A 72,089-nucleotide genomic window follows, 5' to 3' on the forward strand; every position below is an offset into this window, starting at 1 on the left:
TTTAAAAAGTGAATTTACAAGAAGGCTATACAGCAAAAATAATACAGAACCATTTGGCTGAAAATGTAATTTGTTTTGCATCCCCCCTACTGAAGCATATTTAAATATGTGTTTGAACTCTTAGTTAACACAAAGTGTTCAAGGATGTATTTTGCAAAAAAGAAAATGATTTAGATAAGAACAACTAGTCCGTTTCAGTCTTTAAACTTAGTTGAATATAATTGGGTATACTTATAAAGTTTAATATTCATTAAAGATAAGTGATAAGTAAGCATTTACATTTGCAGAGAAGATTATAGAAACAGACTTACTAGTTGGATATATAAATTTTGTCTGTCTTCTCTTTAATAGGTCTCACAATGCTTCCCGCACTCTGTGCTACAAGGCTCAGGTTACTGGCACCAGCACAAAATCCTTTTTTGGTTTTCTGAATCGGATAGAAAGAAATAATGGCAAAGTCATCAATGTGGAAAATTGGTGCATCCATCTGCCAGATGGATGTGCAGCCCCACTCTCTTCCACAGGGTAACTTGAGTCAGCTGCTGGGGAGGAGAGGAGAGGAACTATCTGAGAATCAGCAGTTGATTGGTAAGTGTGCAAATAATGATTTTCATTTACATGACACCATTTGTTCCACACTGTGTTCAGACCAAAAATAAAAAAGTGGTTTAAAACAAGTTGCTTTTTGATTCTATAGGTGATGGTCTCAGTGATTGGATGACAGAAAAAGTGGATTTCTCTTCATACCTCTCTCCTCCTTCACAGTCATCTTCTCCCTCTGACCACTCCTCACTTCCCCCTTCTCCTCCCCAGCATGAGCTTCCAGTCCCATCTGATCTTGAAGTCATGACCTCCCTGCTGCAGGAAGAGCTTGCCCAGCTAGAAGATTATTTTCTGTCAGAATCTGATAAAGTAGACAAATTAGAAAAAACAGACAAATCAGTTCTGCAATCTACTCCTCAGCTGTACTGTCAGCTTCCCTATACCTCATACCACTCTGGCCATGCTGAAACAAGTCCTCTTCTTGTGACATTGTCTACAGGTGAGCTTGACCTGTTGAGCTTTTGTGGTGGCCCAGTTGGCCGCAACAAGGCTCCTAGACCATCCCCTTACAGCTGCAGCTGTGCAACAAATATTCATGATCGTAAAAGGTCCCTGAGTGATGCAAGACTGGATGAGGATTTGGAGACAGTAAGCTGGAGTATTAAACGGAATGTTACAGTTGGTGCAGAAGCAACAGTTGATTACTACAGCTTTTCAGGCGATGGCAATAAATCATTAGGTGGTGAGTTTTGCATTGGCAGCAAGCAAGCGTTGTTGAAGGATGATGGGAATTGTTACAAAGAAGCAGTTAGCGGAGTTGGAAAAACAATAGACTACTATCTTGTTAGTGCATTGGGCAGTGAAGAAATAGAATCTGTTAACAGTAAGGAGGTGATAGAAATTGTTGCACTTAATAGTATAAGTAGAGAAAAAGAGAAAGAACTCTCTTTTTTTAATGCATCACAAACCAGAGAGACCTACAACTATTTGGAGTCTGCTAATGAGGCTGCAAGTGTAGAAAATTACAAGTCTGAAAAATCCCATGGTAGCTATTACTACACGAGCTATTCAAAGCAACACGATTCAAACTGTGTCTTGGATGCAGAGGTAGGTGCAGGTGGATGCAGTAGCCTAAGAAAAGAGAGGGCCAGTAATGAAGACAGGGTGACACAGGAAGCTGATTTCAGTCACGGAGTACAAAAGGAAGTTCCTGTTAGTACTGTAGCAGGTGGAGTAAAGCTTGGAGAAAGAAAGCAGAAGAAAAGGGATCAGAACAAGACTGCCGCACACAGGTGAGAGATCTTTTAAAAAAAAAAAACCTAGAAAAAATGTTTAACTGTAAGATTGCTGATGTCATTAGGTAACACTTCACTTTCTCACATGAGTGTTTGCTGCTATCAATTTGTTCTATGTGTAATTATAATGTCAAAAGAGGGACCGCTAAATAAATATTGCTGTGCTGCAGTTTTGTGAAATGGGATAACAAAGTTAAATAAAAGTGTGTCGTTTTACTTTTTCTGCAAATAGGGTAGCAAATACTCTTGTCATTTACAGTATTTATACACACACACACACACACACACACACACATATATATACACACACACACACAGTGGAATGCAAAAGTTTGGGCAACCTTGTTAATAGTCATTATTTTCCTGTATAAATCGTTGGGTGTTATGATAAAAAATGTCAGTTAATGGCTGCCATTCCAGAACGTTGTACTTGTTCCTCTGTATGAATGCCTTAGTGGATTTTGAGCAGTGTTTCGGGTCGTTGTCTTGTTGAAAGATCCAGCCCCGGTGCAGCTTCAGCTTTGTCACTGATTCCTGGACATTGGTCTCCAGAATCTGCTGATACTGAGTGGAATCCATGCGTCCCTCAACTTTGACAAGATTCCCAGTCCCTGCACTGGCCACACAGCCCCACAGCATGATGGAACCACCACATTTTACTGTAGGTAGCAGGTGTTTTTCTTGGAATGCTGTGTTCTTTTTCCTTCATGCAAAACGCCCCTTGTTATGCCCAAATAACTCAATTTTAGTTTCATCAGTCCACAGCACCTTATTCCAAAATGAAGCTGGCTTGTCCAAATGTGGTTGAGCATACCTCAAGCGGCTCTGTTTGTGCTGTGGGCGGAGAAAAGGCTTCCTCTGCATCACTCTCGCATACAGCATCTCCTTGTGCAAAGTGGTTGAACAATGCACAGTGACTCCATCTGCTGCAAGATGATGTTGTAGGTCTTTGGTGCTGGTCTGTGGGTTGACTCTGACTGTTCTCACCATTCGTCGTTTCTGTCTATCCGAAATCTTTCTTGGTCTGCCACTTCGAGCCTTAACTTGAACTGAGCCTGCGGTCTTCCATTTCCTCAATATGTTCCTAACTGTGGAAACAGACAGCTTAAATCTCTGGGACAGCTTTCTGTATTCCCCTAAACCATGATGGTGAACAATCTTTGTCTTCAGGTCATTTGAGAGTTGTTTTGTGACCCCCATGTTGCTACTCTTCAGAGAAAATTAAAGGAGGAGGGAAACTTACAATTGACCCCCTTAAATACTCTTTCTCATTATAGGATTCACCTGTGTATGTAGGTCAGGGGTCACTGAGCTTACCAAGCCAATTTGAGTTTCAATAATTAGTTCTAAAAGTTTTGGAATCAATAAAATGACAACGGTGCCCAAATTTATGCACCTGCCTGATTTTGTTTGAACAATTATTGCACACTTTCTGTATTCCAATAAACTTCATTTCACTTCTCAAATATCACTGTGTGTGTCTCCTATATGTTTAACTGACATTTTTTATCGTAACAACCAACGATCTATACAGGAAAATAATGACTATTAACAAGGTTGCACAAACTTTTGCATCCCACTGTGTGTGTGTATATATTTATTTATTTTTACAGCTGTGATATTTTTCCTGTTTTTCAGGAATTGTGGTTATATCCTTGAATCTTAAAATTCAGGGGAGAACATTACAATTTTGGATAAATATGGAATAATTTAGCCCATGATAGTGTTCAGTCAGAAGACCATTGTCCACCTCACTCAAGTTCAGTGCTGTTTACATTAAAACAGTTAGGTTCTTTGAAGTTTTCAAAATTGAGCCTTGTAGCAAATTGAGGTGAGATGTCGGATATTGCAAGAACTTCCCATTTGCACAAAATATATATATTTTTTTCCACTTTTCTTTGCTCTGCCAGGTATCGACAGCGAAAGCGAGCTGAACTGGATAGCCTTGAGGACGAACTGCGAGGCCTGGAAGGAAAAAATAGAGAGCTTCGAGATAAAGCAGATTCTGTCGAGAGAGAAATCCAGTATGTGAAAGATCTTCTCATTGAAGTTTACAAAGCACGTAGTCAGAGAATTAAACATGAGACAAATGCATAAACAAATATTCAGTAGCAAAATAAATGATGTATTTTTAAAGTCTACTTTTAGCTGAGGGCCATCTTAGGTTCTGTGCATACATGGCAATACTGGGCACACCTTTATATAAAGCAGAACAATCCTGTCTATTTAGAAAGACATCCTTTTAAATATCTAAGAAAAGCTTGGGCCATTTAATATCCAAATGTTGAGTGTGTTTTTTATATATATCATAGTACTTTAAATGTGTCATTGTCAGTTGTGAAAATGTGATGTGTTTGGCCATTTCAAATTACAAAATGAGTACCTGTGTATGTCTTACTATGAAATAATAAAGAATTCAAAATAAAATAAAGTGGGTATTTTATAGCAGTGTCCTTCTTTGCCCTCTTGATATTACCTGTTCTAAACAAAAACAATTAATCCAGTTAATTTATTCACATTTTCAACCACATATTGTTAGTCTTTTTTTCTCAGGGGTAAGGTGCTATTTTTAGGTGTGTCAATATTTCTCTTTTCTTGGCCTCATGGGAAATTACCACCTGTACATATAAATTGAGAATAAAAATTCAATTATTGTTTAGAAGCAGTTAAATATCAAATCTTTTTATTCAATTGTATTCTTTTACTTAATGTACAGTGGGGCAAAAAAGTATTTAGTCAGCCACCAATTGTGCAGGTTCTCCCACTTAAAAAGATGAGAGAGGCCTGTAATTTTCATCATAGGTATACCTCAACTATGAGAGACAAAATGAGAAAAAAAAAATCCAGAAAATCACATTTGTCTGATTTTTAAAGAATTTATTTGCAAATTATAGTGGAAAATACGTATTTGGTCACCTACAAACAAGCAAAATTTCTGGCTCTCACAGACCTGTAGCTTGTTGTGGAAGAGGCTCCTCTGTCCTCCACTCATTACCTGTATTAATGGCACCTGTTTGAGGTTGTGGACAGGTGTCTTTTATATTGATAATGAGTTCAAACAGTCACACTCCAAACTCCACTATGGCCAAGACCAAAGAGCTGTCAAAGGACACCAGAAACAAAATTGTAGACTGAATCTGCAATAGGTAAGCAGCTTGGTGTGAAGAAATCAACTGTGGGAGCAATTATTAGAAAATGGAAGACATAGACCACTGATAATCTCCATTGATCTGGGGCTCCACGCAAGATCTCACCCCGTGGGGTCAAAATGATCATCACAAGAATGGTGAGCAGAAATCCCAGAACCACACAGGGGGGCCTAGTGAATGACCTGCAGAGAGCTGGCACCAAAGTAACAAAGGCTACCATCAGTAACACACTACGTCACCAGGGACTCCAATCCTGCAGTGCCAGACGTGTCCCCCTGCTTAAGCCTGTACATGTACAGGCCCATCTGAGGTTTGCTAGAGAGCATTTGGATGATCCAGAAGAGGATTGGGAGAATGTCATATGGTCAGATGAAACCAAAATAGAACTTTTTGGAGGAGAAAGAATGCTGAGTTGCATCCAAAGAACACCATACCTACTGTAAAGCATGGGGGTGGAAACATGCTTTGGAGCTGTTTTTCTGCAAAGGGACCAGGACAACTGATCCGTGAAAAGGAAAGAATGAATGGGGCCATATATCGTCAGATTTTGAGTGAAAACCTCCTTCCATCAGCAAAGGCATTGAAAATGAAACGTGGCTGGGTCTTACAGCATGACAATGATCCCAAACACACCGCCCGGGTAACGAAGGAGTGGCTTCGTAAGAGCATTTCAAGGTCCTGGAGGGGCCTAGCCAGTCTCTACATCTCAACCCCATAGAAAATCTTTGGAGGGAGTTGAAAGTCCGTGTTGCCCAGTGACAGCCCCAAAACACTGCTCTAGAGGAGATCTGCATGGAGGAATGGGCCAAAATACCAGCAACAGTGTGTGAAAACCTTGTGAAGACTTGCAGAAAATGTTTGACCTCTGTCATTGCCAACAAAAGGGTATTGAGATGAACTTTTGTTATTGACCAAATACTTTTTTTCCCACTATAATTTGCAAATTCATCAAAAATCAGATTTTCTGGATTTTTTTTTTCTCATTTTGTCTCTCATAGTTGAGGTATACCTATGATGAAAATTACAGGCCACTCTCCTCTTTTTAAGTGGGAGAACTTGCACAATTGGTGGCTGACTAAATACTTTTTTTGTCCCACTGTATGTGCATAAGCTTACAGTGTAGAATCAATATACTTGTGCAATTTGCATTGCATTGTGGAGAAAGCTTTGTTAAAAAGTGATTCTTTTGTCCTCGGTTCAGTGGACTATACCTTCATTTTTAATTTTGTACAGGTTAGGGAGAAATAAAAAAAAAAATCAACCTTTATAAATTTTAAGTTTGTATTATGCAACTTTCTCATGGCCTGGGAACTACTGTAAAAGGTCAATCAAAAATCGAGACTTGTCAAAATTATGCATCAATGTGTTTGATTTCTGTCATTTTGCAAAGGTCTTTTCTTGTAGTGCCTTCCATGAGCAACAAAATATATGATAAAGCAAAATGAAATAAATTACAAATTATTACTTTTCCTTTGGTAATATCTGTTAGAAACTTGTATTGTAAAGTGTCATTAAACAGAAGGGAGCAGCTGCTCAGGCTGCCAGTTACACATCTCTGTGGAGAGCACTACATATCAGTGAATTTTTTTTTCTCCTATAGTATATTGATATACTTATTTTGCAGAAAGATTTTAGTCCTTCCAGAATCTTTATCTTTCCCCCCCCAGTGATTAAATCTGTATTTGCAGGAGAACAGTATCTTGAGCAGACATGTTTTCAGTTCACTAGAAACCCATCCCAGGCTTCTATTTGACCAACAAGACTAACAGGTCAAGCTGCTTTTGTCTGTCAAAATTTAGGAAGTGCAGTCAGTGGTAGGCAAAGCCCATTTAAGGCAAGGCAGTCCTCTCTGCAAGCTAGCAGACGTGTTTGTTCAAGATGAAGTCCAGGTGAATTTCAAAGGACCTATATTTAAAGTGATAAATAATATCAAGTTTCATCCAACATAGTTTTTAAACTAAAATGAACCAGACATCACGTCTTCCTACTTTATATCAAGCTGATTTTTTTTCCCCAAACGGCTATAGATGCAAGAGAGTAGGTGACGTACTGCATTGTTCCAGAGGTAATCGTGAAGTTGGCTTGCTCTAGAAAAAAAGAATTATTTTATAATAAAGGTTGCTTTCCACTTGTATTAAGAATAATGTATTATGTTTCAAAAGAGACACTTTAAACGTGGCTATTTGTAATTGCTTTTGGTTGTATTCATAAATACAAATTCACAGTTAGGTGTCAAAAGTAAATTTATTACTACACATTTAAAAAATATAAATATGGAGGAAAATACATTTTAGAATTTCACAATAATATACATTCATATCCTGGGTCAGGCATATTGAAAAATACCCTGACAGAAGCAGAAATCTTTAAGCACTGACTGAAGGACGGAGTTTTGAGACGAGCCATTTACAGTGTCTCTGCGGTGTTGCATACTGGGACACTGCATGCAGTTTTTCTCCGGCATCAAGTGACACTAGAGCCTGAAAAATAAAATTAATATGTTGTTATTTTACAGCAATTTCCAGAGTGATGCAGAATTATTCTAAACACTGATAAAAAAATGGACCATATTTCAGTGTAAAGCCACAATAAAATGTCTTTTAATTAAATTTGTTTGGTAGAAACTGTAGGTACTTGCTAAAGCATTAACATTTACATGAAATAAATGGAATGGGTGAATATCTCAGGGCATTTTCCAGCTTTACACTGAAATGCCAGTTTGTCTCTCTCAGTGTTAACTCGTGCTGCATCCCAGGGTTCAGTAAAACTGAGGTTGAAAAAGACTGCAAACCAGTCCTCCACCTCCTCTGTCCCTTACAACCATAAGCTTGTTTTTAAAACTCGGCACAGGAGTTAGAAAAGAGCTAGAAGATTCACTTCATGCTGACACAACAAGCCGAGTGGTAGTGCTATAGAAATGAAAGCACACTCCTGGTTATTATAGAATTCAATAACCTGAGGAGGTCTAGGGAATCCACAGAGGCTAAAGAGAAACCATGGGTCCTGACGTTCATGTGAATGTTACCTTGACAGGTGCCGCCTGCCTGCCTATAGAGATTGTTGCAGACCATGTACACCCCTTCACGGCAACATTATTCCCAGATGGTAGTGGACTCTTTCAGCAGGATAACATGCCCTGCCACAAATTGTTCAGAAATGGTTTGAGGAGCAAGACAAAGAATTCAAGGTGCTGACTTGGCCTCCAAATTCCCCAGATCTCATTCTGATTATGCATGTGCTGGGAGAAAAGTCTGTTCCACGCAAACACTACCTTGCAACTAATAACTGGAAGGATCTGCTGCTAATGTCTTCAGAGGTCTTGTGGAGTCTACGCCTCGACATATCAGGGCTGTTTAGGTGGTAGGAGGAGGACCTTCATGATGCTGTGGCTGATTGGTGTATGTACTTTGCTGGATGCACAAGATGTGTCACCAAAAGTTTCTATGAAAAATGTATTCTTGTGTTCATACCTTACCAATGTTGCCACAAAGTTAAAAAGCCAGGAGTAGAAGGAAAAAAAAAATCCGGCAACAATTTTTTTTTTTATTATTTCAAAAGCTACAATGATGATGCAGAAAGGGAGTGATGACTCAGCATAACGTGACTGGTGATGGGCATAGCAACAATAAACAAGAGGCAGTCAAAAATGGTGATGCCAGCAAAGAACATTATGCAAAACTGCACAAGATGATGACATTTTAACAATAAAGCAATAATCAACCCAAAAGGTCAAAATTACTATGCACTGGGATGAAGTTGGAACTCTTTGAGGAACTTAAAATTGGAAGCCTTATGGATGTTCTTACAATATCAGGCCTCACTCAACTGGCTCTAGCAAAGCAAGAAATGTGGCTAGCCCATGTGGGTACAAAAGAGAAAAACAAAGAACGGTATTTTCCAGCTTTTCTAAAAGATTGGTAAAAGTTGATGATGCAGATGTACCCCCCTGATCCTTTTATGTTGGATTAGTTTTTACCAAGGGGACATGATGAAGCCAATGAATGCACAACTGCAGCAGCGACAACATGGGAATACAAAACAAACGGACTGTGGAACTTGACACATGCCTGCACATATGTGTCAGATCAGTGTATGCTGCCACGTAGTTTGCACGTGCACCTCTTTGGAAGCGTCCCCATGTGTTATTTGCAGAAAATGTTCTTTCGACATGGACACAAGAAAATGGAGTGGTGAAGAGAACTCCCTAGTTGTCTACATTAAGTGGTCCCTGTACTCCTCCAGGTGTAGATCTATATAAACTGAAGGTATGAAGAGAATGTTGTGCCAGTCACTCAAGATTTTTTTACTGAAGGTGCCACAGCTGCATCACTTTTGAAATGATCTGCTGTGCAGCACCGTAATGTATCTATTAAATCAAACAAAGAAAGAACATCTGACACAAGGAGATTCAATTTAAAGATCCAAATCTATCTTACTGTACATCTTATTTAAAGCCGTTCAGGGTTAGAGTAGACTCATGGAGGCCAGACATGATGCTCAACAGAGAAAACATGTCTGGAGACAACCTGTTAAGAAGTGTTTAGTGAACAGCCTTGAAAACCTGCGCTGCAAAGGCTACACCCACAGAACTTTCATAAAATAACCGCCATCCCTTTCTTGAGTCCATGCATTTAGTTTTAGAGAGAAACCAAAAGGATACTGAACAAAAGACTTGATGCTGAGAGAAAATAAAATGCTAAACTTGCCATTATCCATTCTGGTGCTCGGTAGCACAAGGTAACTGAAGCTTAATAATTGACTGTTCTAATGAGTGGTGTGACAGTGGAGACAGATGCATGACGTAGACCACCACAGCTACTGGGCTCCACACATTTGCCTTTGTCTACTATGATATCATTCTCTCATTTTGACCATTGCATCACTATATAACCACAGCAAATATTAGATAAGCATTGTGGTCTATGGATGTACATGTTAAAAATGCTGTGGCTACTTTGTCGTAGCACGTTTGCCATTTCCAGTTAGACAGTAATGTTTCCAATTCAACAATGTTAAATGTTAATCCTTTAGATGTGCAGTCTGTGTATCTACTGGTGTTATTAGGCAGATTTGTTGATTCAGGTGTTTTGAGTACTGAAATCTGCATCTCCTTTGGCACTTCATTATCAGCTCTATTAACGGCAGACCTTTTAAGTCAAATATTAATTTTGCAGCTCATATTTTCATGAACATAGCTGCTAATTCCTTCAAGCTTATATCGATTCTATCACTATTGTCATAACACTGAACACCACAGAGCGCACACAGCACTTGCGACAACATATCATTCATGTTTACGAATCCTCCATTGATGCCATTGAATGGCAATATATAATCTGATGCTACGGAAAGGTTTTTCCCCTTTCATCAGATTAGATTTCTTTTTATATCGGGTTATGTTTATTTTTCAAATGTGCAATGTGCTCTCTGCACACGTGACTCACATTTATAAGTCTAATCAGGTTTTTTAAGAGACTGTCTGACTGTTGACAGTGCCTTGCAAACCGAAATGGCAAGGAGAAAAGCTGATGTAGTCTTTAACAGACATCTGACTTCAGGATTTATTTTTCAATTATAATTCTGACAAAAAAAAAAAAACATGCAGCCATACTTTTAAAAAACTAAGAAAAGTGAATGTTCTGGTGCAACACATTCAACGTTGGGACCTCATTTCATAGGTGACATTAACTTCTGTTAATTATTGACCATCATTCAACTTGAAGGAATTTTAACTTTGTGCAGCTTTTCAAAGACAAACGGACACATTCAAGCAAGTAGAGCTTGTAGGACTGACTCTAAATTCTAGTTTAGCAAAATCACTACATGAGGTGCAACTTCAATGCTAAGAAGAATTCTGAAGTTTCAAGTGCAGTCACATTAAATTTGTTTTCATATTATTAGACATACATAAATGAAAGACCTGTGTGTGTGTGTGTATGGTGTAGTCCGCACTGTTCACACTCAAACATGGCCACTAGATGGTGTATGCATGTACTTTTACATTTTTTTGGCGATTGCATGAACCTCACTACGAAAGACCTGTGTGTGGCAAACGCCACCTCACACCAACAATGTCGTGCTAATGACACAGATGAACAGACACAATGTCAAAAAGAAGCAAATGCCACGGCTCAACAATGTATAAGTGAAACACCTCAGCAACGGGACAAGGGTTTAAGTTCCATCCATCCATCCCTCCATTATCCAACCTGCTAAATCCTAACTACAGGGTCACGGGGGTCTGCTGGAGCCAATCCCAGCCAACACAGGGAGCAAGGGTTTAAGTTTTCACTTAAAATATTGTCTAACTGAAGGTACTTTCTCAAGACAAAGACTAACAGGACTCATACACCAGCGATACGGCCAGGATATGGTATCGCCAGTGTCTCCTTACGAAATCCAAATCCTCGTCCTCTGCACAGGGTAATTCTTAAGAGTCAGCTGATGCCTCTCCAAGTTCACAATTATATAGTAAAACTGCTAGAGAATCTTCAGGCTATTTTTCCCCAAAGACCACATGCAGCTAGTTAGACATATATAAATGAAAGACCCGTATGTGTGTGTGTGTATGGAGCAGTCCGCACTGCTCACGCTCAACCACCGCCACTAGATGGCACATGCATGCAACTTTACATTTTTTCAGCACTTGCATGCACTTCTCACTACGAATGACATGTGTGAAGCAAACACTGCGGTGCCACACTGACGTCATGCTAATGACACAGATGAAGAGACACAAAGTTGAAACGAAGCAAATGCTGCGGCTCAACACCGTGTAAGTGGAAACACTTAAGCAACAGAGGGCAAGGCTTGAGGTTTTCACTTAAAATATTATCTATCTGGGGGTATTTTTTCGAGATAAAGATTAATAAGATTCATATGCCAGCAATACAGCTAAGATATAGCATCATCAGTGTCTTCTTATGAAAGCCAGTGGGGCAGTAAGCACAGGTGGGTTCATGTCATCTGCACTGAGTAATTCTTAAAAGCTAGCTGAACCCTCTCCAAGCTCACGAATATAGCAGAACTGCTAGAGAGTCTTCACGTTGTTTTTTGTCCCAAAGACCACACGCAGCTAGGGAGTAGTGCGACCCAGTTGTAACCACTTCACGAACGAAGAGAGAGGGGAACCCATTATGAGCACAGATGTTTCACTTTTAGGCACAAAGTTTTAAAAACTCTCATAAATTTTATTTTACAAACAGTAATAGATCAACTTACTCTGTGCACCAACAACCTACTTGAAAGCAGAAAAAGCAGCCAGTCTGCATGCCAGCGTTATTTCAATAAATTATGTTATGATTAAAGATAATGCAATATTTTTTTTATTTTATTTTAAATCAGCCTAAACAACTCAAAAAAATAATACAGAACCTTACAACAAAAATATATAACGTGTTCTGAGAGTAACATTATTTTTGAGAGGAAATTCAACTGATACAAGGCAATCGCCATTGGTCAGTTGCAATGTACCTAAGATAGTACCGTAGTACCAATGGATCAAGATGAGAGTACATAGTGCGGTACTAAGAGAAGATGATCCTCAGGTGTAAGTGCTGTCTAAGTGAACAGAAGATCAATCCCAAGTTTAACTATTCCACAACTAGTCTTGTTTTGGCCTTGTACAGTGCATCCGGAAAGTATTCACAGCACATCCCTTTTTCAACATTTTGTTATGTTACAGCCTTATTCCAAAATGGGTTAAATTCATTTTTTTCCTCAGAATTCTACACACAACACCCAATAATGACAACGTGAAAAACGTTTACTTGAGATTTTTGCAAATTTATTAAAAATAATAAAAATTGAGAAAGCACATGTACGTAAGTATTCACAGCCTTTGCCATGAAGCTCAAAATTGAGCTCAGGTACATCCTGTTTCCCTTGATCATCCTTGAGATGTTTCTGCAGCTTAATTGGAGTGCACCTGTGGTAAATTCAGTTGATTGGACATGATTTGGAAAGGCACACACCTGTCTATAGAAGGTCCGACAGTTGACAGTTCATGTCAGAGCACAAACCAAGCAGGAAGTCAAAGGAATTGTCTGTAGACCTCCGAGACAGGATTGTCTCGAGGCACAAATCTGGGGAAGGTTACAGAAAAATTTCTGCTGCTTTGAAGGTCCCAATGAGCAGAGTGGCCTCCATCATCCGTAAGTGGAAGAAGTTCGAAACCACCAGGAATCTTCCTAGAGCTGGCCGGCCATCTAAACTGAGCGATCGGGGGAGAAGGGCCTTAGCCAGGGAGGTGACCAAGAATCCAATGGTCACTCTGTCAGAGCTCCAGAGGTCCTCTGTTGAGAGAGGAGAACCTTCCAGAAGGACAACCATCTCTGCAGCAATCCACCAATCAGGCATGTATGGTAGAGTGGCCAGAAGAAGTTACTCCTTAGTAAAAGGTACATGGCAGCCCGCCTGTAGTTTGCCAAAAGGCACCTGAAGGACTCTCAGATCATGAGAAACAAAATTCTCTGGTCTGATGAGACAAAGATTGAACTCTTTGGTGTGAATGCCAGGCGTCAGGTTTGGAGGAAACCAGGCACCGCTCATCACCAGGCCAATACCATCCCTACAGTGAAGCATGGTGGTGGCAGCTGTGGGGATGTTTTTCTGCGGCAGGAACTGAGAAGCTAGTCAGGATAAAGGGAAAGATGACTGCAGCAATGTACAGAGACATCCTGGATGAAAACCTGCTCCAGAGAGCTCTTGACCTCAGACTGGGGCGATGGTTCATCTTTCAGCAGGACAACGACCCTAAGCACACAGCCAAGATATCAAAGGAGTGGCTTCAGGACAACTCTGTGAATGTCCTTGAGTGGCCCCTCCAGAGCCCAGACTTGAATCCGATTGAACATCTCTGGAGAGATCTTAAAATGGCTGTGCACCAACGCTTCCCATCCAACCTGATGGAGCTTGAGAGGTGCTGCAAAGAGGAATGGGCGAAACTGGCCAAGGATAGGTGTGCCAAGCTTGTGGCATCATATTCCTCAAGTAAAATTTTTTCACATTGTCATTAATGGATGTTGTGTGTAGAATTCTGAGGTAAAAATAAATTTAATCCATTTTGGAATAAGGCTGTAACATAACAAAATGTGGAAAAAGTGATGCGCTGTGAATACTTTCCGGATACACTGCATTTCTCATCGGTTGACTCAGCTTGACGTCTGATTCCCCGTTAATGGTGACGCACATGCTATTAGCATCTCACCCTCTCTCAATAATGTGCTGCTATATATTCCTCTTGATTTAAAGGGACAGAGAACAGGGAAAATGTACATCCTCATGTAAAAAAATAAATAATTGCTATAATCGAGCTATGCTAGATCAAAAAAAAGTGTTGCTGTTGTTACTGTAAATGTTACTTATTTTGAGTTTATAAAAAGGCCCTGTAGTACTAGGTTGTTGTACCGTGTTAGCCATTATGAATGTAGAGAAAAGCCAAACAAAATGACACCTTTTATTGGCTAACTAAAAAGATTACAATATGCAAGCTTTCGAGGCAACTCAGGCCCCTTCTTCAGGCAAGATCTTGTAATCTTTTTAGTTAGCCAATAAAAGGTGTCATTTTGCTTGGCTTTTCTCTAAAAAGGCCCTGAAATCTACATATTAAAAGTAATGACAATGAGAGGTACACACTGGCAGAATTAAATCTGAAGTGTAATTATGCCTCTATAACACATTTCCCAATTACAGTTAGATAATACAGAAGTGTTGATATGTGTTATTCATTATGCACCCACCTTTTCCTATAAACTGAATTAATTAGACAATCACTAAAGCATATAAAATATCTAGTCAGAGGCAGAATATTATTCATAAATAATGTCTCACCACAGCACAAACTTCACAGTGGAGCGCAAGCTCTAAATAATACATATTGTGAGAGATATCATATCAGACACCCGCAAACATGCCTCCACAATGCTCTGACAGACTACAGCATGGAAGAAACTGGCAGCATCTTTCAAAGCACACTTTCCAAACAGACGGTTGAGCAGCATTGCACACCTAAAAAAAAATTTTGAAAGCCGATGAAAGCAAGAACCAGAAAGGAAATTACAGATCATCAGAAAATGGATATGTAAGAAGATTTGGGGTTAGTGGAGGCGCAGCTGGTCGCTTCCAAGTTCATCCGACTCCACTTATTTTTTTTTAACTGAAGATTAATGGTTAAATATATGTGGATCCATATTTTCGATTTCTTATACTACAAAGTATATTTATATTCATTGCTTGTCTTTTACTTTGACATTGAGTTAAATATTTGATTCAGTAACACGCTATACTTCATTCCAGATATAAAATCTAATAAAATATGTAATGTAATATCCAAATATAAAAATTAAATATGGTTTTAATATTTTGTAATGGCAATTTTGTGCTTTTTCATGTCTAATAGTCTGTGTGATGCGTGTGGAATTCATTTTGTAACATTACCCATTGTACTAAGTCTGTTGACATTAGTATGCAACTTTATTCTCCTTCTCGGACCCCTAGAAGCACACTGCAGCTGCACTTAGTCTTCATCTTGTCTGCTGCTTTCCGCAGCTCTACGTTGCACTGCAGCAGCACTAAACCCCAAATTACCATAAATACGTACTAAGACCAGATCCGTACAGGATCATCCTCAGCTGGGAGCACACTGCAACTGACCCGATGATTTAACAGTTATTTTCAATCTTACAAATCTGGAGGTATTCAGATTTAATTTAAAGCATATACTTTTCAAGGACAGAAAGCAAAATAATGAATTGTTCCACTAAGCCAGCTTTACCAGTCCTCCAAAAATTCTAATCTGTTGTGACACTGTCATGTATTTATACATTTAAATGCTGTAGAGTTTTCAGAAACAGCTGATGTACTTGTTTTTTTCCATTAATCGTACAGGCCACATGATCAAGCCACAGCCATCCATCCAAATTCTGTTTTTAAAGCCTTTCAAACATTTTCTTTTTTTTTCTCAAGCAATCACAACTTTTATTTTAGAACAGATTTATCTGTCCAACACAAGCCTGCCACTAGATTGGAGTAGTGCCTTAACTTCATCCTTCATAATGCATTAAAATATTACAGACAATAATCACTAGTCAGCAAAATAAAGTTAAAAGTCGGAGACAAAATATGTAACATCATACATGCAGAGATACCACTAAGACAGCAATCTTTCCTTCTTTAAGAAAAGGTGATTAATAATTCATCTGAGAGTAATCCTATTGCAGCTAGTTCTGAGAAGAATACTTTTGAATCCTAGTAAAGTAAGTATATTCATTGCTGCTTCACTTGTTGAAATAAAAAGATAAGCTGTTGATTTGCATTCATAGCAGACAATTTTTTCTACATCATTTAAAAAAAGAATTAAAAGCGCTGCTAAAAAAAGTTAAACAGGAAACAGTTCATGGGAAGAGATAATGAACACATGCAGCTCCGGAAATACTCAAGCAGTAACATCCTAAACAAACAAAGCACTGAAATTCTGTTACATCTGTGGTTCTGAAACTCTGGGGGACCCTAGATGGCTGCCAGTTTTTGTTCCTAACAGTTTCACAATTATGAAGTCATTATATCCCCAACTAATCTCAAGTAATTAATAAACAACAACAGCCTGCTTACTAAGACTACAAGTCCAATTACAAAAAGAAAAACTAGCAGCACCATGGAGTCCCCATGACTGAGTTTACAAACCATTTTAATCAAGGTTCAAGGATTTTATTTGGTCATGTCTACAAAAGAAAGCATGAAATTTGTTCTTTCAATTTCATCCCACAAAAGCAGGGGTGGGCAGATTCAGTCCTGGAGGGCCACAGTGCCTGCAGGTTTTTGTTCCAACCCAGTTGTTTAATAAGAAGCACTTATTGCTCAAGTAACACTTCTGCTTCACTTTAGTTGTCTCGCTCGTTAAGATTTTGAACCCTTATTGCTTATTTTAATCTTAAACAGCTGTAGTCTTGGTTTTTAATTGCTCCTTATTAGCAATAAGATGCAAATGACAAAAGAAACCAGCATTTCTCCATTTAAATTGTTTCCATTTACAACAGTGTGTATTTATCATGGACTGTTGTGTTTAATTAAATACTTGGAAGGAAAGTGAGGAGAAAAAAGTGAAGCACTGAGAATAACTCGTCTGTTTTAGACTTCAAATCATTTGGATAATATCCGTAGAAAGGAAAAAAAATCTAGGATATGAGAACGACCTGACCTGGCAGAGTTAAAGCACTAGTAAGCCATGAAATTAAATAATTGACAAGTATTGGTTTTTAATTAAGCAACTAGTTTGGAACAAAAACCTGCAACCACTGCAGCCCTCCAGGACTGACTTTGCCCACCCATGCACAAAAGGGAGAAATGAACAAGAAACAAGACAGGTTAAAAACATATTTAGAAATTCTAAAATGTTAACACCATTTCAAAAACAGATTGTTTACTAACTACTTCTACCAGTAAGACAGTGTGTTGTTACAGAAAATGGTCACATGATACATATGAAAACTGCTACACTTCTGGAATTTTTATGATCTCCAATGTTCCTTATTAAAATGATGGGAAGAAAGGAATTTCTGGAGTGATGCGTATGGGTTTTGGAAGCATCTATCCTAACTGATTTACTAAAGTTCGGTTCTGTGTGTATAGAGTGCTTTAAAAAGTCGAGATGATTTCCAATTTGTTTTAATGTTTTGCCCTCTGACACATGTCAAATCATCTACACCAGCCCCAATAATTTTAGATTCACGTTTGGTATTCTGCTTTTTTAAATTTTGATTTGTCTGACCACTAAACTAGACAATGAGGCTGAATGTGACGATAGACTGGAAAACACTGTAATAAAAGGAGTGAGTGAGGATCTTGTCCACGTTAAATAATCTTAAGTTTACAGAGGAGAAATAAGCACCGATTGTATTTAGAGTACATGTTTTTTTTTTGTATTAATATTCCAATTAAGACTATTATCTAGGGTAGTTTCTAACTATTTATATTCAGACACAAAGTCTCTATTCTCCCCCAAAACAGTGATGGGTAAACATGAAGATTTCTGCCCCTTAACACTAGAATTACCAGAGCCTACAAAAAAACTCGTAGATCCGGCCATCCTTAAATCCCATCACACCTCTCTATCAGCGTCTTTTGTCCTGTAAATATGCCGATAAAGACAAGCAGTAAATAGCCTGCTATTCCATTCTCCCCACCACCGTAGAACGTACACAAAGTTCTCCCAGCTCATGCCTGGATTATCTGGGAGTAAAGTGCTGACGTTTTAGAGTGGAAATAATAGATTGTTATTTGGAACACGTGCATTTCATGTGTGTTCATTTTTTTGGTCTTTTTGACATTCAGAGAAAGTTGGTTCTTATTACACACCAATTTACTGGACAGTGCACTTGATTTAAGTACTGGCGTTCATCCTCTGCAGGTATGTGTCATCAGCATATTTCATAATTGAACATGGCTCACTGATCCATCTCTGGTCGCTTCTGTTATGTTAATCAGATGTGATGTTGGCAATCGTTACATGCTCCACAAATACTTATGATTAAAGAGCATAACATAAAGAAATCAGTATTAAGTATCCAAACAAATCTCCATTATTTTGATATTTTTTAAAAGTTTGTCAGTTCAGAATATGGACTCAAATTATGCTTTTATCTAAATGAGAACAGACACACACTGTATTTCCTGTAAATGGCATCATGTACAATATGGTATACGACGTAATATATTCATTTGTACAAATCCATCTAGTTTGCTTTTGTTCGCTCCACTTACTGGACATGTCTAATCCAATTTTAGGATAACAGGACAGGAGGCCAAAGCCTATCACAGCAGCACAGGGCGGAAAGCACTGAATGAAATGTCGGCGCACTCCAGAGCAAACTCACCCAGCTGTATTCACTCACACAATGGCAATTTAGAGATTTAATTAAACTAACACACACACACAATTAGGATATAGGTAGAAAAAAAAAACAAAAAAAAAACATCAGATTACACAGAGGATAATCACATAAGGAGAGTGTATAAAGTTCACACAAGCAGAGGGACAGAACCAGTATTGAAAGGACACCTTCTGGAGCTGTGCCATCAGGTAATACTAAGAGAAGAAGTCCTTTTTACAGTTTACCATTACATAATGCCATAACATTTCAGGGGTTTTAACATGACAAAGGGTTACCAGATTTCTTATTTAGGATTGCTTTGTGTGTTCACGAGTGTGTCATGCAATGGACTAGCATCCCTTCTAGGTACGATTCTTGTACCCGATGCTACCTCAGTCCTAAAATAGGCAACACAGGTAACAAAAATGGAAACATTAACATATTTTTGACACAGGGAAATAGCCACGTTTAAAAATGCTGAATGTTGAAGTAAAGCCTTCTCCAAATAAATTCACTTACAACTAAACAAATAACAAACACTATAAAATATTGTTTAAGATTTACACACAAAATCCATTAAAAAACTTTTTTTTTTTTTTTTGTATTTTGCTGTGTCTGCATGAGTTTCCTCCCACAATTCAAAGACATGCATATTACAAAGACTGGTAATAGTAAGTTGCTACATTAAGCAATATTAAAATCAATATTAAGCATATATACATGTTCACAGCAATGAAAATAAATGAAAAATCATATTACTGATAGTAGTCCCCTGTCCAGTATTGTACGCGTCTTATACCCTGTGACTGCTAGGATAGGCACCAGCAGCCCCATGTTCCTGCCCTGGATAAACGGTTTAGGAAGAATGATGGATGATTCAAGGAAAAGGTCCTGCACTGGATTACTGTCTAACATTATAGGATGGGTTAGGCTGTGGTAGTATCTTATTCCTGAACTTGGCAACTGAAATGCAATATTGAGGTCACTGGTAAAAATATTCATACTAAGTCTGTGATGATGTAGTGTCAAAAATATTAAACAGACTTAGTGAGCAAACAAATGTGAAAAACTGAGTTACAGTATGTGATCATGACTGTAAGCAAGAGTTACTGTTGTGAATTTCCCCTTGGGATGAATAAAGTATCTATCTATCTATCATCTATTATTGGCAGGCAAAAAAAAAAAATTGGTTACAAAACAGTTGCTCCATGCACATTTAAAATCTTTTCTTTTAAAATCCCAATTTGAAATGGTTCTTACTGTACATCCTTTAATCCGACAATGTTTTAAATAGCAATTGACCAGAGCCAATTAAAGAACATGTACGCCCATTTAAAGGCCATTAAAGATTTAATTTCACTTAAAGGCTTGCAAAGCATTGTGCTCAGTTTTCACAGGTACATTATGCCTTGCTTATTTTAAATCTAGGACAAAAGAATATCTTATGCAAAACAGAATAGATAGAACAATACCTGGCGCATAGTGTCTTGCTGGCTTAATGTTCGTAAGGCACCAAGGGCTGCTTGCCGTACAGCAAACTGAGGATCACTGCAAGCAGTTTCTAGCAGAAGGCGTAGTCCATCACTCTGGAGAAGTGAAGGTCCAAGAATATTGGAAAGTCCAAGATTTGCCAAAGTACTGCAACAGTGCCGGCGAATTACAGGGTCAGAATCTGATATGAGAGGAAGGAGGACAGGAACTACTCCAGATAAGGTTTCCTCCCATTTTTGAGTCAAGGATGGTTTTCTTCTATTAATTTCTTCCTTTATTATCACAGGCCCATTGGTTGCTTTTAAAGGACCAGCTTTGCCTACTTTCTGAATACGTGACTCTCTGGAGGATTCCTCGTCATTTTTTTCTATATTCTGTACCGCGCTTCTACCTCCTTTAAAATTCACAGTGTTGTTTATTCTTTTGCTTGCATTATCCTCTGACAAGATTTCCTTATTTTCCAGACTGATAGTTGGATAAACATTTTCCTTTACATGAGGTGGTACTTGAAAATTTCTCCTTTCAGATGATATTGGCCTTCTGTGCTCTACAGTTAACTCTGTTGAAGCACTGTCTTTTGTCAACCTTTCTTTTCCCATCAATTCATTCATACTGTTTGGGAGAAACAGACCTACCCAGTTTCCAACTGTTCTGCAAGCAGCCCTTCTGACTGGCAAGGAATCATCTTTTAATCTGGCAATTAAATCCTTGAAGAGGAGTAATAATGAATCTTCAGAGTTTTCACTGCAAACAAAAGGATTGGCATTTCCTAGTAGTCCACATGTAGAGGACCGAACACTGTCATCCTTATTCTGTAATGCTTTTCTCAGGAGAAAGGGATTAATAAGAAGAGGGAATATAGAACTACCAGAGCACCTGGAAATGTGGGAAAGTAGTGAAATTAATTCAACTGCTGAACTGGATAAAGCTTCTGACTGTAGGAAATATGCTAGAAGTGTACTTGCAGTTCTAGTTTCTGAATGGCTTGTGTGGTCTCCTTTAGCAGCACTAGGTTCTTGGCCATTTACAATATTCATATTTTCTTTTTTGTTATGTATATTGGAAAAGTCTTTTTTTTCTGGAAGAAGGGTGAAAAATCCCCACGATTCTGCTGCAGCCATGAACTGTGGAATAGAGTTATTAGGGTCGCTCAAAAGCAGATGGCAAAGTAAAGCCAAGGGAAGATCCAGAAGAGGAAGAGGAAGCACGAGGCATACCTATAAAAGCAATAATCTATGAAAAGTAATTTGAATTCACAAAATATACATACAACACACACAAAAAATTTAAATATAACAGTTCTAGCAAAAGGAAAACAGCTTAGAATACATTGTATTAAAACTAAGTAATCTTTGAATCAAGCTGGTAAAATTCATACATAACCACTGTCAGTAATCAATGAAGCTGCTCCAGTGCTTTGAAATAGGCTGAATTCAGGCTGCTGCCCAATAAACTAAATCATGTGTTTTTTTGCAGTCAACTCAAAATGTACAGGACAGCCACAAAACTTGATGTAACTGTGTCAAAGTTTTGAAGCTTTGACTCGTCTCTTAGAAACCGCCACATGCAGAGAATTGCAGACCTCAGCCAACTGTGATGTTAAAGGAAACATGGTGTGTGAATCTGTAGTTACATTCTGTCAGACTAAGGAGAAATTACCCTTATATAATAAATGCTTGCTGCAAGCTGTGGTAAAAAGTAAAACGTTGTCAGTAATTTTGCACAATATCTACTCACCTATCTTACAAAACTATCTTGAAAGTCTATGTTAGTATGTCTAGCCCTCCATGATGTGAAACCTTTAATAACTTTTATCACAATACCTGCCCTTAATATATTAACTGAAAGATAAAATTAGAACAAAACTACAGAAAAAAAAAAACATTAAGATAACACTAACCTGGAGTAAACGACACACCATGTCACAACTGTGGTAACAATGCAGTATTTCTTCTAATGTCTCTTCAGGGACATCAAGCGCAAATGGAAAGCAAAGCAGATGGCAGGTCATCACTGCCAAGCTACTGTAGCAGAATGGTGTATTGTCATGGATAGCACTGGTAACTTTTTCTTCACTGTTTTCACCCATTAATACCATACTAAAGTTAAAAAAAAATGTAAACAATTTAGAATTTCTTAATTAAACTTTAATGACTTTTATGAGCTAAACATTTATTTTACAGCCCAAAAACATTGCCTGCACATTTACAGTATAGACTCTAAAGCAGACCGAAAATTATGACATTTTGATCATAAAGAATATTATCATTTCAAAGTGGTGTAACCTGAATCTGACTAAATGTGTGACCACTGTTCTGAGACTAAATTTAAACTGAATTTAATCTGAAGACATCTAAAAGGCAACTTCTTTACAAGTCTGCACCCCACTTTAATTTTTGCAGTGTTTAATTCAAAGCACATTTTCTTGTAGTATATTGTCTAAAATGTCAGCTGTAATATATTGACTCTCTCTTCACTGATGCCATAAAATAATATATTTTATTAGTAGTTCAGCATTAAAAACTTAAGAACATCACAAATGAGACAGGAAGCTACATATAACCACTCATACTACAGAAACAGAAGATATGAGAAGACCTGCTATGACAGGGAAACATCTTTCTCAGTACAACAGGTGAACATAAGGGCTGAAGTGGACCGAATTTAAAAAATTTACTAAATAACAAAAAAATAAAATGCCACTATTAAGATTATTTTGCCTCACAGAGCAAGTGAACCAAATCAACCCCGAAAGAAATAATATACTGGGATTTTCTTTATTGTGTAGGAATTTTTTGGAGGGGGTGGGGAAGTTATTTTTTATTAAGAGCACAAACTTACCAGTCAATTATGAGCAAGCGACCAAGTGTAAGTGTGTAGTCTGCTTTATGGTTGGCCAGGAGAGGAAGACACTGATATGGTGCTCTTGTAAACAAAAAGAGAGCAAGAGACAGGAAAGTCTGCAGACCTGTGGAAAAAAACAAGACTACTCAGAAAGAAAGTACATTGCATAAATGAAATAAGGCGACATAGAATTTTGCAAGAAAAAGACTTCAGTTTATTTAACTGACTAAGGCTTATAATATACTAAATTTATTAATCACTACCACTGAAAACTTGCATATAAAATCAGTGTATGTTTTAGTAAACTACATACACTGATTTCTTAATTCAATGAGTTGTTTCCAGTTAATATATCAGAAATTCATTTGAATAGTTTAAAATACACTGAATCTACTTAAATCTCTTCAATTGATCTGTAAATGCCTTTTTATGACAAATATTACATTACAACATAAATTCCCAATTAACTTTACTTGTTCAGTCCATTATGCCTTTAAACAAGAAAATCCTAATAATCTGCAAATTCCAGTACAGCAAAACGGTACTTTAATTCAATCCTACAACCCCACAGTCCCAGAACGTAGTTCAATTCATTAAACCATATGTGTGGAGTTTGTACATTTTCCATTCTGGGTGCTCTTGTTTCTTCATAGATCCGAAACGCATGCATGCACATAGCTGGTTGGTGATTCTGACTTTGGGGAGAGTGGGAGAGTATGGTTTTCAAAAGACAGAAACTTGTGCTGCATTATCTTGTGCCCGATGCTTACAGGACAGACCCTAGTCTCTTGTCTCATGTGTGAATAAAGACCTGCCTCAGATAATTTATGAATCATTAAATGAAGGACTCTGGCAGTTACCACAGTATTTCATTATATTCTGTAAGCATTCAAGTATTAGTGTTGTGTGCCATTCTGTAGAGGCAATTTTATAGTTACTATTTAAAAAAAATATATCTTTTAAGCAAACATTCACACATTACTCTAAGATCAAAGTGCAAACATCTCCATCTTACCACTACACCAACACATTGCTTTGTGTGTAAGTCTTGAGTTCATGCAGATGTGTACAAAGGAAGTTGTTTCTATTAATATTTTAAGTTAAAGGAGTATGTACTGTACATTATTTAGATCTTTACAGTTATTAATTTCTTTAGATTGGGAATTCCTAATTATATTTCCTATTACGTGTTTTTTTTTTTAAGTGCTTTTTTTTTATACACTGTGATAACAAGTGCAAGTTTTCAGGGAATAGTGTAAACCCTTTTAAGTTTAAATGTTATATGTAATGTAAACTTAATATAGTCAGAACGAGCATGTCAAAATGATTCCATAACAAGCACAGCAACTGCATGAGTAGACATTTAGCAATATTAATATCAATATTAAGCATATGGGTGGAGTGGTGGCTCTGAGGCTAAGGATCTGTGCTGGTATCCCGAAGGTTGCTGGTTTGAATCCCCATCACTGCCAAAAGAGATCTCAATCTGCTGGGCCCTTGAGCAAGGCCCTTAACCTTCAACTGCTCCAGGAGCGCTGTACAATGGCTGACCCTGCGCTCCGACCCCAAAGGGCAGGGGTGCGGAAATCCAATGCCCGACTTGTCCGACACGAGTAAATTGACCGTCGGACAAGCGTGTTTTCTTGTTTCAGTTGTCCCCGGACAAGTGCAATTTTTCTGGAGAAAAAAAGGATTACATGTGCAGTGCAGGGCACATTTTTACCACTACTTTCAAATTTTAAACATTTGGGTACGACTTGCATGGAAACAGTTTACTTAGGCATGTTCTTCATGTCTCAAATTGGTATTCAATATTGTTTACAAAATGATGGCTGATTTTTCAAAGGGGAAGCACTTTTGTGGTCTTAAGTATTTTACCCTACTATTTACACGCTTGGAGATGCGGTCATTTTTTTCATGCCGACATTACGATGTAATTTGATGATTTTTAATTATAATCGATAACTTTTATATATTAAAAATTAATTTTTTCTATATAAAAATGCGGTCATTTCACCTACAATGCAATTGTTTTTGCCACATAAAGCTTGTTAGGCATTTGATCTTTTCTGAAATTTGCGATTTCGTAGGTTGTGATATATTGAGGAGTTAAGAAATTTATTGCGTGACATCAATTTTGATGAGCTGTCTATAGATCGCTTTTGATTAGATAATTTTTCATATTAAACAAGTTGGTTTCGCGCTGTCAGTTTTTTAAAAATAAAGAAAACATTCTAACGGTTTCCAAATGTTATGAAATATCAATAAAAATCTTCACTTAGACGCGATTATTTTTTTTCCCGACAACATCGGTAATATTTACTTCTTTGGAAATGTAACCTCTTGCTGAATTTCGAATACGTCATTAGGAATTACCTGCGTAACCCATAATGCACTGCGGTAAGCAAGTTGTTCTCGCTATATGCGTGTTGTTGAAACTGAAGTAAGTAGCATCGCGGATGAGAAATGGATCATTTCTTGATTAAAACTGGCACAACAGGCCTTGAAAAACCTAAGAAAGCGTAGTAAGGCCACTGTGAAAAAAATACAGACACAGTGAAGACAAAAAAATGTAAATGTAAAGATTAGTCGACATGTTGACTTTATTCTCGTAGTTTATTTTGTCAGTTGAATGTCGCAAACTAAATTTCATCTTTAAACGAATGTTTCATTTACTAGATTTTCTCAAACCCCGTCATAAATTAATGTAGCACATTAAATGCTTTATATTAAGTGTTCCACGACCCAGTTGTTAATCTCTGCGCGCTTCTCAAACTGATTTTCTCTTGCACTGAGAGGCGCCGGCAGCAATCGCCACACATTGACTTCATGATATTCCTGCTCAATGCAAATTCAGAATACTAAGATAAATACTTGATATCTTTTTCACGATGAAATGCATTAAAGCATGTATTAGAAATGGGTGGCGGGGGGCACGGTGGCGTGGCTGTAGTGCTGCTCCCTTGCATTATGGGGTTCTCAGGTCTCCGTTCAGGGTAGAGAAGTTTGGCAGGTGTGACGAGGCTCCAAAAAACTGGATACTGTATTTGAATGGGTATCGCACAGGTTTAACTGAAATATTGTGTAAATGTTGGGTTCGTCATCTGGAGGTCTGAGATAGGAACGAAGAATTCAATGGATGTTTTTCTGAGCAGGCTTTCTTTATTGCATGTTTGCTGTGTCTACCGTATGTACTAAACCCCCAGTTCCTAGCCTTTGTCTTTCTCCATATAACCAATCACCACACGATAAACGTCTTTGTGAAATTAAAACTAGTTATAAACCTAGACCTCAGTTTTCAGAACTTTAAAAACAATTTTCGTTATACATGTTTAATTATGCCATCCATTCAGAGGTCTAAGCTTATAACTAGTTTTAATTTCACAAATACGTTTATCGTATGGTGATTGGTTATGTGCAGAAAGAAAAAGAATAGGAACTAGGGGTTTAGTACATCAGACACATGAGTCTAAAAGTAAGAAAAAAGTTGGTTCAATTGAAAAAGCGTTTTCTAAAGCTGAACGCTCGAAGGGTTGAGCTTTATGCTAGGCTGTTCAATACTGCTTCTTTAGAATAGTTTGACCCATGACCAGCTGTGGAATTCTGGCTGTCACCTATCAACAGTCACATCACTCATAAAAAACCTGAAAAGTCATCAGCATCCACTTCTGCAGGACCATCAGTCCAGGAACCATGCAGTTCAGCTCAAGCAGAAATGAACAGCATTCAGCCCATGCTGTCTGAGATGGTAAAGGTTCTTGGGGAAGAAGATGTTGCAAGACAAAAGCTGAAGGACATGAATCAGGACAGTGTTCTGTTATGTAACTGTAATATATGAAAAAATAACTAGTGTAGCTATAATGAAGGCATTGTTTATTAGCCAGTTAAAATAAGGGAATCTTTTATATAATGTTCTAGAGCAAGGTGGCAAAATACTACTCCCTGAAAGAACGTTTTTCAGTTTTAAAATGGAAGGCAGTTTTGGTATCAATAAAAGAGATCAGAAAAAAGAAACTATTTTTCACTTATGTTATTTGTTTATGGGCAAGTGAATTTAACTGGCGGACAAGTGGATTTTCTACGTTTACTAGTCCATGGACAAGTAGAAACAAATTTGATTTCCACACCCCTGCAAAGGGTATGTGAAAAACCAATTAATTTCCTTCAGGAATAATAAAAGTATAATAACATAAAACAAACAAAAAAAAAATGTTCACAGTAATGAGAATAAATGAAAAAAATCAGATTATTAGCAACTGATAAATCAAAAGCACTATCAATTGGATGGCCAAACACATTACACAAGAGTGTGTATTTGAAATACTGCAATAAAAGAATATGCAGCACATTTTTCCTTGGGTATCTAACACATAGATGTTTCAAAGAGCCAAGATCATTGCCCAAGGTGTTGCTAATTCATAATGCCAATCAACATTCAACAAGTCATGGTGTGTTGTGTGTATGCACAATAAAAAAAATAATGAGTTTTGCTGAAAGCATACAGAAAATATTGACTGAGGATGGCATTTTTGAATGAGTAAAAGTAACTGGTAATTTTGACTATTTCTTGTCCACAGATATTTATTCATATCCATAATTTGCTAATAGTTGGCAGTGTGGTGTAGTAGTTACGGCTTTGTACCTAGGACTTTAAATTCTGAGGTTCTAGATTAAAATGCTGCTGCAGGCCACTTCACCTGCCTGTTCTCCAACTGGAAAAACAAAAGAAATGTAACCAATTGCATCTCAAATGTTGTAAGTTGCCTTGGATAAAGGCATCAGTCAGATAATAAGTAGTAATAATATTATTAGGTCACAGAGGCCGCATTCTCTTGAACATGCTGTATATAGATGTCCAAGTTTAAAATAATGTGGCATTAGATCAATCCCTGCTTTCCTAATGACTTGGCTTTTGTTGATGGTCATTGCAAAGCATCATTTTAATAACGTGACATTTCAGTACCTATTATTATCATTGTTAGATCTTCATTTTTCAATGTCGTTAACATAAGTATTTGTGTTTTTCATCTTTTGTATATTTGCTTCCTTTAAAGTCAGTAGGCGTGAATGTATATGTAATGAATTTAGGAGAGTTGGAAGAATGGGGCATTTCCATTCAAAGTAAGCAGACAAGTACGTAAATGTAAACTATTTTAGGCAAGGTGTTTGGGGGTCCCCTTTCAAAGTCTATAGATGCAAATGTATATTACAGTGGAGTAGCTTGTGGGTGACCAATTAAGTTTAAACTGATGCGGTTTACCCAGGCTTGTCTTGGTTTGGAGGCCACCACTTCCACCACTGTGTCTCCACCCTTCTTTTATTTGGTTCTAGCAAAGCAACACCTACACTCACAGCCATAGTGGCTGGCACAAGCACTCTTGGTTTATAGCGTGCTTGCAAACAACCTAGTTTGCATCTTCCCTGAACTTCACTGAACTTTCTCCTTGCATTTCACACCTGATTGTACACATCATGTCTATTCTTTCCTGTCTAGGACACCACCCCTTCGTCAGTCACCCATCCAGTCTATTGTTTAAAGGTACTGTCTGGAGCGTCAATTGCTTCTGGTACATCTTTTGTTTGCATAAAACCTGCTATCAGTGCAGCAAAGAGCATGAAACTAGCATAATGTTACTAAATATCGACCAATACTTAAAAAAAAAAAAAACAAAAACAAAAACAAAACACGGGTCAGGTAAATTTCAATAACATCACATATTTTGAAATTTATGAGGGTATTTACTTTTTCTAGGTTTTTTTTTTACCCTTACCCTTAAATGTCCTTTTTTGGCAGATCTCTATTACCGTAGATGTACTATCCAGCCAAATTTCACCTTTTAAACTAAGTGCAAAACAGATTTTTTGATGATGACTGAGTCACTCAGTCAGTCAACTTTGCATTTATATATTTATTTATATGTGTGTATATATACACATACATATTTATAGACATGAACTGAAATAAGTGGATTCAGGCGATGGATGGAGAGATTAATAAAATACAGAGCTCTTGTCCATCCATCCATTATCCAACCCACTATATCCTAATACAGAGCTCTTGTTAAAACCTTAATTATATTCATTTATACCAGTCTGTGAAAAGCAGATCCAGTGTGGTTCTGTATCTTCCAGTTCAATGTTGATCCTGAGCCAAAGGAGGTGCCAGACTGCACAATCCAGAAACTGAGAAATAGTGTTATTGTCTGCCTGCAATGGTAAGAAGTAACATTTCATTAGACGGACCTTTACATTTAAAACTATAGGATTTAACGAAATTTTAAATGCAAAACAAACTAAAATTTAATATGAAGATTATAATGAAATTTGGCCAAATAAATAGAATACACATACATGTACATATTATTTCACTTTGGATATGTACAGAATAGAGATTTGTTAAAACTCTTCTCAATTAAATTATGCATTACTAATTTATATTTTTGTAATCATAAAATGATTAAAAGTATAAACAAACATACCTCTCTTAAACTCAAAGAATTATAAAATCATTGTGAGAAAATAATTTCTTTATTGGACTTAAAAATATGTCATTACAGCATTATTAGTCAAAGTACAGTATACTGAAATGACTGCAAAGAAATTGTAATTTTATAATTATTATTATTAAAAAGCACATTAAATTTACATATTTTACAAATTCATAAATCAATTTAATTCTTGAACCCAGGTTTCCATTATAAAGTTCAAGACATCCATAGAATCTTTCAAATAATTGCTTACAAACCTCACACAGTGTTTGGTATAGTAACGTGAGTAAGCCATCAAACAGACCACATCCTTCAGAAGTTGAGAGAAACTGCTGTAAATAAGGAAAAAAAATAAAATTGTTGCAAGTAGTGCAGTATTAACTAAGTGAATATCTCATTCTTGTCCTCTATCTGCCTGTGCTATTTAGGGCAGTCAAGTAATCTGAATTTCACTATTCACCTTGTGGGTGGAAAGTGCAAATAACAGTTTTATATAGCAGAACCAGTTTTCATTATATATGCCTCAACCTGGACAATCTTACTTGCTTTATATAAAGATCATTATAAAAAAAATTGCTTAATCTATTAAGGAAAAAAAAAAACATATTTAGCATAACATAACATTCTCATCCCGCGTAATTCAGTTTTGAACTGTAGAAGGCAGAGGTCTATGCTGCATTCAGGATTCTATGCAATAGAAGCACCAAATCTGGCTCAACATGTGCTACTTTGTGTGTGTTTTTTTTTTAATATACTCTTAAAAAAAAGTTATACTAATGTGTAAGTGTTCTCATACATGCCCATGGATAAACTTGTTCACTGTTTGTGGTTTAGTCTATACATTTTTCCTAGGTCTATGAATATTTTCACTGAGATTTCTTTGCAGATCTGAAAGATGTGAACGTTGGACAACTCTGTTTGGATCAGCTATGAGTTAGTCAGCGTCTGTGTAAATATGACCTGTTGGTTCTAGCCTTGCACTCTATACTATCAGGAGAGGTTTTGACTTCAGACATCACTGTAATATAAAAATGGGCTCATAAAATAAATGAAAGTAAAATTATCCCTTACTGCTGAGGAAAAATATTAATCTTTTTATCAGATTTGCTTTTCTTCTCAAAGCTTGTAGGACTTTCATCATCATGTTAAATAATTAATATTGCCCTAAATAAAGAAATTATGGGTAAAACTTTGAAAACAAGGCATAGGCTTATGTATTTGATACATATGCACCTTCTAGACAACTAGACTCTAGAGAATAACAGTGTGCAGAAAAGATTAGACTTTTCCTTATTTTTTGACCAGTTGCTACAAATTATCTGGCAAGAAAAACAAATATGATAGTGTGAATATCAAATCACTCTTAATAAAAATCTAATTAATGAAACCACTTTTTTCATTAGAGGATTGCTTTTTCACATTTAGACTTAAAACTGCTTATTCAACTCTTTGTTTTTGGTCTAATGAAGTTGGAAAGTTAGGCATGAATCTTTATGTACAAGCCAGTAATCTAACATAAGATTTGAATTATAGTACAGGCAACATATTAAAAAATGTGAAAATATTACTGAGCAAAAATGTTCCCTTTTAGATTAAAAAAACAAATACCTCCACTGGAGAAGAAAGTGCTTGTTCTGTTGCTCTCATTAACTCATCACAGTTCAGTTCAAAGGAAATATCACGATGGGCTAAAACTGTTAATAAGGATCCTGCCATTGGCTGAAAAAAAGAAAATGACATTTTATATTAAATATAAAATAAGCCACATTTCCATGAGCTGTCTTAAGAAATCTGGTTTATTTTATCCTAAACTGTGCAAATGAGCAAATGATCAAATAGTATAAATAAAAACTTAAAATCTAAAAGTATCAAGTGGTAAGTACTTTTAATATATGACTTCTCCTTGTAAATTAATACTTTGTTTTCCGATTCAAAAAGAAAAACACAAAACAGTCTGCCAAAATATTTAGTTAACTCTCTTGAATATTATTTACAACTGCCGCTAAACCTAACCCACAATACTGTAGGTTTATAGGGTTCTTTCAACAAGAGTATTTTTTTACATTAGGATTTCTTCCACAAGGTGGCAATGTGATCTCAATAATGATTAGCTCACCTTTAAATCTTCTAAACAATTTTAATTTCTCTCCAAAGTATTGTATTATAACTGTTCATTTTCTCAACCCACTTATATCAAGCATGTTTGCACGCAAAATTTTCAATTACCATTTCTGGAAAAACATGAATTAACTCTTTAAAAAAATTGCCTCATATGCTGTACAAAAGTGACAACAGAGTTAAAAGAACAGTACAGTTCTAACAGTGGGCTCTCTATAAATCAAGAACTATCAATACACCATTTAAAAATAAAACGGAAAGCTACAAATGTTTTATGTTATTTTAAGGCAATCTAAAATAGTTAACTGCACTGCAAATGTTTCAGATTAATTTTCTAATAAATATTTTACAATAAATGGGATGAGATGTAAGATAACTACAAAGAAGACTGCAGTAGTGTGCCCCTGGAGGAAAAATTTATGAACCGAGCTATATACATGAAAATGTGGAGTACTTACTATTAAAGGTGTAAGGTCCGGATGAATGAGAATTCTGATGAAAATGTTTCCTAAATTGCCTGGGCTGATTGAAAAAATAAAATATTTGCAGTATGTTTACAAAATTAATTAAGGTTTTATATAAATAGTAAAATACATTTTTTTTTCATCTTATATTTACCATTTGCTAAACTTGTGCAAAAGGTAAGTATTCTGGTGGAGATTAAGCAAGTAACATTTCATCCCATGACCATTTTGTATCTGCAAATCTTAACTGCCTTAATTGTCCTTCTACAGCCATTTACCCTGCAAATTCCACTTTAGCCTCCATATCTTTAAAATATCCATTCAAAAGATGACAACCACAATGGAGACATCATCAACAGAAAATAAACACCATCAAGACCAAATAGTAAGCCTCATGTCAGCTTTTATAAGTATATTAGCTTCTTATATGCCCAGAAATAAAGTCATCCAGAAATACCCTACGGTTCACTGAAGAGACCAATAGCATGAAATGTGTTTGAATGGGTATTGCTGGAATTTTAAATTTCAAAAACAATTGGCTTGGCTGCATCTAATCCAGTTTTCCAAGACCAAAGTTTTATAGACAACATTTGCATGTTTGTATATAAGCTAATGTACAGGGTGGTCCAGATCTAATTATGCAGATCCAGATCATCTGGATGACTTTGATTTATGCGGGGACGATTCCAGTTCAGCGCAAAGATGATTCTTCATGTCTTCAGTTCGCACACTTTTCGATGGTCCGGGATTTTTCAGGTGATTTTCTATGTAATAAACTTAATAAGTTATAGCGTAATGAAAATTGCTTAATTAGATCTGGACCAACCTATACTAAGTACTCCATGCTAATATTATTTGCAGAGTTTAGGTATCCTATTATTTACATCCATTTATAACAGAATTTACAATGCTCATTAAAAAAACAAATATTTGCAATATAAAAACAAACTTTTACCAATGGACATGACCTAATAAAAGTTCAAAACAAGAAAGCAAAGTGGGTAAATATAAGATTTGCAGACATTTTCAATGAACTACAACCTTTGCACCAGTTCCTGGCAGCTGAGATCTTTTTCTAAATACAAAGTGATTACAGCCATCAAGTTTCCAAGAATTGACACAGTCCAAGGTTGCTAAAGGGAAAAGAAAAGATACATAGGCATGTGATACATATTCTCACATGAGCAAAAGCACTATTAAATTAAACCCTGCTGCAATGTACAATTTCACATTTAATTCTACCAACGTATTAAGTATTAGTAGCTATTCCTTCATGTATCATGGCCAATATGGTAAACAGTGCTTTGAAAAAAATGTTGGATTTTTAGCCTCACATCAAGATGCACAAAATGCTCTAAAAAGTGAGAATGCCATGAATATTTTTTATTCATTAATAAACAGAAAAAAAAAAAAAAAAACCAGCAAAATCAAAATTAGTGTGACCACCCCCATAAAAAAAAAAGTAATTCTCTTGGGTATAGATTTTCTGAAGATAATCATGTGGTTTGTTATTATAAACCTCACAGAGATTCTTCCACAGATTCCACTGCAGACTTTGGCCATCTTGAGTAATTCCATCTCTGCATGCCATACATTCAGTTGCAGGATTCCCCATTCCTCCTTTGGCTGTAGGTAAGTTTTTTATGATTTTGGATGTGCGTTTGGGGGTCATTTCTTTTGACGTTGGGACTGATCAGAATCCTCCCTGATGGTATTACATGATGTATAAGAATCTGCATATACTTCTTAGCAGTTGGTTTTGATCAAATCACCAACTTAATCTGAGAAAATGCAGCCTCCAAACTGACAAGAAAACTTTACCTTACTTTGTATTCTACATTCATCCATATGCTATTATTTAGCCCTTCAGTGGACAATCTGCCTTTTATTAGAGTCAGAAATGTAACTAATCAGTCTCGAGCACTTCCGGACATTATTTTACACCCAAATCTTTGTGGTTTTGTACACAGGTTAAGTCACTTGCCTCTATTTCTTCCTCATGGAAAAGGTTTTTTTGTCCTTCTATGAAGACCACTTCTGATAGGACTTCCATGATCTGTAGATGGGTGTACCAGTGCCCAGTGGTTTCTGCCAGTTCTGCATCAACAGCAGCACTGAACCAATTCCAATTTTGTTTTCTGCATTTAGTGTCTGTGGCTGACCTCTGCATTTGCAGCCCTCAACCTTGCTTTTATATTTGCTTCTAAAGAAGAGCTTGGACTTCAAAAACACCTGTCTGCTGCAAATCTTCCGCATTGCAGAGACCTTCATGGTGCAGGATGCCCACCTAGTGTCTTGAAACTTTAAGATTGTGCAAGATATGGAAGTTTAAACACCACATCCAATTTTCAGTACAGTTTTGGTTCGGTTGCCCTTACCAAGTTTAATTCCATCTACATAGCTGGATCTATTTCTCTTAATTGATTTGGTTCAGCCTACACATTACGTTACTGATTGTTAGGTCCTGTTTGTTATATTTGCTTAAAAAGGTACAGGGATATATCCCTACAATATGTTTCTATCCTAATACTCTAATGTAGAATTAAAGCTTCACCTGTTTGTCATTTTTTAAGATGCAAGCTAAAGCAAGCATTTTCTTACGCCGATCATATACATACATGCACCAAAGTAAAAGACACATTGATGCAGTTATAAAATTTTGACTTGATTACAATAAATAATATGTACATAACATTGAACAAGGACAAAACCTAAAAACATTTAACATAGTGATTAAAGAAAAACAGTAAGTTAGTATGATTTTACCTGCATCAGTATTTGCTTATCCAGTATATGTTGGATAATATTCATCAGGAAATTAAGTAGATTTATTTCATGCACTAGCTGATTCAAGCATTGTGAGTCAGTTTTCACAGTCAGCAGATTTCCCAGAAATTCTAATGCAGGATGAAGCTGATATGCCCCCTCCAAGGTCCCACTCAAGAGCTTTGAAAATAACAAATAATGCAAGTGTTAAATGGCATGCTGGACATAAAAAAAAATGGAAACTCATATGTATAGTACTATCTACAGCATTTCAAAAGGTGCTCATATTATTGATTACTTTTCTTAAGATCTATTAGCAGACTGTCCTAAAATTACATTGGCTGATGCTGCCTTTAAACCTTGAATGTAAATCCCTGATGCTAATATGAGCTAAAATTAACGTAAAATGTTTTACTGGGAAAACAAGTAGTGTTAAAAGCAACAAGATAAGGTCCTGTGGTCAATAGGTTGCTCATCTAATTGTATGCACCTTCTGTTTTCCCGGATTGACACATTACCACATATTTTAAGAACATACATTAATTCCAAACATGTTATTTATTTTTACACTAACTATATTACTAAATTATTTATTAGATGTTTTTTTATTTAATAGTGAAAGATATGGTGTTGAGTTTCTTTATGTTCTCACCACCACTATGTGTTAAAAAGAGCATGAAGACAATTGCATAAAGAGTGACAATTATTAGCTGGCAGCAGCATACTGTATAATTCCCAAGAAAGGGTTGGTCAGTTTGCTTTATTCAGTAAAACTTTGACGTTTAAGAAGGGTTTTGGCCTAAGCACTAAACTGAATTTGGAAAAGTTATAATTTCATTACCTGAATTCTGGCACCATGCAGTTTTCCCTTTAGTCTGGATATAAATTCTGGATTTGAAATTAGTTTATGATGATGATCAGTCTTCAGCATTTCCATCATCTGGTGCCACTCTTCTTCACCATCTGTTTCCTTTGGTTAAATGAAAGCAGGAAAGTGTAACTTAAATTAAGATTCAAATACACAAACTACACTATAGGGTAACAGAAAAGCTCATAAATATAGTGTTTTTTCACAGCACAGTACTATTTTTTAACAAATTTAATTAATCACAGAAGAAATCACGAAACAAAATAAGGTTTCAGGCTTCTGAACCTTTCTGAGTTACATAAGAAACACATTAACGTAATCTTTACAGTGAATTGCATCACCTTCCATAACTCTGTGATGCTATATTAATAAGTCATGCCATGTTTCAGTGCACTGTTTATTAAGAGATTTCACTTTACTGTACTGCAATTTACTTCTTATATTTACTAGACCGAAAAAAAAAATATTCAGTTGATCTAAATATTCTGCACTGACACCAGTTTATTTACTTGGCAGCTTTTCTGGTTTTCACTTTTCAACAAGATGCACTATGCATTATCAAGTACCTGAATGTAGTAAAGAAAAATGAAACCACTTTTATACATTACTTGTATATGAGATGGCATGCTTTACATGCTGCTTCATGAGTTTTTCTGTAGATACCCTAGTTTTTTCCCCATACAAGTGTTATATTTAATAGTAATTCTAAATTGACCTTGTGTGTAATTGTGAGTGTGTATGAACGTGGCACCTTATGGACTGGAATTCTATCAAAGGTGTTTTTAGCTATGCACTCAAATCTACCAAAATTGGCTCTTACTGTCTGGGACTCAGTATCAGAAAAAGGTCAAAAAATGGGTCAATAAATAGGTCAGAAAATGGATGGGCAGATGGATAAACAGAAGTCAAAATAGTTCATTGTTTATAATGCATGAATTAATTTATTTTTCATAAAATGCTTAAGAAGCTTGTCTTCTTTATTTATTAAAGTAAACTTCACTTTTGAAAAACATGAACATGTCTACATTTAAATATATTTTACATTAAGAGAGTCTTCTATGAATATGATGGGGTACCTTTGTAGACAAGTCCACAAAATGATAAATCAAGCACAACAAAAAGTCTGAAAGTGAAGGAAAACTGTGATAACAGTTATAAAAACATATGAGTTAAATGTTAAACCTAACTTTAGCCTGGGCCACTGAAGCAGGCCAGACTAATGTCAAACCACAGACAAGGGTCTGCTGTGCGAACAGCATAGCTGAGTGCCATGTTTTCTTGAGCTCAGATGAAACTGCACGCATAGTAAGGGACAGTTGTGCTTGCACATTGGCATGTTTTTATCATTAGCTTGTTAAGAGTTACATGTAAACTGATAAAGTACGAGTCATAATAGTTGAATGGTAAAAAGACTAAACTCCGGTGAATGAAGTAATTTAGATTTAAAAACTATATTATAAAAAGCAATTATATATTTTAATAAAGGGATAAGATTTAGCATGATTATTGACCAAGACAAATCCCCTCTGTTCTTGCAAGTATTTCTCAGAAAAATACTCCTTGGAAACTGTGTTTATTCTACAGTATTCCAAGAACATGCAGATTGGATTGACTGTTGACTTTAATGGAATGACACCTCAATTAATGCTGCAAGGATAGGATCTGGCTCCGATTAACTCTAAAAATTTGAGTTTGCTAAATGGACAGATTACAAAGGGCAAAATTTATTATAGCAGATATTAATATATCCTGTCTATTCATTTCATTCAAACATTAAAAACCAACAAAAAATTAAAGAGAAAATAATCATGACCTACTCCATTTTCAAGTTGTACAGATCCCAAGTTGTTTTGGGAAGTTTTCTCTTTCTTGCTAACTTCAGTACCTTCTACTTGGAGTACAGAGAACTCTCTGGCGTAATCATGGCTGATTTGGCCCATCCTGCAAAAAAATAAAAATAAAATCAGAAACAAAAGTTAAGAAATTCACCAGCTATGAATACCATTACAGCATCTATAACGACACGAGAAGATACGGATTCCTGATAACCACAAGCATGCACCACATTATTTTTTGATTAATTCAGATTTTTTTTTTTTGGTAAAGACTTCATGTATGACTTCATTGGCAACAATATGAGCAAAACCCTGGGTATTATTTATTAAATAATTTAACTAAGTGTTCTTACTGTGCACCTGGTGTGGACTCTGTCTTTTCTCCATCTGTACAATCATGCATGGATTTGGTTGTGGGGTTACTTGTCTCCGTATGACAATTTTCTTTACAAATACTTTTTCCTTTTTGAATGTTTGCCTGGGCATCCTTTTGTCAAAAACAGAATAAAAACAGAAAATAATTTCAGCAAAACGTTTTACAGCTTTGATTACTGTCTCAGTAGAATCAAGTATAAAAACATCATACAAAAGAAAAAAAATCCTGCAGTTTCATCCAATCAGTATTAACAGATATTTTTTAAAATGTAATATACAAATAGCAAAACAATTTTTAAACTTATTTGCTAAATTAATCTACTGATGAGAAAGCGTAATTAAATTGGCAAGTCACAGTGATATTGAAAACCAATGCATTTTTAAATGCAACAAATACAAAAGTCATTGTAAATATAAAGTGAGAGTTGAACAGTTGTTACCTCTCTAAGCCGCTTTTCTCTTTGCTCCCGTGCTTTGCGAATAATCCTACCCTCTCCAGTATGTGGAGATGTTTTTTCCTTAGCCTGTTGTAATTTAAGTGCTTGGATTTCTGGACTCGGGCATACAGTTAATGGACTGTCCATTTCTTCATGGGAAAGAACTTTAAAGAAACAAACAAACAATAAAAAGCAAACTGTAAGTCAAACCTTTGAAAATATCAAACCCATAAATCATTTTTTAAAATAAAGGGTAAAAAAACCTACTTACTGAAGATGCCTTGAGCAACAAAAGGATGTTCCAATAGATGTGGCCAAGACAATCGTTTCTGAGGATCCTTTGTCAGCAACCCTTTTAAAAAGCTCTGAGAAATGAAACTAATTAAAATTAAAACTTCACCAAATATTTTTCATTGTAATAATGCTTGTTACAGCACTAAGACGTTACCTCCACATTGACATTACATTTCTGTGCAGAATACATGGGGCTTATTAACAAATTTGAGATGATATTCTGCAATAGGTGAAAAGCTGAAAAACATGAACATGATGCTGGTTCATCACACAACCCACTCATATATACAGTACACCTGCACTTACACAGATGCCAATTTGGAATTGCCAATTAACCAAACCCATGTGCCTTTGAGGATTTGGGAGAAAAATCCACACTAACAGAGGTAGAATGTTCAAATACCATAAAGACTGGCATGGGTTTGAACGCAGAATGCTGCATCACTGAAGCAGCAGTGCTAACTATTGTGCTACCATGTCACTCGCAGAATATATAACTAAAAAATATTCAGTGAAACAATGAAGACTGTGTCAGACATGAGTGCGGAGTCCAACAGATGTCACTATGATCTTACACATCTGTCAGATATTACACTAATTCAGGATGCACTATGGGAAGAAGGCAAGATGGCAAAGGAAGTGTGATGCTCTCGGCAATGTTCTGTTGAGAAACCTTGGAACCTGGCATTCTTGTGGGTATTACTTAAAGACAGTTGCAGACCACGTACTGTATGCCCCTTTATGACAATGGTATTCCCTGACCGAGGCAACCTCTTTCAACAGGAAAATGTGCCCTGCCACAGTGCAAAAAATTATTCAACAATTGTTTGAGCAATGTCAAAAGAGTTTAAGGTATTGACTTGGCCTCACCTTGCAACTTAGATGACTTAAAAAGGATTCGCAATTAAGGTCCTCCTTAAGACTCCTTCACGAGTCTTGTGGAGTACATTCTCGGATGGGTCAGAGCTGTTTTGAAGGGGTCATACACAATAACAGGCAGGTGGGTTTATTGTTGTGGCTGATTGGTATAATTGACGTGGATGCAGAAAGCTGCTTTTTACATACCATTTGCTTTTTTTTGGTGCATTGTGTGGGCTGGGTGGGTGTAGAATTCCTGGCCTGAATTTTAATCCCAGTCAGACTCTGACTAAAGGGGATATTTCTTTATCCTCGCAAAAGTATTGTATTTAGGGGTTTTAACAATTTATATACTTATTCATTTTTATTAAGTACACCAATTTTTTAATGAATAATTTTTTTAATGTACTACACGTTTGAATTGAATATCCGACTCTCCCAATAATTTATTGGTCAAGAATTTCAAAACAAAAGTACAGTATTATGGTCATTTGTTTATGACGTTTGATAAAATTATGTTGTTTATAAGGTTTGCTGACATTTTCAGAAGTATATATTTAAGAAGTATATAAGATATTTTAGCAAAAATGCATGCGTTTTCCATATTTTGAACATACACCTGGATAGCTGATGTGTGGATTATGCGACATGAGTAACATGAGGATTTGTTTTTTGTTTTCCATGGAGGTGTTTCACATCATTTACTGTTATACAGTATTGGTCACCATTGAGTTCTGTTATATCATAAACCTTTTTCTTTCCACTCTGCACGAAGGAGAGATTAAAATTATTTCTCAGCCATCACAAGTAATGCATAAAAATTGATATATATATATGATTTTTGGGTGGAATAAACTTTTAAGGCCAACTTTTTGAAATCAAACTTTACATTTTAGGAGTATTTTAGAATTTCTACTGTATACAACAGCCTTTGCTCTGTTGTTTCAAGCTACCCACATAAGTGATCAGACTTTCCTATTACTTATAACTGTGCATCAATGTAGAATTAGTTTACTAAATTGGATGACTAAGTGCAGAAACTATTCATAATTGGAGACTGCACCACATTCACTCCTACACTATTCAAATATGTGTCATATGTGTATTAGGCAATTTTTTTATACTAATAAAGAAGACTTTGGTTTAAAAAACACCAAATGACCAATATAAATTGTTTACAGTTTAATTTTCAGAAATTAAATATGTAATTCCAGTAGCCTTGTTAACTGCATGTCTCTGAGATTATTCACTTCTCTAACAAATTAAGTGCCATATGACAGGAGAGATTTGCTTTCTACTTCAAAACATTAACAAATGTTTGGCCAATGTGAAAGTTGTGAAACATGTTAATAATTAGTCATGGTTGGCACCCAACCTATGATTGTATCCTGTCTTGTGCTCAGTGCAGTCAGGATAGGCCCCTGACTCCCAGGGACCCTGAAATGGATACACAAGTCAGAAAATGGATGGTTGGATGGATGACTTTGGCCATGTTCACAACAAACTGATAATAAATGGGTTTTTCCATTTCTTTTATCAAAACTGTGAATAACACTGTATTAACAATCAAAAAAATATCTCTCTCTCAATTCACTCACCTGGCCTTTGCTTGGTCACAACATCACACTCTCAATGCAATCATGAATTGTGTAGTTTTATTTCACAATTAATTCCATAATAGCATGAAAGAGGCACTAAAGAAATTTTTTTTATTTTGGAAAGCATAGTGGGATTCTTCAGCTTTATTAAGCTAAACCATGCGGGACAAAGCAATAAGTGGGAAACCCAACCGGAAACTCACGATCTGGAAGCACTTCTCAGTTGCAGTTACTTATCTCTCTTTCTCTTTCCCTTTCTTTACTTGCCGCTTCCTACTTATTTTTTGGTTGTGATCTCTCACGTAGCACCCAGTAATTCTTTGCATACATACCAATTTATTTTCTATTCATCCTTCCATCCACAATCTAACTCACACTATCCAGTTCAGAGTTTCAGCAGCTGGAGCCCATCACAGTAACATAAAGTGTGATACAGACACCAAAGGCAGATGAGGTGATGATCTATCACAGAACACATTCATACATACACACACACACACACACACAAACACAAACACCAAGTCACACAATAAGGACATGCCACGTAACCAAGTACCCTCACCTGTACAATGTGAAAGGAAAAAACTACCTATATATACACAGAGAAAGCTCATGCAGAAATGGGGAGAACATAAAACAGACTATACATTAGTTGGGATTCACGATTAAGTGTTTTAGGCAGCTGTACCATCCACTACTGTACCGTTGATATCTTGAACCTTACTCTTATTCGATGTTAATGTTGATTTATTTTGTTTTATAATTATGTCTTTCATTTTTCTATTCTTTAATATGAAAAGCACTTTGAGCTACTGTTTGTATGAAAATGTGCTATATAAATAAATGTTGTTGTTGTTGTTATATCTAATTATTGTCCATCTTTAATAAATGTCAAAAAATGTTTCTTGTTCTTCTCTATAAAATGGTATACATTACAAATGTGTTAAAATCTCATACCGTACACTCCGGGCTCATGGAATCAGGCCATTTCACAGGATCCTTCACGATCAACCTTACTAGCTGGAAGATGGAGTTTGTATAGAATGGAGGAACCCCTGTGTGGAGTTCATACAAAATACAACCCAAAGACCATAAATCTGCTGTATGATCATACGGCTTTTCTTCAACAAGTTCTGGAGACATGTATAGTGGTGTGCCTTTGATAGACGTTAGCACTAGAGTGGAGACACTCATGGCACGTGCAAATCTAAAGAAAAACATTAAAGAAATACTTGTCAGTGTATATAAACAAAATAACCTTGGATAAATTATTTTTAAAAAGTTTATGTTTACCAACCTATTATTTAATATAATCAGAAAGAATAATATTCTCCATTGTTTAATGCTGCAAATATATCAGGTTTAATTAGTAGCTATATAATTAAGTTTTGGTAGTTAAGCTCCTACCACTCACTTACCTGTGCTAAATTAAAGATGATTAATCCAAGGCTAAACAGAGTACATATTTTGTGCCAAATAATAAGTGGAACAATCACATACATGTCGGCTAATTTTCATGTTTTGCTTTCATTGGATATAAACTATAATAAAGTACTGTTTGGACTTTTAAAGCTTAACCTTTAATGTTCATTTTAAGCATTAATCACTAACGACATTGAAGCTAACTGCTATCCAAAACCTTAAGAAACAAAGCATATATACAAAAAAAGCAAAAATGAAACAGCATGTTTTTATACTTTTGATCATTATAAAAACAAAAATTTAAATGGATGAGAAATAATTTTATCATAATTAAAGGAGATTGAAAAATACCTTAAGGACACTTTCTCAGAAATGTAAGAGTGTAAGATACATAATGTTCTACAGCTTTAATTAGAAAGGTCAGGGAGGTGTTTCAGCAGTTACAAATGAAACTATTTCTCTATAACTAAAATTATACAGGGCAGATTCAGTGAACCATGTGATTATGAACTAATAAATAAATGCTTAGAAAATGAATTGATTGATTCAGGGCACTTGTGATAGATGATAGGGGTCAGTATTTAAGGATTTACAATACTGTACATAAGATTTACTACTTGCAAAACACTAACAGACAAGATTAGTTCTCCTTCCTCTTAAATAGAATAGGTCACACAGAGTACTCAGTTAATGTTTTGCCTAATTTTTTTCTCTGTACTTCTATTAATTGCTAATTTAACAAAATAATGATCATGCATTGTAGTTGAAATGATGCCTGCCCAGTGCTTAATTGTATAGCTTTTTTTCAATTTTATAAACAGCAGAATGAAAAATGAAAAGTGGAAAATAAATGTTAAAGGATGTAGGAAAATAAATAAAAGTCTGACTAATACTCAGAGGAGAATGGCCAGACTGGTTTGAGCTGATAGATAGGAAACAGTAACTCAAATAACCACTCATTACAACTGAGGTATGCAAAAGGGCATCTCTGAACGCACAACGCATCGAACCTTGAAGCAGATGGCCTATAGCAGCAGGAGACCACACCAGGTGCCACTTCTGTCAGCTAAGAACAGGCAAGTGAGGCTACAATTTGCACATGCTCACCAAAACTGGACAAGAGTAGACCGGAGAAATGTTGCCTGGTCTGACGAGTCTCAATTTCTACTTCCACATTCAGATGGTAAGGTCAGGATTTGGCGTCAACAACATGAAAGCATGGATCCATCCTGTCTTGTATCAATGGTTTTGGCTGCTGGTGGTGGTGTAATGGTGTGGAGTATATTTTCTTGGCACACTTTAGGCCCCTTAGTACCAATTGGGCATCGTTTAAATGCCAGAGCCTACCTAAATATCGTTGCTGACTAGGGATGAGCAAATATTGACGAGTTTACTTCGCCGTTTGTACCCCAAAATCACGGAAATGTTCACGATATTCGCTGAACTTGGCGAAATGCATTAAAGTCAATGGGGGAGGACTAAGTGAACTAGAGTTGAAAGGATTATAATGGTGCAGTCATCTTTAAAGTGTCCCTGAGGGCTAAGGAAACATCTCTCAACTATATTGGACAGATTATTGGGACCAAAAAGGTAACCTGAGCTGTGCGACACCAGTGCCAACCACTGGACCACCGTGCCTCTGTGATATCAAAGAACAAAAGAACCTTTTCAGCCACAATAATGAAACATACAGTTAGGTCCATAAATATTTGGACAGAGACAACTTTTTTCTAATTTTGGTTCTGTACATTACCACAATGAATTTTAAATGAAACAACTCAGATGAAGTTGAAGTGCAGACTTTCAGCTTTAATTCAGTGGGTTGAACAAAAAGATTGCATAAAAATGTGAGGCAACTAAAGCATTTTTTTAACACAATCCCTTCATTTCAGGGGCTCAAAAGTAACTGGACAATTGACTCAAAGGCTATTTCATGGGCAGGTGTGGGCAAGTCCGTTGTTGATTTGAGGCGTGGTGCTTGCATGTGGAAGATTTTGCTGTGAACAGACAACATGCGGTCTAAGGAGCTCTCCATGCAGGTGAAAGAAGCCATCCTTAAGCTGCGAAAACAAAAAAAAAACCCATCCGAGAAATTGATACAATATTATGAGTGGCAAAATCTACAGTTTGGTACATCCTGAGAAAGAAAGCAGTACTGGTGAACTCAGCAGCGCAAAAAGACCTGGACGTCCACGGAAGACAATAGTGGTAGATGATCGCAGAATCATTTCCATGGTGAAGAGAAACCACTTCACAACAGCCAACAGAGTGAACAACACTCTCCAGGGGGTAGTAGTATCGATATCCAAGTCTACCATAAAGAGAAGACTGCATGAAAGTAAATACAGAGGGTGCACTGCAAGGTGCAATCCACTCATAAGCCTCAAGAATAGAAAGGCTAGATTGGACTTTGCTAAAGAACATCTAAAAAAGCCAGCACAGTTCTGGAAAAACATTCCTTAGACAGATGAAACCAAGAACAACCTCTACCAGAATGATGGAAAGAAAAAAGGTATGGAGAAGGCGTGGGAACAGCTCATTATCCAAAGCATACCACATCATTTGTAAAACACAGTGGAGGAAATGTGATGGCTTGGGCGTGCATGGCTGCCAGTTGCACTGGGACACTATTGTTTATTGATGATGTGACACAGGACAGAAGCAGCCGAATGAATTCCGAGGTGTTCAGAGATATACTGTCTGCTCAAATCTGGCTAAATGCAGTCAAATTGATTGGGCGGCTTTTCATGATACAGATGGACAATGACCCAAAACATACAGCCAAAGCAACCCAGGAGTTTATTAAAGCAAAGAAGTGGAAAATTCTTGAATGGCCAAGCCAGTCACCTGATCGTAACCCAATTGAGCATGCATTTCACTTATTGAAGACTAAACTTCGGACAAAAAGGCCCACAAACAGCAACTGAAAGCCTCTGCAGTAAAGGCCTGGCAGAGCATTAAAAAGGAGGAAACCCAGCATCTGGTGATGTCCATAAGTTCAAGACTTCAGGCTGTGATTGCCAGCAAAGGGTTTTCAACCAAGTATTAGAAATGAAAATTTTATTTCCAGTTATTTAATTTGTCCAATTACTTTTGAGCCCCTGAAATAAAGGGATTGTGTTAAAAAATGCTTTAGTTGCCTCACATTTTTATGCAGTCTTTTTGTTCAACCTACTAAATTAAAGCTGAAAGTCTGCACTTCAACTGCATCCGAGTTGTTTCATTTAAAATTCATTGTGGTAATGTACAGAACCAAAATTAGAAAAAAGTTGTCTCTGTCCAAATATTTATGGACCCAACTGTATACAGGACAGCATAAAAAATAAGATATCTCTGCTTGTGAAGTTGTAATGTTTCACTAGAAAATCGTGCTTGCGAAAATTTCACAATAAAAGCGTTAATGAAATGATGATGAGTGAGACAAGAACATCACACATTACAGTAAGAAAGGAGATTATTTTAATAAGTAGTGTCTTGTGAGAGGACTCAATATTAGAAGTGTCACATGATTAGTATGGGATGTTGTAATAGTTACTTACAACAGCATGAATATTTACAATACATGTACATGTAACATGAACAGGTTAACAGAGCATATTGGATAAGCAGAGAAATGCAGGGCACATGTAAGTCGGTATGTGTGAATTGTAATGTATTATGCCGACGTCTATAATTGTCAGAATACACGATTTGTTGCATAAACATTATCATCAGTGAAAATATTCCTGTGTGTAACCCGCAAGTACCTGTATGTTTAACCCGGGTTTCAATGTAACTTAGGATAATGTAGTGTACAACTGTCCATGGGTAAAAATAGGGCCTAAATAATAATAAATAATAAATAGGGCCTAAATAATAATAAATAAACTCCGACGTTATTAAATGTTTGCTGTTGTGACTTGGCGATAGTCATACAATTTACTAAATGAACGGGGAATTGTCTATACCATAATATGAAGGGAATATCTTGTTTTGAGTTGTCAAGTGTTATGAAATCCCTCTAGTTTTTCCGGTGTAATATTTCTTGTTGTCTGGCAGTTTGCCGCTGCTCTTCAGAAAGGTGTGTTTTTCGTTCGCTGTCAAGGTGCAAGACTTGCTGCTGCTGATCTTTGGATAATGTCACTCTGTGGTTTGTCATACATTTTCTTTGTTGTTCTAAGGCATCTTGCCTGTGCTGGTTGGTCTGGCGTGATGTAGATGTTTCTGCTTCTTTGTGTTGGTATGAGTATGTAGGCCTGCGAGACCGTTTCTGTTGGTTGCAGCTAGGATGTATGTGCCTTTTCTTTTTATCGGGAGGTTTACAATGAAATGAAGGAAAGAGGAGGTGTAAAATGGTGGTGTTATAATGCAGTTTCGGTCAGTAGCAAAGAATGCACTGAATAAACAGTCAAATACCACAGTCGATAATTGGTCATATTGAAGAATTGAACACTTGAAGATAAGCCTAAGACCAAAACTCTACCAGGGACACAAAACATTATGGGTTCTGACATTTATATATAAAAAAAGCTCATAAATCAGTATCAATTATCAGTAAATAATTCTACGAATAAAGGTATACGCAAACACAGTAAATTCACTGCAAATAACACTTAGGCAAAAATTCCCTGATCAACACTACTGCTGACCATATCCATCCTTTTATGACTGCAGTGTGCACATCTTCTGGTGGCTACCACCAGCAGGATAACGAGCCATGTCACAAAGCTCAAATCATCTCAAACTGGTTTTTTGAACATGACAATGAGTTCACTGTACTCAAACGGCCTCCACAGTCACCACTCAACTCAATCCAACAGTGCACATTTGGAATGTGATGGAATGGGAGACTCACATCATGGATGTGCATCTTACAAATCTGCAGCAACTATGTGAAGCTGTCATGTCAATATGGACAAAAATCCCAAAGGAATGTTTCCAGCACCTTGTTGAATCTATGCCACAAAGAATTAAGACAGTTCTGAAGGCAAAAGGGGGTCCAACCCGGTACTAGCAAGGTGTACCTAATAAAGTGGCTGGTGAGTGCATAGTATACAAGGACTATGGAGAAAAATATATCCAAAGGTTATTAAAAGTACAACAAAGTCAAATTATATTTTTGAAGTCGAAAAGGATTGCATTTGAGCAATGCATATAATTTAAATGCATATAATGTAAAATTCGGAGGAAACTGATAAGCTATATTGTGTATATTGAGAGTGACAAAAAGTATATATTGGAATAAATGAGTAAAAATATCTAATAAACTGGCCACATATTAAGAACAAAAATAGATAGATAGACAGATAGATAGATATATCTTTTTGTGAGTATCATGGAGAAATACATACCCAAAGTCACAAAGCTTTACTACCCCACTCTTGCCAAGGAGGATATTTTGAGGTTTCATATCACGGTGAAGAATCCGATGAGAGTGCAAATAATATAAAGCAGATACCAGCTGGCATGCAATCTGACACACCTAAAAAGCATAATAATTTATTAAAAAGTCAACTTTATCTAAGACGTTATCAGCTCACACAGTGATTGAGAAGAAAAACATCAGACCTTGACCTAAAGAACTATAAGAAACAGTGTTTGAGCGTTGACCCTTTCTTCACAAATACGACAAAAAAGAAATGCATTACATATCTAATCTAAAATGTAAATAAATAATTTTAAAGTATAGGAAAATATAGTACACATAACTAATTCTATAACAAATGCTTATTAGGCAGACACAGCAGATCAAGCTCAGTAAAATTTAGTAATCCAGTAAAACATAACAGCACATTCTCTGAATCTACACTAATAAATATATACAATAAAAATAACTTTTCTTGAATAATGGCAAAATTATCCATCCATCCATCATCAAACCCTCTATATCCTTACAGGGTCCCCTCATGGGGACGGCAAAATTATTTTGGCCTTATTTTGAGTAACAATTCTGCTAGTTGACATGATGGAGAAAGATATAACCTGAGAAGTATGCAGTTTTCCCACAGGAAGCTTAAAGGACAAGTAATGCAGCACTTTAAGAAGAAACAGTGAGACCACGGAAGACTGTGAAGACACTGTAAGACTCACTGGTGAAAAGGCATCAGCATATGACAAGACCACTCATTTTATAATAAACTCTGGAAGGACTGAGGGCTAGTACTCACCCCCTTAATTGCTGGAGGGCAACAAACTGCACTGGACTTGGTAAATACAGATTGAGTCGCTCTAGTTAATAAGTATATTGATAACTGTGTACTTAAAAAGCAAAATCTCAGAAGAAAAGTGACGGCAGGTTCTAGTTCTAGCCCCTGACTCCAGAAGAGAGTCTTGGTCAGAGTTAAAAGCCACCTATTGCCCAAATTCTTGTTAGGCCTCTTTGTGGAAGGCAATATTTGGTGAAGACTCAAAAGGTAATGTGAGGCTATATTGTTCTAGAGAGAAAAAGGGAGAGGAAGATGGGAAGTAAGGAAGGGAATGCTTTTATTGTACTTTTTAGGAAGGCAAAGGATGTATTATAAGTGACACATATCCCAGAATGGCAATAGGGCATTTACTTTTTTTTTTTTTTACCTCTTTATATTTTCACCACAAGAATCCCTCCCTTATTATATTTTTTAATAAGGGCACCATCTTGACTGCTGTTGCTTTCCTTTAACTTATTCAGGTGTAGAGATTTCAATGAATCACACAGACACAGAGTGCTTTCAAAATCAAAGAATCTTAAGTGAAATAATAAAACATAACATGCTGCTTCAACAACATAATTCAGCAAGAAAGGTTCTGTTTTATGGGCGTCAGCTGTCTAGCACATACATCTGCTCTTAACTTAGATGTACACTGAGTCAGTATGAGTTCTATAGGGTTTTTTGTTTTGTCTTTAGTCTTCACTTTCCAGTAAATAATCGGCAACAGCACAGCTCAAAGAAAACATTTGACAAAAGAAACATTCCAGGAATCCATTTTTTAGATTAATGCAGTAGTTTTTGTTGAGAATAAAAAGGATGCCTGGGGTACAAGACGCTCATTTGTTGACTTTTACTAGTGTATCATTAGCTGTAAATAGTTTCTGAATTTGAAAATTAAACAACCTAATAAAGTAAACTTTTAAAGACTGTAGAAGAAAAAAATATAGCACCTTTTCACTGTGACCAGCATTCAAAAGGACAATATAAGCACAGAGCTAAACTAAAATTTCTTAAATGCATATAGTACAATTACAGCACAGACAAGTTAATTGAGGTGGAAATGTGACTGAATTTGTAGCTTTGCGGTCAAAATGCATTTAGCTATTAGACAACACATTGGGAGAATACTACATCTGCTACACCAAAAATGAAATGGTTATGCATCAGCTGGCTCAACCCAAGGGATATTGAAAATACTGATGCCACAATAATACATTCCTAATGGGAAAAAAGTTTAAATTTAAAATGCAATTACATTTATACAAAAAATATGTATTTACAAATGCAATGCAAAACAACATTTTCACAATCCACATACTACAACATTTTAGGTTAAAATAATTGATCAACATATAGATAACCAGAAATGACACTGTGGACATCAATCCCATATGAGTGAGCTATATTAAAATCAGAAGCAGAATGTTTAAATAAAATTGATAGTGTAATACTGAAAACACAACAAAACAGCTAATGCTAATTGAGAAAGAAAATGATTATGTTCCTTATGTTACCAAGCTGCAGAAAAGTGAATGCATTAGAAGCTAATTAGTTTTGAAAAACTGGCTGAAAAGTTTTGCCAAGCTAAGCAAGTAGACTCAATTACATATGACATAACATGTACAGTAGGTCACTACCAAATTCCTTAGGTTATTGCTTAGATTGTGCACAGAAAAATACAAGTAAATGAGTGTATTATCAGAAAAATCAATGATTAAAGTCAATGAATCCAAACTGATTTTGAGTCGATGTTCTCATTGTTGTAGGATAAAACAAAATGGATTGTTTGCATTTTTTTTTTTGACAAGACTCAAAAATGAAAATTAGCAACATGCAACTTACTTGACTTTCTGGCAAACGTCCATCATCCTCCAGAATTTGAAAGAGTTCTCCTTCTGCATACTCCGTTACCACAACAACCTATATGAAAAACAACAGTCTTTTCAGCATTTGATATGCAAGATGAGGATGTTATTCAGTTATTCTTTTCTCTCTTCCAAAAACCAATTTTTGTATTATAGTAATACACTGCTTCATCACATATTCACAGGTCTCTCAATAACCAATACTAATTCCCCCGGGTCAGTTCAGAGTTGATCTTAACCAATATGTCTTTATGACACAAGTGGCTGCCATTAAACAACATTAAACACTATTCAAAGCACTTTAAAAAAATAATAAAAATCAACATGTGAGTTTGCTTACCTCTCTCTCTGTCTCAAAGCTGTCAAGTAAGAGTACAATATTAGGATGCTTAAGGCCTCTCATTATTTCAATTTCTCTTTTTAAGCTTTGTAAGTCTTTCTCTGAGCGACCCACTTTGGGAATGAACTTTAATGCGACCACCTTAAAGAAGAAAAATTAAAAATTGACAAAATATTCCACTAAAAGCGGTTTGTCTTAGTTTAGATATTTTCCATATATTTTTTATATTCAGGAAAAAAATCATGACTGCAGTTTTTGCTAATTATAGGTGATTTCTTCAAAGAGTAAAATGCAAAATACCATCTTAACATATGGACACAATGGGCATTGGCCAGGGGCCCACAATGTTTCTGATGCTTATGTATGTTTCGGTTTTGCTCTCAAAACAGGGGCCCCGTGAACTATTTTGCCCAGGAGCCTATGATGCTGTTAAGATGATCCTGTCCGTCCTGCTTTCAACTTCTAGTAAAGAGTTGTATGCTGTCAAATCCTATCATTGCAGCACCTGGTGCAAGGTAGGAGTTAACTTCTAAATGGGAGACCAGCCCACTGCAGGTCACATTCATTCTGGGACAATTTCGACATACCCCAATTAACCAAAAATCATACAGTATAAAGTTTAAAGTATAGGAGGAAACTAACCTAAAGAGACCACATAACTAGGAAAAAAGGAAAACAAATTTCACTGTTACTCCATCATCAAAGTAACCGTGAACACATCTGTTTGCATACTTTCAATGATAACAGGCTGGTCAACACTGACGGAGCTAATGTGCTCAACAACGTCATGTTCATACTGCTACAGGTATAAGAGAATGCCTTCGCGTTCTGCGTGAACACATGACACGAGACAAGCATGAGGACATTTTGTATGGATGTAACAAGAAGTATTATGTTATGATGAAAATGTAACAGGAAGTATTATGTTATGATGCAATACAAAATGAAAGGATACGACTAATCACTCACTTATCTAAGAAAACACCGCAATGTGGCAAAAGGCAAGTATAATGACAGTAGGTACTTTACATTTTAAGAGTCCTTACCTGGCCACTGTACTTCTTGCGGCCTTTATACACTCTCCCGAAAGACCCTTCCCCGATCACTTCTAATACGTGGTACTTTTCCATCTTTTTTGCAAAGGGAAAGACTTCGTTCTAGGAATATGAAATCACAAGATTCTAGTACCTGGTTATTTATTATAGACAGTTTGGAATGCACCAAGAATTAAATACTTTATTTTTTTATAATAAGGATATTACTACAGGGCATCTAAGATATTATAAATCAGGTTTAGTTTTGTTAAAACTAATCAAAAAGAAAGAGAGAAAAAACACAATTAGTAATTCTTTAGTGCCAATTGTTCGTTTAACCAAGATACTGAATGCAGTCTCCATAAGTTCTAAGGACGTATCTCTCAGTCTCTGTATTAGAGCGCAGTCGCATTCATTAAACAAGTAATGTTTTGTGTTTAATTTCATGAGGTAGCCTTCTCCAGGAATAAGTGATGCTCCTAGCAACTCTGCCATAATAATAGTTAAGTAAACGACACTGTTGAAGTAACAACAACCGCCAAATATAAACGTTCAATAATCAGATGCAAATCTTAAAATATGTCAGTGCAAACGTCATATGCGTAATCTGACTTACCTACTTTTTCTGCATTAGACCGAAAGCCGGTAATTACAAAAAAAAAGTTCCCGATGTGTTCTATGCAAACAACAATCGGTGCTGTACACAGAGTAAATGCCAACTCGAAATGAACAGTGTCCACTTTGTACCAGATCAAAACATTGTACCGATATTTTTATGCTTAATATATTAATTGAAAACCACTACAAAAAATGGATTTTATTGAAATAATGAGTTAAGATTATTTATTTAACCTATTCAATTATTCAGGCAGTTCAAAGGATCCCAAAATATCCGAAACGTGTGAGGACCCCGTCTCTTAGCAACCGCACTGCTTCTTGACGACGTATAGACAACAAACTATTTAACAGTCTGCACATGTTTGTTTTCTAAAACCAGTCAATCATCTTTAGTTTGCGTGTTTCCTCTGATATCATAGTTAAAATGTCATAATGTTCCTATTCTTCTGCCATTCCATTTACTCCCTATATTATGCTCGCCCTGTTTGGACGTATTTCATATTTAAGTATTAAGTTTGATATTTAAAATAAACAGGTTTCAAACCACGAAGATAACAACCGGTTTAAGTTTTTTTTTTTTTTGTAATATCCTTAAAACAGAATTAAAAGCAAGATTGAATTAATCTTGTATTAGGTGCAGTACGCTCTTAATTTAAAATTGACCCGGTGTTAAGTGAGTATATGCTGATTTGGACTGGCGGTCCATTGAATGTTGGGTCATGCTTTGTTCTAAAAGGCAGTGATGTGAGTCGGCGGCCATGTACTTAGGTTAAAAAAGCCTACTTTGGCGAAGAATGTGCTTTTGCTATCCAAGCATCGACACCGCAAGCTTTATCACTAGCCGTTTCGCCAATACTGGACTGTAAACGGCGGTGGTAAAGTCTAATATCACCATTGATGTCACCGCTGCAGTTGCACAGTTAGGAAGGACATAGCAAGCGATTGTTGTCAGTTGTTCTTTAGTACGTAGCCTATAGCTAAATCGTCCGCAAGACTTTAAATAATGTTAGCATTTACTTCCCGGATGGAATTGAAGAGTCGCATAGTGTGGGGGAGGAACGATCTCCTCAGTCTGTCAGTGGAGCAAGACAGTGACAAAAGTCTGTCACTGAAGCTACTCCTCTGCCTGGAAGTGACACTGTTCAGTGGATTCTTCATGATTGACAGGAGTTTGCTTAATGCCCGTCGCTCTGCCACAGATGTTAAACTGTCCAACTTTACTCCTACAATAGAGCCTGCCTTCTTAACAAGTTTGTCCAGACGTGAGGCGTCTTTCATCTTTATGCTGCCTTCCCAGCACACCACCGCGTAGAAGAGGGCACTCGCCACAACCGTCTGGTAGAACATCTGCAGCATGTTGCAGATGTTGAAGGACACCAACCTTCTAAGAAAGTATAGTATATCTATACTAAAGTATATAATGTACTGTATATATGAAGTAAAGTATATCTATTATTAGGCCAGTATAAGCATAAATAAAGTTAGTTTAAAGGTTTATTCAAACTGGACTGTTTTTCTGCTTTTCCACGTCTTATGTAGTTGGCTGAATACACCCCACTGCTTAATGAATGTTTGAATACTGTAATTCTAACAGTGCCTCGTTGACATCTACACATTATAAATATGGCTAGACCACTTAAATGACTTTTTAAATATTTTTTGAGTTTTTTTGATGAGCAGTACAATAAAGCTATACATCACAGTCACAAAATTGTGTTCATTCTCCCCTCCTACCCAATAATCGCGGCAATCCTGATTACAAGAAAGCAAAGCTACAAAACATAAGAGTAATGAAATAGACATAAACAGAATAGGTTCAGCATTTTTCAGAGGGTTCAAAATTTATGTATTATGTTTACTTTTTAATACATTTTTGACCAACCATGACATTTTACTTCATTATTTGTACCAGTTTTTGTAAGCAGAATTCAGACAATGTACACTCACAAAGATAACGGTTCTGTAATGGCACTTAACTGGGTTGTGCATCTCCTTGTGGCGCCATTGCTTGACAAAGAACCATTTCGTCGTGTGAAGGAGTCTTTACATATAAAGTTGATTCTTTGAGCTTTTAAAAAGCTCTTAATATGTGGATAAAACATAAATATTTAATGTATACTAGGAAGGCTACTTAATATGATACAACAGATCAGAAAAACTTGAGGTTAGCCTATATGAAAGCATAAAACAAGAGTCCTTTTAAAATCAGGAAATTCATTGGTATTTCATCTGTTTAGTTTTTTATCAAACTTGTTAAAATTCTAAATCATTGTTCTTTTCCCTCCCATGGAAATTTTTTTAGGAACTAACAAATGTCTCCTTATGACATTGCTCTGAAGAACTGTTTTGCCACATTTATTTTTAAGAGTTTCGGAGGGCAGAACAAACAACTATTACTTTATGTACCATTTTTATTTCAGGTTTTTGGATTTTTTTTGTTGTACATAATAACCAAAAGTTTATACATGTAATTAATTTTAAGCATTTCAACACAAAGACAAAATTACACATCACTAAGACATACAGTACCTGTTATACAAAATTGAGAAAAAACATGCACCAAAATTAAGACACAGTACACAAATTTATTGACATCATTTGTAAACTTCCATCCAGAGCACAGCATGTGCCTATATACCAAAGAATTAGCAGAATCAGTTGACGTTCATAATGTAAAACTGTGCAGAAAATGCACAATTACAAATACAAATTGAAAGAAGACTATAAAATAGTAAAAAAAAATTACCCCACACTGTAAAAAAAATCTGTTAATTTTACAGTGTAAAACTGTTTAAAAAGAAAGGTAAACAACTGAAAAATGTAAAACAGTAAAGCATTTTTTCAGAAACACCGAAGCACTGAAATGAAACATACATGAATATAATGTTTTTTATGTTCTTAACTGATTAAAAAAATATAATTATTCTGTGAAAAATAAACAGTAACCGAGCACCAAAAGATGAGATAATGTCATTAGAAAGGAAATTGTATTATACCTTCCATTTTACTGTGCCAAGCTGTTTAAAGAAAACTTGCTGTTTGTTGCACCCCATGTCCAGTTTGCTCTAATGCACTGTCACATAGTTACTAAGAATATCCATCCATTATCCAACTCGCTATATCCTAACTACAGGGTCATGGGGGTCTGCTGGAGCCAGTCCTAGCCAACACAGAGCGCAAGGCAGGAAACAAACTCTGGGAAGGGCGCCAGCCCACCACAGGGCACGTACACACACACACACATACACACACACACATACACACACACACACACACACATACACACACACTAGGGACAATTTAGAATCACCAATGCACCTAACCTGCATGTCTTTGGACTGTGGGAGGAAACTGGAGCCCACACAGACTCGGGGAGAACATGCAAACTCCATGCAGGGAGGACCCGGGAAGCAAACCTGGGTCTCCTAAATGCGAGGCAGCAGCGCTACCCACTGCACCACCATGCCGCCTCTACTAAGAATATATATTCTTTAACTTTAAAAAGCTACCTTCCATTAATTTAACTCAAAATGATCATATGTATATGCTTCATGTAGCTTATTTCTTCAATATTACTTTTAATTAATGTGCACCCGAGGTAAAATAAGTTTGTGTGGTTGCCATATGGAATATGATGCAATTTTTCAGAATTTAAATATTTTCTGGATTTTTTCTTGGTACCTATTTCTAAATTTGCATGTAGTTATGGTATTTGCATTAGAAAATGGCCCCTTTTACCATATTATTCCTGTGAACCACATACCTTTGTACAGTGGGGAAAAATACAAACAGATTTAGCAAACCTATTTTGCCCAAGTGCCAAAGGTCTTTTGCGGTTATGGAAGCTGATTTATCGTGGGTAGTTTTCAATAAACTGACAAACACGTAGGACACCATACACCACAAAAGCAAACCTTTCTTCTCCAACAGACAACACACCAAAACTTCATTAAACATTAAATTATTTTCAGTGTATAACATTAAATGGCATAACATGTTTGCTATTGATTGTTGTTACTTTACTGATGCAAATTGTGTACTGGTCTGTGCCGTTGACAGTTTTTTTGATGGTTTAATGATTGGTATATTTATTACCGTTTATTGCCGTGCATGCATTTTAGCTTATGATTAATCTTTCACTTCTATTGTAATATGCTGTAAAGAGAAAACAGTAATTTACTGTATAATATGCAACATCAGAAAGTTATAGACCTAAAAATATTGTCACCTTAATTTTTACAGTAAAATTCTGGCAACCATTGCTGCCAGTTTTTTACCATAAATTTAACATTTTATTTTTTACAGTGCACAGTAATTTCTTACAGTTTATGGTCAAGTACAGTATATAATTACATTCCTGTTTTGGTTAATGTAATCAATGTACATGTAATGCCTCTTATGAGTTATGATTTGTAATGTTAAAATACCTGGAAAAAGGCCACTATACTGGGTTTGTGCCTAATATCACTGGAACAGCAGCATCTCTTCTGGAATAATACTGATCTTTCTTTTTTTTTGGTGTCATATCTAAAATAAAGCTTGCAACCATGTTTTACAATTGTTCATTGAATAATGTTTTGTCTGATTTATGTATTTATTTCCCTCTAGTCATCTTGACATCAATTTTCTATCCCATTTATCCAGCTGAGGGCCACACTGGGCATCCGGCTATCCAACTGCAGCACAGGGTGCTAATTCATTATGTAATCACCGTTTAATGGGACAATTTAGAGACTCACAATTAATTTAACATGCATATCTTTAGGTTGTGGGAGGAACCTGCAGATGCAGATTCCATATACAGCAGACATGCTATTGGAACTCATGATTCTAGATCTGTGACACTGCAGCACACTTACCACTGCGTCTCTGGTACAAAAAAATATGTAATGTGTATGCTATTCATTTATCGGATGTCAGCTTTTGAAAGCTAAATTAAATTTTATAATGATTTCATTTTGTTATTAATAACTTGTTATTGGGATTTGTATCTAGTATAGCCTAAATAGTTTCAAATATTTGTTTGTTATATCTACCGGTGCTTTGGTATTTGTCCTTATTGCAATGACTTTTCTAACTCAAGATACTGCCTATCATTGTTTTGAGTGTATGTTTTATAAGAAGATTATGTTTATGAATGTTTGAAAGGCTTTGTGATTGCTTTTGCCTCACTACTAGCACATAGACTTCTCTTGTTCAATGGGTGGGTAACTGATGTTCAGTATTATTTGAAACTGGAAAAAATGAAATCCTTACTTAGAGGATCTGTTCAAAACCTTTTAAAAATATGGCATTATTGAATTATTTAACAACAATGAAATATGGCATTATTTATTTAACAACATTTTAGAATAAGCAGGATACCTACTTTGTTGCTTTTAAAGATTTGCTTGGGTGGGGGCTGAATTTCGGTTTGACTTGATTCTATGAAATGTTATTTGCTTCAAATAAAATCAATAAAAATAGAATAAAAGGGATATTGCCCTTAGAAAAGTCTGTATGCATTTGTCAATAACCTGACTTAGTTTTGGAATGTTGTATTTGGAGATGTCAGAAATGTATCCACCACAGCACTTTTATAGATTGGAAGTTTTAACTTAAACTTATTTGCCACCAACAGAACACATAAAGTAGATCAGGCCATAAAAAAAGATAAGATCATGCCACATTAACATAGTAAAACATATCTTCAGTGTATCTGATATTTGTCTGACTTTTGTTTTGCTGCTACAGTTATGAAAAACATGTTCTGAGATTTTCCATGTTAGGAAGACAGCGGTTTTGAGGTAGTAAAGTAAAGTAGTTACATTCATTGATTGTGACACCAGAGATTAGTGATGTGTTACTACTTGTTGAATTTCATTATACTGTACTATGTACAATGAAAATATACATTAAAAAGGGAAATGGTTACAATGTGTGCAGATGTTTTTCTAGATATTTTCTAAGTACTAAGTAATTGTAATTGTAGTAAGTAATTAGTAGTCACACAAAGTACTTTGTTGGGCTTCAAAAATGTTACCAGTTTATGTAGAGAATCTGCCTGGCCAGCTATTCCATTTAATGTAATTTAATTCTTTCTTGTACAGCACTCTTCACTGGGTGTAGGCTTAGCACACTTAGCACACAGATATTTACATAAACAATACAGTTATGGAAAATACAATATGTTAGAAGCATTTAGGTAAATGAACACATATATCAAGGTATAAATAGAAAAACAAACACCAGTCTCTCCCTAAGGGATTCTGAGAGTTTTGTATGTGTCTAAGAGGCAGTGGCTGCATGAGAGTAATGCAACTCTAAAGAGATCAAGAATAAACTGCCAAAATATACTAAAATCTCCAAGTGGACAGAAAAATATTGAACATGCTGCACAAGTATGTTTGTAATTTATTTCCATTGCCTAATTAGGATAATGGTGTTGTGTCCTGTGGTGTTCATCAATGAGCCAAAGATGCCACTTAGTTGTTTTTCTCAATTCAGGAATTTGAACACCTGTGGAGATAAGGAAGGAAACATTTCAAACACATGTAAAATCCACCACTGTTCCAACCTGAAAATGTTTGTGATACATTTTCATGTTATCACACAACAGTTAAGGTGAAAGTAACAGAGTAATAAGATTAGACTGCTTAAGGCCAATTCATACTCATGCACCTTTTGGATGTCAGTGCAGACGACCATACTCATTCTGAGTGCTATCCCATTACCTTCAGATTTTTGCATCTGTGTGCACTTGACCTTACAAGAGTAGGGATCAGGTTGAGGAAGCCCTAGAGAGGTGGAGATATGCTCTGGAGAGGAGAGGAATAAAGGTCAGTAGGAACAAGACAGCATACATGTGTGTGAATGAGAGGGAGGTCAGTTGAGTGGCGAGGATGCAGGGAGTAAAGTTTGCGAAGATGGATGAGTTTAAATACTTGGGATCAACAGTACAGAGTAATGGGGGCTGTGTAAAAGAGTTGAAAAAGAGAGTGCAGGCAAGGTGGAATGCATGGAGAAGAGTGTCTGGAGTGATTTGTGACAGACGGGTATCAGCAAGAGTGAAAGGGAAGGTCTACAGGACGGTAGTGAGACCAGCTATGTTATATGGGCTGGAGAAGGTGACACTGACAAGAAAGTATGAGACAGAGCTAGAGGTGGCAGAGTTAAAGATACTAAGATTTGCATTGGGTGGGATGAGGATGGATAGAATTAGAAGTGAGGACATTAGAGGGTCAGCTCAGGTCGGACAGTTTGGAGACAAAATCAGAGAGGTGAGATTGCATTGGTTTGGACATGTGCAGAGGAGAGATGTAGAGTATATTGGGAGAAGGATGTTGAAGATAGAGCTGCTAGGCAAGACGAAAAGAGGTAGGCCTAAGAGAAGGTTTATGGATGTGGTGAGAGAGGACATGCAGGTGATGGGTGTAACAGATCAAGATGTAGAGGACAGGAAAATATGGAACAAGATGATCTGCTGTGGCAACCCCTAATGGGAGCACTCAGAAGAAGAAGAAGTGCACTTGACCTTGTTGACTGTACGTATGCTGCAAATAACACAAACAAATATGGGCACTGTTGAAGAGCAGCTGTGCAAGGAATTTCAATGTTGTATCCTTTACGTTTCTTCTAAATCTTATAAATTTTTTTACATAACAAATAATTTGTGGATTAGCACAGAGAGATGGCACATGCACTTGGTAGAGACACATCTAAGTACTGTGCAGCAACCACAAACTTGAATAGAAAAACAACATTCTGCTCCATGTGTACATGCACAGTAGGAGTACACACTTCATAGAAACTAAAGTAGTTTGGCATATGATTTATAAACTAATTGTTAATTGCTAACTGTTTTTAATACATTACCGTGAGGTTAAAGACCAGCTCTGTTGATCTGCCTAGACTACTTTTTAAATACATGTAACTTTACCTGCTTGAAATTTGTGATTTAAACAAGGTATAGCAATACACTCAATAAAATCCAAGCAGAATGATATGTTAAATATGCAATTTTCCAACCATGAATTTTGTAACCCTTTACTTCTAATTCAGCACCAGACTATATTCTGTCCTCACAGTAATGGATATATAGTAAGGTATAAACCATGCTAGCTGGAAATGCAATCATTTTCTTTTTAAACTACTGTATTTTTTTTTGTATTCCTCATTTTTCATACTTTGCTCCAGTTAGTATTGAGTGAATTCTACTGAATTTATTTTTGTTGTACAGATATTGTGATTTTTTTGTGTTTGTGTTGTTGTCTTGTAATACTTTGGTCAGTTAAGTTTTAGCATGTTTACTGCCCTAATGCTCTAAGATGTAGTTGCACCCTTTCCCATAGTCAGTTTTCAGTGCTTATTTGTGTTATTAAATGTTTTGGCCACTGCAACTCCAAACTAGGTATACTGGTTTAATAACAGATAAATGGATGTTCTAATAAATTGCATCCATCCACTGACTGATTTTATTTCCACTTGCTACTCTAGTCTTTTCCAGTGCCGGTGCTAGGATGTTTGTGCCCTAGCCCAAGCTTATTAGTGCACCAATTGACTGTTCGGTAGCTAACCTGTGTGGCTGGGTTTCGCCTCCCTTATGATCTGCACCCCATGTCTTATCTCTGTTTAAAACAAACTGTATGTGAAGATTATGTGATTCCTTCTCTATGTCCATCCATCCATCCATCCTCTTCCGCTTACCCGGGGTCGGGTCGCGGGGGCAGCAGCTTAAGCAGAGAGGCCCAGACTTCCCTTTCCCCGGCCACTTCTTCCAGCTCTTCCGGGAGAATCTCTAGGCGTTCCCAGGCCAGCCGGGAGACATAGTCCCTCCAGCGTGTCCTGGGTTTTCCCCGGGGCCTCCTCCCGGTTGGACGTGCTCAGAACACCTCACCAGGGAGGCATCCAGGAGGCATCCTGATCAGATGCCCAAGCCACCTCATCTGACTCCTCTCGATGTGGAGGAGTAACGGCTCTACTCTGAGCTCCTCCCGGATGACTGAGCTTCTCACCCTATCTTTAAGGGAAAGCCCAGACACCCTGCAGAGGAAACTCATTTCAGCCGTTTGTATTCGCAATCTTGTTCTTTCGGTCACTACCCATAGCTCATGACCATAGGTGAGGGTAGGAACGTAGATCGACTGGTAAATTGAGAGCTTTGCCTTATGGCTCAGCTCTTTTTTCACCATGACAGACCGATGCAGAGCCCACATCACTGCGGATGCCGCACCGATCCGCCTGTCGATCTCACGGTCCATTCTTCCCTCACTCGTGAACAAGATACTTGAATTCCTCCACTTGGGGCAGGATCTCTCCCCCAACCGTGAGAGGGCACTCCACCCATTTCCGGCTGACAACCATGGTCTCGGATTTGGAAGTGCTGATTCTCATCCCAGCCGCTTCACACTCTGCTGTGAACCGTTCCAGAGAGAGCTGAAGATCACGGCCTGATGAAGCAAACAGGACAACATCATCTGCAAAAAGCAGTGACCCAATCCTGAGTCCACCAAACCGGACCCCTTCAACACCCTGGCTGTGCCTACAAATTCTGTCCATAAAAGTTATGAACAGAATCGGTGACAAAGGGCAGCCCTGGCGGAGTCCAACTCTCACTGGAAACGGGCTCGACATACTGCCGGCAATGCGGACCAAGCTCTGACACCGGTTGTACAGGGACCAAACAGCTCTTATCAGGGGGTCCGGTACCCCATACTCCCGGAGCACCCCCTACAGGATTCCCTAAGGGACATGGTCGAACACCTTTTCCACGTCCACAAAACACATGTAGACTGGTTGGGCAAACTCCCATGCACCCTCCAGAATACTGCTAAGGGTGTAGAGCTGGTCCACTGTTCCGCGACCAGGACGAAAACCACACTGTTCCTCCTGAATCTGAGGTTCGACTATCCGACGGACCCTCCTCTCCAGAACCCCCGAATAGACTTTTCCAGGAGTGTGATCCTTCTGTAGTTGGAACACACCCTCCGGTCCCCCTTTTTAAAGATGGGGACCACCACCCCGGTCTGCCAATCCAGAGGCACTGTCCCCGATGTCCATGCGATGTTGCAGAGATGTGTCAACCATGACAGTCCTACAACTTCCGGCGCCGCATCCGAGTGGCAGCCTTTCCAGTAGCTCCGTATATGACTTTATCTTTTTACCTTTTAATCTCTATTTCACTGTTTCACTGATCACTTCTACCACTTTCTTTTATGTGGAATTGCTCCCTGGACACTTTTTACTATTTTACTGTTTGACATGGATTTTACACTCGAGAATCGCCTATTCAAGTAGTCAGCTTAAAGCACTGAGAAGAGATGCTTATGCCGGTGTGGTTCCTTATTTACCTGACGAGGTAAGAAGACGATATCGGGCAGCCGAGCCGTGCAAAGATAAAAGATAAGATTAAATCGAGACAACTTGAGAGAAAATGGCGTTATAAACCGTCTGTGCCTTCTGTGATCCTGGGAAATGTAAACTCACTACCAAATAAGATCGACGAACTGGCTGTGCTGGTGAAAAATGTCAGAACCTACAGAGAATGCAGCTTGCTGTGTTTTAGTGAAACGTGGCTAACGTCTCCCATCCCAGATGCTAACGTGGAGCTACCCGGGTTTAGCACAGTTAGAGCGGACAGAGACGCAAGTACCTGCGGAAAGAAGAAAGGAGGAGGACTCGCTCTCTATGTCAATACAAAGTGGTGCAACTCAGGACATGTAAACGTTAAAATCTCCACTTGCTGCAGGGACATCGAACTGTTGGCCGTAAGTCTGGCCCCTATTACTTGCCCAGAGAGTTTGGACACGTGATTGCTGTTATTGTTTACATCCCCCCTCAAGCGAACGCAGAGATGGCGAGTGACATCATCCATTCCGCAGTTGCTAAGTTACAAACGCAGCACCCTGAGGCACTTGTGCTAATCGCTGGAGACTTTAACCATGTAACGCTGGACAAAACATTACCTGCCTTCTCCCAGTATGTGGATTGTAACACTCGGGAAACAGGACTATCGACCTACTGTATGCAAACGTTAAAGACGCATACAGCGCCACCCCGCTGCCTGCGCTTGGGAAAGCAGATCATAACCTGGTTCTGCTTCAGCCTCAATACAAACCAAGAGTGAGGGCGCTACCTACAACTACACGCTCATTCAGGAAGTGGTCCCCTGAGGCAGAGCAGGCTCTGAGAGACTGCTTTGGAACTACAGACTGGGATATATTGCTTGGGTCACATAGTGAGAACATTGAAGAGGCTGTTGAATGCACAACTGATTACATCAACTTCTGTATGGACATTGTAGTTCCAGTAAGAACAGTATGCTAACAACAAGCCATGGGTTACAAGTGACATCAAGGGCCTTTTGAACCAGAAGAAAAGGGCTTTTAAAGGTGGTGATCAGCATGAGCTCAAGCGTGCAGAAGGAACTCGAGTCCAGCTCAGGGCGCGAAAGAGCAGTACAGGAGAAAGCTGGAGCAGAAGTTGCAGAACAACAGCATGAAGGAAGTGTGGGATGGGATGAAGATTATCACTGGCTGCAGCTCGAGCGGGTGCGCCATGAGACAGACGTGGAGAGAGCAAACCAAATGAACAACTTCTTTAATAGGTTTGATCACAGTAACCCACTCTCACCTCGAGTACTGCATCCTCCAACCATCCTTCTGCTGATACCAGCATAGGTGAGACATCCCCACCCACAATTACAGCAGCCCATGTGAGCAGAGAGCTGAAAAGACTTCGTGCCAGCAAAGCAGCGGGTCCAGATGGTGTATCGCCCGACTGCTGAAGGCCTGTGCGTTGGAACTGGGGAGTCCTCTACAGCGCATCTTCAACCTGAGCCTGGAACAGGGGAGAGTCCCAAGGCTTTGGAAAACATCTTGTATCACCCTGTCCCAAAGGTATCACGTCCTAGTGAGCTGAATGACTTCCGGCCTGTTGCTCTGACGTCACATCTGATGAAGACCATGGAGCGGCTGCTGCTTCACCACCTGAGGCCACAGGTCCGTCACGCCCTCGACCCTCTGCAGTTCACATACCAGGAGAAGGTGGGAGCGGAGGATGCCATCATCTATATGCTACACGATCCCTCTGCCACTTGGACAGAGGCAGTGGTGCTGTAAGAATTATGTTTTGGACTTCTCTAGCGCCTTCAACACCATCCAACCTCTGCTCCTTAGAGACAAGCTGACTGAGATGGGAGTAGACTCACACCTGGTGGCATGGATTGTGGACTATCTTACAGACAGACCTCAATATGTGCGTCTTGGGAACTGCAGGTCTGACATTGTGTTCAGCAATACAGGGCGCCGCGGGGACTGTACTTTCTCGGTCCTGTTCAATCTATATACATCAGACTTCCAATATGACTCGGAGTCCTGCTACATGCAAAAGTTCGCTGATGACACTACTATTGTGGGCTGCATCAGGAGTGGGCAGGAGGAGGAGTACAGAAAGTTAATCAAAGACTTTGTTAAATGGTGCGACTCAAACCACTTACACCTTAACACCAGCAAGACCAAGGAGCTGGTGGTGGATTTTAGGAGGCCCAGGCCCCTCATGGACCCTGTGATCATCAGAGGTGACTGTGTGCAGAGGGTGCAGACCTTAAATATCTGGGAGTGCAGCTGGATGACAAATTGGACTGGACTGCCAATACTGATGCTCTATGTAAGAAAGGTCAGAGCAGACTATACTTTCTGAGAAGGTTGGCATCCTTCAACATCTGCAGTAAGGTGCTGCAGATGTTCTACCAGACGGTTGTGGCGAGTGCCCTCTTCTACGGTGGTGTGCTGGGGTGGCAGCATAAAGATGAAAGACGCCTCACGCCTGGACAAACTTGTTAAGAAGGCAGGCTCTATTGTAGGATTAAAGTTGGACAGTTTAACATCTGTGGCAGAGAGACGGGCACTAAGCAAACTCCTGTCAATCATGAATAATCCACTGCATCCACTTAACAGTGTCATCTCCAGACAGAGGAGTAGCTTCAGTGACAGACTTTTGTCACTGTCCTGCTCCACTGACAGACTGAGAGATCGTTCCTCCCCCACACTATGCGACTCTTCAATTCCACCCGGGGGAGTAAATGCTATCATTTTTTTTTTTCTTTTTCATTTTTATTACTATTTAATTTAATGTTGTTTCTTTGTATCAGTATACTGCTGCTGGATTATGTGAATTTCCCCTTGGGATTAATAAAGTATCTATCTATCTATCTATCTATCTATCTATCTATCTATCTATCTATCTATCTATCTATCTATCTATCTATCTATCTATCTCTATCTATCTATCTATCTATCTATCTATCTATCTATCTATCTATCTATCTATCTATCTATCTATCTATCTATCTATCTATCTATCTATCTATCTATCTATCTATCTATCATCCAGAGCCTTGAGGAATCCGGGACCCTGCCACCAAGGAGTTTTTTGACCACCTCGGTGACCTCAGTCCCAGAGATGGGAGAGCCCACCTCAGAGTCCCCAGGCTCTGCTTCCTCATTGGAAGGCATGTTAGTGGGATTGAGGAGGTCTTCAAAGTACTCCCCCCACCAACCCACAACGTCCTGAGACGAGGTCAGCAGCGCACCATCCCCAACCTATACGGTGTTGACACTGCACTGCTTCCCCCTCCTGAGACGCCGGACGGTGGACCAGAATCTTCTCAAAGCTGTCCGAAAGTCGTTCTCCATGGCCTCTCCAAACTCCTCCCATGCCTGAGTTTTTGCCTCAGTAACCACCAACGCCGCATTCCGCTTGGCCTGCCGGTACCTATCAGCTGCCTCCAGAGACCCACAGGACAAAAAGGTCCTATAGGACTCTTCTTCAGCTTGACGGCATCCCTCACCGCCGGTGTCCACCAACGGGTTCGGGGATTGCCGCCACAACAGGCACCGACCACCTTATGGCCACAGCTCCGGTCAGCTGCCTCAACAATAGTGGCACGGAACATGGCCCATTCAAACTCAATGTCCCCCACCTCCCTCGAGACGTGGTCGAAGTTCTGCCGAAGGTGGGAGTTGAAGCTACTTCTGACAGGGGACTCTACCAGCCGTTCCCAGCAGACCCTCGCAACACGTTTGGGCCTACCAGGCCTGACCGGCATCTTCCCCCACCATTGAAGCCAACTCACCACCAGGTGGTGATCAGTTGACAGCTCCGCCCCTCTCTTCACCCGAGTGTCCAAGACATGTGGAGGCAAGTCTGACGACATGACCACAAAGTCGATCATCAAACTGAGGCCTAGGGTGTCCTGGTGCCAAGTGCACATATGAACACCCTTATGCTTGAACATGGTGTTCGTTATGGACAATCCGTGACGAGCACAGAAGTCCAATAACAAAACACCGCTCGATTCAGATCGGGGGGGCCATTCCTCCCAATCACACCCTTCCAGGTCTCACTGTCATTGCCCACATGAGCATTGAAGTCTCCCAGCAGAACGAGGGATTCCCCAGAAGGTACGCCCTCTAGCACCCCCTCCAGAGACTCCAAAAAGGGTGGATACGGCAAACTGCTGTTCGGCGCATACGCACAAACAACAGTCAGGAAAGGCGGAGGGAGGTCACCCTCTCGTCCACCGGGGTAAACCCCAATGCACAGGCTCCAAGTCGGGGGGCAATAAGTATGCCCACACCTGCTCAGCGCCTCTCACCGGGGGCAACTCCAGAGTGGTAGAGAGCCAGCCCCTCTCAAGGAGATTGGTTCCAGAGTCCAAGCTATGCGTCGAGGTGAGTCCGACTATATCTAGCCGGAACTTCTTGACCTTGTGCACTAGCTCAGGCTCCTTCCCCTTCAGAGCAGTGACATTCCACTTCCCAAGAGCCAGTTTCTGTAGACGAGGATCAGACCGCCAATGTCCCCGCTTTCAGCCACCACCCAACTCACACTGCACCAGACCTCCTTGGCACCCCCATAGGTGGTAATCCCATGAGAAGGAGGACCCATGTTACCTCTTCGGGCTGTGCCCGGCCGAGCCCCATGGGTGCAGGCCCGGCCACTAGGCGCTTGCCGTCAAGCCCCACCTCCAGGCCTGGCTCCAGAGGGGGGCCCCGGTGACCCGCGTCCGGGCAAGGGAAAATGTCGTCCAAAGGTTTCGCTCATCATTGGAGGTTTGTTGAATCGCTCTTTGTCTCATCCCTCACCTAGGACCAGTTTGCCTTGGGTGGCCCTACCAGGGGCATAAAGCCCCGGACAACATAGCTCCTAGGATCATTGGGACACGCATACCCCTCCACCACGATAAGGTGACGGTTCAAGGAGGGGCCTTCTCTATGTACTGAATACAATTAAAATTATGGATTTTGTAGGGAATCATATTTTACAGTAGATAAAAGGATTTTGTGGTAAAGGGTTAGTGTAGAGAGTATATTGAGTGAGATTTGTAAGTCCACATACAGTATTTAAAAGAATGATTTAACCATACGTAACACATTTTAAAAATAGATTGTGATTGAAAATGCAAACTAAGAATAATTTGATCTTACCTGCCATTTTACATTTTTAAAAACCTTTGAATTCATTACATTATGTAATTGCTATAAATTTCCACTAGGAGAGGACAAAGAGCTACAAGTAAGTGTTCTAATGGCATATCTTATACAAGGTGTGATTTTTTTTTTTTTTTATGTGTTAAAACTGCTTTTTGGAAAAGTATGTTGAGAAGTACTATTTAAATTTGGAATGGAAAACACAAAAGGTAGACTCCAGGCATGTCTATTTCAATTTTAAACCATTTAATTCTGGTAATGGCAGCAGAATTTGCTTCATTAAAGGTTAATGCAGCAGATTTCCATTTAGGTAACCAGTTTTATAGAGAAGAGTATAAGTAATTCTCCTGTTTACATTGCTATTTCCTTGTGATGACACTGGCTCCCAGAGACCACCCAATGCCTCCCAGAATTCCAAAACAGGACTCTGAAGATCTGAGTCATCAGCAGTGCCATACCCTGGTTCAAGTGCATTGTTTAAAAAAAATTTGTCAGCAAAATAGAAGTAATAAAACAAAGATTTGACAGCTGCTTCTTATCCTTATGATTCTTCTTTTTTGATACAAAAACAAAAGCCACTACTTTTATTCAGCTTTCAGGTTTAAACAATGCTGACTCAGTAAATCAACACATCATCCTGAGAAATGTGAACAATTGAATAACCAATACATTTCTTGAATAGTTAATCAAGTGATGTGTGTGAAAGAGTCCATAAACTGTACATCTAATGAAACTGAGAAATCCTAAACTGCAGTTTTTATACATATCACCTGAGACATAAGAACATAATGGTTATAAAGAAGAGGAGACAATTCAGCTCCTTAGCAAGGCTGTTTATTACAGATTCTAATAACATTTTAAGTGAAGTGGTGCTTCCTAGTTTTTGCACATTTATTCTTAAACATACAATTCATTAAATGAAAGAAGTTTCTACATTACCTTCATTAACAGCTTTGAAAATGTTGTAGACTTGAATGTTCTGCCAACACATTTGAATATAACACCTCTTATTTATATTCAAAATTTGAATTATATCTTTAACTTGCTTCTGTGCATGGTGGCATGTCAGTCTATCCAGCAGAATAAATGTATGTTGGTGCTGCTTTGGAAATTTTTATTCATTTTTCTTTAAATATTTATTTTATTCTTTTTGTATTCAAATTTTGGTAAGCTTAAATTATATCACAATAAGCAAAACATTTCAATTAACAGTACACAACAGAACATTTCCAGAAACTGACAAATATTAAATGCATAGTCAATACTTAATACTCTACTACATCTAGCTCAGAGAGAAATAAAGACCAGAAACCAATTATGAGATGCTTCCACATGTATATTTGCACATCTAAATATAAGAAAACAGAGGTAGCAGACTAGCAGGCAATTTTAGAACAGCAGCAATGAATGCCAAATAATATAAAAATCTCTGTATCGGTCCTTGTAAAAATTATGTTTTTTTTTTCATGTTATTTTACAATTGTGTTACAATAATTGCAAAAATTAATTGTATTCATTGTTCCCTTTATTTTGTTTATCACCTACTTGGTGGCATGTTCACTGCCCACCTATCAATGGTGCAGTCTAAATAAGATCAAGGGGGGTTGCAGTTCAGATTTTCTATAATTTATATAAAATTAAAGGAAAAAGTCCTTTTGAAAAAATAACTAAAAGTAAAGGTTTCCTGTTAAGAATTACAGGTTTCTGACTAAGAATTCAGGACTACAATTTCAGGTTTGCCCAATCTTAATGTTTGTGGAAAATTGAACTCATTTTAAAGTAACAGCAGGGATCCACATTTCTGATTTCTTTCATATTTTTAAATTCTTCATTCATGTCACCTCTCACTCTGCTTTAATCTTTCCTCATAACTCATCCCCTGCAGTCCTGTAATCAGCATAGTTGTTCTTCTCTTGACGTTTTTCTAGCTCAGGTATTCGTTTTTGCAGCCCAGAGACTAAAACTGCACACAGTACTCCAGCTGAGACCTTACCAGCATGTCATAAAGCTTAGGCATAACATTCTTTGACTTGTACTCCACACATCATGCTATAACCTAACATTCGGTTAGCCTTCTTAATGGCTTCTGAACACTGCCTGGAAGTTGATAGTGACAAGTAAATCCTTATCATACACAGTATCAAGTTTCAATCCTCCCATTGTGCATTCAAGTCTAGCATTTCTACTTCCTACATGTGATACACTTTACATTTACCTACAATAAATTTCATCTGTCATAAATCCAACCAAGCCTGAACACTGTCCAAGGACCCCTGTAATGATTCAATAGATTCTAGTTTCTCTGCCAATCCACCTCGCTTGGTATCATCTGCAAATTTACCAGCTTGTTGTTTATATTCCTATCCAGATCATCAATATACAGTATTTAAAAATAGCATCTGTCCCAGAACAGACTCCAGTGAGATATCACTCTTAACATCATCCAGTTTTGGTAAGGTTCCTCACACCATAACCCTCTGCTTCCCACGTTTTAGCCCATTCTGTACCCATCTACACAATACACCCTGAACTCCCACTTCTTTTAGTTTGATGCCGAACCAAAGGTTCGATAATGTTTTATGTTCGAAATGTTTGATAACCAATGTTATCAGATTCTTTCTAAAAATCAAGGTAAATAATATTGAACTTTTACCGGTGCATTGTTGAGGGCATATTTAAAAATTGCATTACGGTATGGTATGGCAACTGCTCCTTAACTGAGAAAAAGGCCCTGTAATGTGAGGGTGAAAACTGCCCAGCACACCGTTGCCATCCTGCTGCCGACAATTGCTGACCTGCAGCATACACTGTGCCTATGACGGACTCGCCACATCATCAAGGATGCCTCACACTCCAACCATGGACTGTTTACCCTCCTCCCATTAGGGAGGCGCTACAGTAGCCTTCTGTCCTGCACCAGTCGGCTCAGGAGCTCTCATCCCTTAACACTCAATAGCTAACCTTTCTAAATATCAATAACTTCTGACTGTACTCTATGTATATTTTAACCTGTTTACATATATCCATTCTGCATATAAAAATATTTCATATATCTATATTCTTTCATACCATGTATCTGTACTACTGATCAGTACTCACATCTATATACTCTTCCTTTTATAATAATGATAATAATAGATTTTATTTATTTTTAGGAGCCTTTCTAAAAACTCAAGGACACCGAACAATAGATAAAATACAGATTATAAACAAAAGTAACACACAAAAGTTAAAATCAGACAGAGCAATTGTAATCAAAGAAAAAAAGCAATCTTAAATAAATGAGTTTTAAGTTTAGATTTGAAAAGTGAGGTGGTAGTGAGTTCCAAAGCTTGGGAGCATGTATATACTACTACCTGTAAATTAAAATATCATATAGCTATATATAGTCTAATTTGTATGCTGCCTTATTGCACCTTACTGTTTATTGTACTTTAAGGTAATATTTGCACCCACTGTCTATTGCACCTTAGTCTTCTACTTGTACTTTCTGGTTAGATGCTAAACTGCATTTCATTATACCTGTACAATAACAATAAAGTTGACTCTAATCTAATCTAATGCACCACTCTGATCATGTCCTTTTGTTGTTTCCTAATAGAATCAAAAGCAGTGCTGCATAGTGGTTATGAATTTGGACCTCAAGCCTTGAGGCTTTTGGTTCAAATCCCATTACTAACACTGAATGGCCATAAGTAAGCCATTTTAATTGCCTGTGCAAAAAAAAGGCAAAATAAATGTATCCAAATGTAATTCACTTTGGATAAAGGTATCAGAAAATTTTAATTTTGATTTACAAGCCTCTCTTCACCAGATATGCCATACATCCCCCTTTTTCTGTATGTCTTGTTCCCATTTTCTTGTTTTTTTCATTCTTACTTT

At 37.5% G+C, this 72,089-nt stretch overlaps 2 protein-coding genes across 5 annotated transcripts in view; one reads left to right on the forward strand and one right to left on the reverse strand.

The window, feature by feature from the left end:
* The window catches only part of atf5b (activating transcription factor 5b), a 9,850-nt gene extending 5,559 nt beyond the window's left edge, over positions 1 to 4,291 (forward strand). For both annotated transcript variants that reach the window (XM_039763978.1, XM_039763979.1), the window contains exons 2-4: positions 352 to 588; positions 698 to 1,835; positions 3,749 to 4,291. In XM_039763978.1, the coding sequence (XP_039619912.1) occupies positions 450 to 588; positions 698 to 1,835; positions 3,749 to 3,935 (1,464 nt within the window). In that variant the 5' untranslated portion in view covers positions 352 to 449 and the 3' untranslated portion in view covers positions 3,936 to 4,291. The remainder of the gene's footprint in view (positions 1 to 351; positions 589 to 697; positions 1,836 to 3,748) is intronic.
* Positions 4,292 to 7,212: 2,921 nt separating this feature from the next.
* On the reverse strand, positions 7,213 to 52,833 carry stk36 (serine/threonine kinase 36 (fused homolog, Drosophila)). Of its 3 annotated transcripts, none has more exons than XM_039763983.1 (21): positions 52,736 to 52,833; positions 52,132 to 52,242; positions 51,086 to 51,226; positions 50,723 to 50,800; positions 48,044 to 48,174; positions 42,249 to 42,498; positions 38,813 to 38,906; positions 38,545 to 38,705; positions 38,083 to 38,216; positions 37,712 to 37,835; positions 35,868 to 35,996; positions 35,027 to 35,206; positions 33,302 to 33,393; positions 32,255 to 32,318; positions 31,287 to 31,397; positions 29,936 to 30,007; positions 29,280 to 29,397; positions 23,188 to 23,314; positions 22,247 to 22,445; positions 20,328 to 21,563; positions 7,213 to 7,467 (listed from the first exon to the last, which is right to left on the reverse strand). In XM_039763983.1, the coding sequence occupies exons 2-21, from the start codon at positions 52,213 to 52,215 to the stop codon at positions 7,354 to 7,356; spliced, it is 3,639 nt and encodes a 1,212-aa protein (XP_039619917.1). In that variant the 5' UTR covers positions 52,216 to 52,242; positions 52,736 to 52,833; the 3' UTR covers positions 7,213 to 7,353. The 3 variants fall into 3 exon arrangements, with proteins under 3 accessions (XP_039619917.1, XP_039619914.1, XP_039619915.1); XM_039763980.1 differs by having other exon boundaries at positions 29,936 to 30,010; XM_039763981.1 differs by having other exon boundaries at positions 29,936 to 30,010; positions 52,132 to 52,266; positions 52,736 to 52,800.
* Between the last annotated feature and the right edge of the window lie 19,256 nt (positions 52,834 to 72,089).

Source organism: Polypterus senegalus, chromosome 9, assembly GCF_016835505.1.
Source record: "Polypterus senegalus isolate Bchr_013 chromosome 9, ASM1683550v1, whole genome shotgun sequence".
NCBI classification, from domain to species: Eukaryota; Metazoa; Chordata; class Cladistia; order Polypteriformes; family Polypteridae; genus Polypterus; species Polypterus senegalus.

What these genes read in the sequence shown, in the direction of transcription:
- stk36 (XM_039763980.1), bottom strand. Translation starts at nt 52,215, where the DNA reads ATGGAAAAGTACCACGTATTAGAAGTGATCGGGGAAGGGTCTTTCGGG. An exon ending in GAGAAAAGCGGCTTAGAGAG is followed by an intron (nt 38,217 to 38,544) that starts GTAACAACTGTT and finishes TTTTGACAAAAG; the next exon opens with GATGCCCAGGCAAACATTCA. An exon ending in GAGTCCACACCAGGTGCACA is followed by an intron (nt 37,836 to 38,082) that starts GTAAGAACACTT and finishes ATTTTTTTGCAG; the next exon opens with GATGGGCCAAATCAGCCATG.